At 48.1% G+C, this 60,948-nt stretch overlaps 3 protein-coding genes and 1 pseudogene across 3 annotated transcripts in view; all 4 read left to right on the forward strand.

Moving 5' to 3' along the window:
* Positions 1-21,121, forward strand: part of MMP2 (matrix metallopeptidase 2) — a 21,184-nt gene extending 63 nt beyond the window's left edge. Inside the window, exons 1-13 of the mRNA XM_077309834.1 lie at positions 1-293; positions 2,609-2,835; positions 3,850-3,998; positions 4,710-4,838; positions 5,730-5,903; positions 11,136-11,309; positions 12,470-12,643; positions 13,113-13,268; positions 13,573-13,702; positions 16,254-16,390; positions 18,796-18,955; positions 19,421-19,530; positions 20,670-21,121. The exon at positions 1-293 is cut by the window's left edge and continues 63 nt beyond it. Of these exons, the coding sequence (XP_077165949.1) occupies positions 108-293; positions 2,609-2,835; positions 3,850-3,998; positions 4,710-4,838; positions 5,730-5,903; positions 11,136-11,309; positions 12,470-12,643; positions 13,113-13,268; positions 13,573-13,702; positions 16,254-16,390; positions 18,796-18,955; positions 19,421-19,530; positions 20,670-20,773 (2,010 nt within the window). The 5' untranslated portion in view covers positions 1-107 and the 3' untranslated portion in view covers positions 20,774-21,121. The remainder of the gene's footprint in view (positions 294-2,608; positions 2,836-3,849; positions 3,999-4,709; positions 4,839-5,729; positions 5,904-11,135; positions 11,310-12,469; positions 12,644-13,112; positions 13,269-13,572; positions 13,703-16,253; positions 16,391-18,795; positions 18,956-19,420; positions 19,531-20,669) is intronic.
* Positions 5,915-10,651, forward strand: LOC143823469 (large ribosomal subunit protein uL23m pseudogene; annotated as a pseudogene).
* Positions 21,122-25,787: 4,666 nt separating the features above from the next.
* On the forward strand, positions 25,788-53,540 carry LPCAT2 (lysophosphatidylcholine acyltransferase 2). Its single transcript, XM_077310102.1, has 14 exons — positions 25,788-25,984; positions 34,153-34,292; positions 35,237-35,454; positions 36,648-36,760; positions 37,927-37,987; positions 38,876-38,934; positions 40,694-40,728; positions 42,216-42,270; positions 44,436-44,518; positions 45,527-45,652; positions 46,029-46,182; positions 51,829-51,927; positions 52,406-52,547; positions 53,133-53,540. The coding sequence occupies exons 1-14, from the start codon at positions 25,826-25,828 to the stop codon at positions 53,354-53,356; spliced, it is 1,668 nt and encodes a 555-aa protein (XP_077166217.1). The 5' UTR covers positions 25,788-25,825; the 3' UTR covers positions 53,357-53,540.
* CAPNS2 (calpain small subunit 2) lies at positions 46,193-48,203 on the forward strand. The gene has a single exon (XM_077310103.1). The coding sequence runs from the start codon at positions 46,976-46,978 to the stop codon at positions 47,843-47,845; it is 870 nt and encodes a 289-aa protein (XP_077166218.1). The 5' UTR covers positions 46,193-46,975; the 3' UTR covers positions 47,846-48,203.
* Positions 53,541-60,948: the final 7,408 nt, after the last annotated feature.

The following is a 60,948-nucleotide window of genomic DNA, read 5'->3' on the forward strand; positions in this document are numbered from 1 at the left end:
GAGAGCCACGGGGAAAGTCACGATGTGCTAATAAGCCAGCGGTGGGACATCACAACTCAAGAACCCGGGCGAAGCAAAACTTTTCGCTCTACGAGACTTGAAGCAGAATGGAGACCCGCATTTGCTCGAGCGTTTTAAAGTTCCTTTTCCTCCAGCTCTCACTTTTCCGACCGGCTTCAGCTCCTCCGCCACCTACCCTCCGGCATGCAGAATCCGGCAGAGATCTGATACCGGCCCCCATCATCCGCTTTCCCGGGGACATTTCTCCCAGATCAGATAAGGAACTGGCCCTGGTAAGTTTCTTCTTCTTATTTTTTTTTTCTTCCTTTAAGAAGTTTCCTCTTCTGTTGGGATCTCTCCTCTGCAAGATCTGTCTTGCTAAACCCCCCACAGCTGGAGGGAGCGCCGTGACTTTCTGTCTCCAGAGTTCCTGGATGGGAAATGTGTCTGGAAAGCCAATCCTCTTTCCGATGTTAAAGTGAGCTCTGTTTCCTCTCCTCAGAACTGGGAAGGCCGATCCCAAAGGGGGCCCTTTGCAGCCAGCTCCTAGGCCAGCCGTTTCGCGAGAGGCCTGAGGTTTTAATGGAAAGAGAAAGGACAAACATTTGCCATAGGGCAGGGGATAAATATTGCCATTAATAATGCTCCAGCCTTTCCCCGGCCCAAGGTATCGTTTTCCTATTGCTCGCCCAGGATTGTTTAAGTAGAGCTCGAAGGGGCAATTACAGCTTGAAGCCTTGATCTTCTCAGAATGTATAATGACCAGTCTGGAAGCTGGATGGCTCGCGCAAATAATACCCTTGGAAGCCACAGCGGAGAAGCAGACTGCAACCCAATCCAAGGCATTATGCAAAAACAGCTTGGAGGGACTCAACATGTTCCTCTTTTATAGCTGACTGGAGGCTTTCCGTGACCAGGACTATGCAGAAATGGGATTGTGAAAGAGTACCAAAATAGTTTTTCTTTTAGGGTTTGGAAATGGGGGGGGGGGAAGAGTTTATTTTTCCACAGTGATGCAGTCAAAAAAGTGATTGAGGGGGCTGGGGGGGGGGCTTGACATATTATCTGGAGGCATACCCAAGTTGGGCTTTGGGGGAAGTACAGCTAGCCCTGGCTTCCTGGAAAGCAGGGCATTTCAATGGTTTTGCTACATTGACATGTCCTTTTTTTGAGAGGAGAAAGCAGCTCCCATCCTCAACAACAACAAAAAACAGAAGTGAGAAAAAAATACCAGGCTTAGAAACCTCCAGCCCAAGGGTGGGATGGTTCTTTCAAGCTGATATCTGGAATTAAGCCCACCTACTTCCCATGACTGTTCTTTAACCTTGGTTTTGCCATGGGGTTTCTCTCGGTCACAACAATTCAGAAGCAGAAAAAGAACACACACACAATTGGCAAGATTCCCACATCAATCTCTAGGCAGCGATTCTCATCCAGGAGGGCTCTGTGAGCGCTCCAGAGGGGTCTGCGGCCTTTCCCTCTTGCCTTCATGGACTTGGCCACAAGCTATATAGGCAGCCATTTCTCCATCCTCCCAAGGGTGAGTGAACTCTCTCATGGTTTCTTGCCTTGGAGGGGGCAGAGTCTACGCACCTACTCCTAGCTTAAACCACCCCGTCTCTTCTCAGTCCTCCTTGAGAGTGCCTGTTTACACGGGCAGTGATGTCACTTCTGGGGGCATGGCCAGGAGGCGTGGCCTAGACTGTCGAGACTGCCGATCTGGCAACCATTTCCTCCTGACAGCGTTCCTAACGCTCACGTCTCTTCCCCTCAGCATAGAACCCCTCCTGACCTTAAAGAGGGTACAGTTTCTTCCAATCGTCTTCTTTGATCCGCCCTCTTCTGGCTTCATGCTTGGTCCTCTTTGTTATCCAGCCATGTGATCACATGGACAGCAGATTTTAAGCTCTTCATTGAAGAAGAAGAGTTGGTTCTTAGATGCTGCTTTTCTCTACCCAAAGGAGTCACGAAGTAGCTTCCATTTGCCTTCCCTCTTCTCTCCCCACAACAGACACCCTGTGAGGGTGGGGAGGCTGAGAGAGCCCTGATATTACTGAAGAAGAAGAGTTGGTTCTTGTATGCTGCTTTTCTCTATCCAAAGGAGGCTCAAAGTGGCTTCCAGTTGCCTTCCCTTTCCTCTCCCCACAACAGACACCCTGTGAGGTGGGTGAGGCTGAGAGAGCCCTGATATTCCTGCTCGGTCAGAACAGTTTTATCAGTGCCGTGGCGAGTCCAAGGTCACCCAGCAGGGTCAGTACATGGATGGGAGACCACCAAGGAAGAGAAGGCCTCGGTCAACCACTCTTGAATCTTACCTTGAAAGCCCCTTGCTTGAGTCACCATAAATTTGTTCCAACTTGGCAACACATGCCGACATAAGATGGGAGGGAGGAAAGCCACATTATAAATATTCTAATACATTCTATTCTTTGGAAACTCCTTGGCTTTATCTTGTTCAGTCAACTTCAACGGGGATTTCCTTTGCTTGGTCATCTACAGCCAATTTCGACTCCTTGCAGTCGATAAGGAGAATTCCTTTCTTTATCCTTGCTTGGAGCTGCTTGGGTGGTGACTGTATGGTCTTCTTCTTCTTCTTTCTTTCTTCAAGCAATACCTGAACAAATATTATGGATGCCCCAAAGACAACTGCAATTTGTTTGTGCTGAAAGACACTTTGAAGAAAATGCAGAAGTTCTTTGGGCTGCCCGAAACTGGGGAACTGGATCAGAACACGATAGAAACCATGAAGAAGCCTCGATGTGGAAACCCGGATGTGGCCAACTATAATTTCTTCCCCAGGAAACCAAAATGGGAAAAAGAGCTGATAACATACAGGTAACTGTTTGGAAATGTCCCCTGGGTCACCTGGTATTGCCAAGTGGCAGGGCTCTGAATCTCTTGTTATTATGGAGATATGGAGCAAAATTCCTCATAATCAAAGGTCATCATTTCAAGATGACATGTATCTCATCCAGTCTTTCCTTTCCTTTGAAGTCCCACCCATTTTCTCCTGGGGAACTGATCTCTTTAGGCTGGATCAGTGCGGTCTAGCAGAGGCCAGGAATGGGGATCTTGGTGCTGGCATCGAGAATGCCTAATTGCTCTTGGCTGGCGTGCAGGATCCAGCCTGCTATTGGTTGTTGTAATTGTCCAATTGGGGGATCCACTTAGGGCCCATCCACTTAGGGCTTTGGCAGGAACCTCTGATCTGTATATAAGGTCAGGTGCTGGCCTGTTGAGTTAGTGCAGTTGTGTGGGGTCAATAAAGGGGGAGGAAAGAGCGTAGTACCTATTGCTGGGTTTCAGAGAGGAATTCCTGATTTATTTCTTTTAAGACAGAGGGCACAAAATCAGCCCCTCGCTCCCAGTGGAAGAAGTCTTGGCCCTCCAGCCGAAGGGGGGAGGGAGAGTATAAATCGCCATTTATCCATCTATTTATTGTTGTAAGGGGTGTTTTATGAGGTTTTATTGTATTTTTACTGTTTTATCTTGGCGAGACCACTGGAAGAGCAGCGGTATAAAAATCAATATATCAATATTTCTCTGATGGAATCGAGATGAATGAACTCAGGGGGGGGTATTGTCTATTGGCCTGGCATTCTCCCAGACTGTAGAGCAGGGGTAGTCAAACTGGGGCCCTCCAGATGCCCACGGACTACAATTCCCATGAGCGGATGCTGGCAGGGGCTCATGGGAATTGTAGTCCATGGACGTCTGGAGGACCACAGTTTGACTACCCCTGCTGTAGAGCTTCAATCAGTCTAAAAAGCTGTCATTGTCTTAGACACATTTGAGTGACCCGTAACGTTCTCCTGTCTTCTGTTTCCCCCTCTTCGTATTCTTATTAAGGATTTTGGGCTACACGCCAGATCTGGATTCTGAGACGGTGGACGACGCTTTCGCCCGAGCCTTTAAAGTCTGGAGCGATGTCACGCCTCTGGAATTCTCTCGCATTAATGACGGGGAAGCAGATATCATGATCAATTTTGGACGATGGGGTATCTGTCTAAAGATAAGAGAGGGATGTTGGGGCGGGGTTGCATGCATAATGAGGAAAAAATGGCGGGTGTGAGCCAAACCCCGATGGTAGCCTTCCATGGGAATTGTAGTCCATGGACATCTGGAGGACCACAGTTTGACCACCCCTACTCTTGACCCTGCTTTCCTAGATTGAGCAGACTGACTTCCCTGGGCTTTCACCTGAAAGATGATGCCTGTAGCCAAGTAGCGGGCAGCGAGCGGCCTCTGCATGATGCGCGGAGCCTCGCTGGTGGAGAGAAAGTGCTGAATAAGAAGGCTGTGCCCTTGCCAGGGAGAAAAAGCCTCGCCAAGACAAACGAAATCCGTGAAGTCACCGGCGATGCCAAGAAGTGCAATCATCCACTAAAGAGGAATGGGACTTGAGGGAAAGCAGACATGGGGCACAGGCAGAGGCTCACCAGCAAAGGGGATGCTCTCGGGGGGGAAGTATAGCTGGGCGCCTGGCGAGGCTTTCTCCAGGTGGGGCATCTGTGGCCCGGGCAACAGAGGAAGCAACCCTCAAGAGAATCCCAACTCCTGAGTCTGCAGCAAGCCTGCCCCCTGTTCTGGGTACTAATTGAGTGAAGTGCTAAGGATTTCTAGGGAAGCAAAGCACCATTACTGGATCAGTGAGATGCCGTAGCTTAGATCCGGTTTCCCACTTGCTTTGGTTTCTTCCTCTTGCACAGAACATGGCGACGGGTACCCTTTTGACGGCAAGGACGGCCTCTTGGCTCACGCTTTCGCCCCCGGCCCGGGGGTCGGGGGCGACTCCCATTTTGATGATGATGAACTCTGGACTTTGGGTGAAGGACAAGGTACGTTCCAGGTGGACGGTTATACCTGTAATAAATCTTACTACTCCCGGGTGGACGGCTTTGGCCCCAGGGGGGGGGGTCACATGTTTCCCGAAATGGACAGGGGGAAACCCAGCATGTGAGGGAAGCTGCTGGAAGATCTCAACAGCTCCTGGCCTGATTTAGGGAAACACCTTTGGATTCAGGCTTTGGATTAATTTATTGCATTTCTATAGCGCCCCTCCCTGCAAGCCAGCTTGGGGCAGTTAACAATAATAAAAACCATTAAAACCAGTACCCATTCCCCCACTCTCTTAAATACCCTCCACTGGGCCAACCAGACTGGGATGGTCTAAAATAAAGAGGGGGGTCTAAGGAGAAAGGGAGAGCACCAAGGCCTTAGCCATAAGCCTGGCAGAAGAGTGCCGTGTTGCAGGTCCAGCAGAATGTTGAGAGGTTGAGGCTGACAACACATTCCACCAGATTGGGGCCAAGGCTGAAAAGGCCCTGGCCCTGGTCCTGGATGAGACCAGACAAACATCTTTATGTCCAGGGATTCCCACAAATTGGTATTAGCAGTGCTCTCTCAGGGGCATATTGATGGTCCCTCAGATATGCAGGGCCCAGACCATGTAGGACAGTAGCAGAATCTTGACCCTGATCTGGGAATTCCATATTGTACCGTGTTAAGTATTGGAACCCGCTCCTGAGCCAGACAGACAAGAGCAAAACTATTGGTTACTCTGGCCAAATGTTGACCTGGAAGTAATTAGAGCCCGGCCAACAGGTCATGGCTGGCTAGAACTACAAGTGGAGGAGACAACTTTCTCTTTGCTTTCTGTCCAGCTGGCAAAGCGCTCTCCTTGATAGTTTGGCTCCCGCTGACCAATCCTCTCTTCTTCCCTCCCAAAGTGGTTCGAGTGAAATACGGAAACGCAGACGGTGAATTTTGCAAGTTCCCGTTCCTCTTCAACGAGAAGGAGTACAACAGCTGCACGGACGCAGGACGCAGCGACGGGTTTCTCTGGTGCTCCACGTCGTACAACTTTGACGAAGACGGCAAATACGGGTTCTGCCCCCATGAATGTGAGTGGAAGAAGGTGGGTGGGGGCGGCTTTCAAAAGGGGGTTGGGGCTCTTCTGCAAGTTACGTGCCGCCAGCTGACTTGTCCCCGGTCGACAGACTGATCCTAGTTGTATGAAGTTGGCCACAGCTCTTGTGCTCCGAATCTCCTTGGATGTATCAGAAAGGTTTTAGGTCCTAAAATCTAACTGTGAGTTGACTGCAAATTAAAGGCCGGATCAGGTGAACCAGGTGCTTGGAGAAGACGATTGGGGTAGGGTTGCCAGCTCTGGATTGGAAGATTACTGGAGATCTGCGTGGTGGGGATGAAACCCAGGAAGAGCAGAGTTTGGGTGTGGGAGGAAGCTCAGCAACGTGCAATATCATAGACTCCAGCCATTTTCTCCAGGGGAACGGATCTCATTAATCCAAAGATGAGCTGTAATTACAGGGGATCTCCAGGCCCCAGCTGGAAGCTGGCAACCCTGGATTGGCGCTCAGAAAGAGAAGACGCTCTGTAGAAGGAAGCTGTCTCCTGGAGCCTTGCTAGCAGTCTGAAGGTTGCCAGAAAGTGATCCACGCTGAAGATGGTGTCATAAAGCACATGTTCTAGTTGGTCGCTAGCTCAGAAAGATGCTGCTGATGATTGGAGGAGGGGCGACAGATCTTTTCCAAGAGCTCTCTTTATTTTGCAAGGCTGCTAAGGGCAGAAGATCTAAGAGGAATGAGTTCCACCAGCACAACGGATTCCGCCTCCCCCCTCTAGGGTGGTGCTAGAGAAGGAGTGACTCTTGGACCTTAGCAAGGGCATCGTTTCCTTGACTGTGAGGATTGTGCGGAAGCACGAGAGGAGACTGGCCAGGCAGATGGTTCATCCCCTTTACCAGTATGGCAATCCACAAATACGGGTTTTCCGGACCAATAACCTCTTGACATTGGTGAGGCCTGGTGTTCCTCAGCCAGAAGACACAGAGCCATTCCGCATCTCCATGGAAATGACTCGAGTGGAATTAAAAGATTACCTTGAAACCCCTCGACAAAGTGCCTGTGGCTGCTGGAAGAACCAGGAGGCAGCATGGTTCCCAGAAGCAGCAGGACCACAAAACAGACGTAATCAAGGAGCCAGATTACAAGGTTGCATATGTACAGTTGGGTGCGGGACAAGCCTTTCCGTTTCCAGACAAACCACAAACCGTTGAGCCTGGTTCTCCTGAGGACATCCAGAAGAAATGCATGGGAGATGAGGCACAGAGGCAGAAGGATGACCCCCAAGCGATCAGGACTTTGGTGAACTCAGGCTGCTCTTTTTCTTTTAGATGCCCGGGCGAAGTTGCAGCCAATACTGGTCTTTGGAGGAAGACCATTTGTAAATATTTTGCTGCTGCTGTTTTAATGCAAGACACTGGTAGTGGTAGAAGCTGTGGTGAAGTTACAGCCAGTTTATGGCCAGTAGGGACTCAAAGGAGCTGGTCTCTTTCTCCTCTCCTCCGTTTTATCCTCACAACACCCCTGTGATGTAGGTCAGGCTGAGAGATTGTGACTGGCCCAAGGTCACCCTGCAAGCTTCCACGGAAAGAATGGGGATTCGAACCCGGGTCTCCCAAATGCTAGTCTGATACCCTTAAGCAGAGGCAGAGAATTCTTTTGAAGTTCTCCAAGTATCTTGGGGCATTTTTTTTTTCACAGAGCTGCCTAGTTTAGTTAGAGAAAAAGCGGCACTGTATATTTTAGAAACCACAGATATGAATCAGTATTACTGGAAAACGGTTCTAGCGAGATCTGGAAAGCCGGGGTTGTATTTAGTGGCTGTTTTTTTGTGTGAGCTTTCCATTGAGAGCCAGGATTTACAGGCAGTTCCCTTCAGAAGTTTGGAAGGAATCTGTAAATTTGGTGTTTTTTTAAGGGGAAAAAAAACATCCTAATTTGCAGATAGGAAGCGCCAGAAACATTTTTAGTGCACTCTGCAGCTCTTCAACTAGTATGCAAAAGCTGGCAACCATTTTTTAAAGAGAGGGGAAGGTAGGCGAACATGTTATTTCTCTTGTGTGTCGCTCCACACTGAAGCATTTTGCTTTCGAAAAAGAGCAAATACGTAGGACCTTTTCTGGGGCTTTCAGACTAGTGTTCATCCTGAGTTCCTCCAGGGAAATACAGCTGCACAGTAAAACAGTGTTTTGAAAATATGCAGTTATTAGTTACCTTGATGGATGAGGCGCAGATCCAGACTCACAGAGAGTTGAGTTTTAAAAGAGATCATCTTTACTGGAAAGATTATTTACAGAAATATATCATATTCATCTGCTCCAGTCTCCTTACTAAAGCAGAGTCCAAAAACTTAAAAGATAATTACAAAGAAAACACATTGCAAGCCCCTAAGGCTGGCTCAAGCAGACTACATGCCTATACTCAGCAGAGAGCCTTAATGGAGTACATGGCTCCTTACTTCAGCAAAGGACACACATTGATCTGTTCTTTCTCTTCCTGAAACAAAGGAATCCTCAGGACCTCACCTATGACCCCTAGATGCACTAATCCTCAGGTTTTGAGAATCCTCAGAATATGGTTGGGAAGGGTAGATGCATACGTGCCTTGCCCCTCCCCCCTCTCTCCAGGTCCATCACTGGTCATTTTGGGAGGGAGAAGCGGGTTAGCATGGCCATCTACGGTCATATTACTCAATAAATGTTTAACAACTTAAAAAAATATATTAAAACTAATTCACTCCCACCCATTTGGGAAACCTTTCCAGGGCCATCACGAAACCCTGGTTGAGGAAGCCATGTCTAGCCCTTCGGAAAGGTTTGGATTCTTAAGAGGAAGCAGTCCTTAAAACGGTTTGATTTTTGTATGTTCTGAAATCTGATGTTGCCCACCCTGAGCCTTCAGCCCCTTGTAACCCCAGTTTTGGGTTCAGGCTTCTCCTTGACTCATGCGTGTACCCGAAGAACAGCTGAAGGGGAATCAAGAGCAGCTGTGTTGGGGGAACACGGCCGTCAGCCGACCCTTTTATTTGCTCATTTCAAATTTAGAAGGACAACTTTCCCCGAGAGAGTTTATCTCTAGGCGGCATAAAGGCCTCTGCCTCTTCCTTCACAGCTGTTTGCTTTCCTGTGTATTTTTTGCAGATGTTCGATATTTCTTGTTTTGAGAGCTGGGGTTGTCTTCTGTGTATGGCGTCTGGGAAGACTGCAGGAATTTTCCCTTGTTCATAAACACGTCACATATTAAAACTTTAATCATCTTTTCAACTGCCCCCTTGTTTGGGTCTAGAAAACATCAAAACAACTCTCCGGCCCTGGCATTCTGATGACATACAACAGTTTCTTCCCTATTTGCCAAGTTCATCATCAAGGAGATTAGATGAGTTCATGAAAGGCCATCCTTTCTAATCTGGCGAGCTGGGTTTGAATCTACACTCCCCAACATACATCCAGCTGGGAGACCTTGAGCTCCCTACGGCACTGAGAAAACTGCTCTGACCGAGCAGGAATATCAGGGCTCTCTCAGCCTCCCCTCCCTCACAGGGTGTCTGTTGTGGGGAGAGGAAAGGGAAGGCGAATGGAAGCCGCTTTGAGACTCCTTCGGGTAGAGAAAAGCGACATATAAGAACCAACTCTTCTTCTTCAGTGATATCAGGGCTCTCTCAGCCTCACCTCCCTCACAGGGTGACTGTCATGGGGAGAGGAAGGGAAGGTGATTGTAAGCCACTTTGAGACTCCTTTGGGCAGAGAAAAGCGGCGTATAAGAACCAACTCTTCTTCTTCATCTTCGGTCTGACCCATCATGGTTTACTCCTACATACTAATCAGGACCTTAGTCTTGTTACTAAAAATGATCAGGGCTATATCAACATTGCAAATAGAGCTAAAGAAAATATATATATTTAAAAAAAAACATTATTCTGGGTTCTGTCCCCCTCCCCCTCGATGTATCATTACCAGCAGACCTGGCTTTGGGACTGGTGCCAGAACCATTCCTGTATGAAGCAACGTTGCACTGAAATTGTTTTGCAGGACTTGTTTATGGTCAAGCTAATAAAGAGGGATGCTGAAATAGCTGGTGAGTCATCCTCATAGCAGCCGGCTCCCCCCCCCCGCTTCATTGTTTGGGGGCAAGACTTCCTGCAGCTCAGACCGTGTTTGCAACCCTGGCGACTCTTTGCTCCGAATGTTTTGTCCTTAGAGGCATTCTGACAAAGTCCTCCGGGGTGGGAAGGGTCATCAAAACACAGCTGATCTATGGCGTTCCTGTAGGGTTTTCAAAGCAACAGAGGAATAGGGCTAGTTTCCCATTGCTTGTGATAGCCCAGGCAAGCCCCAACACATCAGATTCAGAAGCGAAGCAGGGACGACCGGGGCTAGAATTTGGATGGGAGACATCCTAGGATCACGAGGGGTCACGACACAGAGGCAAGCAAAGGCAAACCACCTTCAAACGTCCTCTTGCCTGCCTTCCCGGCAGTCCTCAAATCTCCTGGCTGCCCTACACAATGGTCTATGGTCGAGTCTGGAGTTGGCGAGGAAGATTGATTGGTCCCCCTGGGTCATCTTGACCTCCTTGACCTTGACTGAGTCATCTTGACCTCCTTCCTCGCCCCTCCGATAGTGGGGATGTGTGTGTGTGTGTGTGTGTGTGTGTGTGTGTGTGTGTGTGTGTGTGTGTGTAGGGGGGGTCCGCCATGTTCTAGGATTTTGTGTCTTTTAAAGCAGGGGTAGTCAACCTGTGGTCCTCCAGATGTTCATGGACTACAATTCCCATGAGCCCCTGCCAGCATTTGCTGGCAGGGGCTCATGGGAATTGTAGTCCATGAACATCTGGAGGACCACAGGTTGACTACCCCTGTTTTAAAGGGGGTTTTAATGGGTTTTTTTTAATGGACACTGTAACCCTCCGCGAGCCAGCTTCGGAAGTGGTGGGAAATAAATCCAACAACAACAACAACAACAACAACAACAATAATAAATGTGGCATGATGAATGAATTAATGAATTAATGAATTAATGATATATATAAAGAAGCCATGTGAAAGACCCCCACCTGAGACCCTGGAGAGCTTCTCCCAGGCTAAAGAGACAATACAGGCCTCGTTGCACTAATATCTGATTCAGTATACAGCAGCTTCATGTGTTCGAGTCTCTTCGATGTTGTCTCATGTCCTGTGTTTAGATGCAGAACAGCACACAGTAAATTGTGAAAGTAGTGAAAAGCATCTTTTCCAAGCTTTTGATGTTCCCCTCCCCCTCCCTGTTCCTCCAGCCCTTTTTACAATGGGTGGAAATTCCGAGGGAAAACCCTGCAAGTTCCCATTCAGATTTCAAGGTACCTCCTACAACGGCTGCACGACGGAAGGACGGACAGACGGGTACCGATGGTGTGGCACCACTGAAGACTATGACCGCGATAAGAAATTTGGGTTCTGCCCTGAAACAGGTAGCACTTCTTTCCTGCTTATTCTGTGAAAACTAACCTCTTTGCTAGGCCAGTCACTAAACTTTATAAAGTCACTCCCTACCTGATTGGTCCTCCCTGGGGGTGTGCTGCCAATAGGGAGAGGGCCAATTAGTTCAAATTACATGCAGACAACTTAATCCCTAACTGATTGGCCAATTGGGAGAGAGCATTCAGCCAATGAGGGCCAATCAATTCAAATTGTAGTCTGCTAATGAGGGTCAATTAGTTTAAATTACATGCAGAGAACTTAATCCCTACCTGATTGGCCAATAGGGGAGAGCACTCTACCAATGAGGGCCAATCATGGGGCTTATCTGTTCTCTTCCTCCTCTTCCTGTTGTTTGCTGGGTGGAAGAGGTGCTGGTCTCTTTGAAAGGCCCTGGTGCTGGTAAGTTGCTCCATTCTCAGCCTCTTCCCACTTTCCATCTCAATCAGGGAAGGGAAGCCAGCTGCTTCCTTTGCCTCCTGTATTGATTTCAGTTTTCAGCTCTCTGGTGAAAGGAAGCAGAGGCAAGCTGCCATTCAGGTAGTTACAAGGCAGAGTAGAGTTTGGAACCTGAATCTTCTCAATCTGATTCTAACCCCTACACCATGCTAACTACCTGGTAGTGTTGTTTGGCTGTGGCTCAGTGGCATGCAGAAGGTCCCAGCTCATGTGGTCTTCTGAAGGAAGTTACTTGGCTACAATTGAATTCTACCTAGTTAGCCTCAAGAGCTAGATGCAAATGTGAGAACTAGTCCCTGAGGTGATACCTGCTGTTCCTTAGGGGTCTTGGCCTTCTAGCATTGTTGGAAATTATCACCAGAGGATATAGTGATGGCCACAGGCATATATGGTCCCTAAAAGGGAATTAGACAGATTTATGGATGGGTCTGTTGATGGTTACTACCCATGGCAGCTAAAGAGAACCTCCACATTCAGTGACAATGTGAGACAGGATGCTGGACTAGATGGACCACTGGTCCACCACTTATCCAGCACTGGTCTTCTAATGTTCTAACAGGCCATTCCCAATTGCTATTGTGAAGCTTTAGAAAAAGCTGAGTGTTATCAGCCATATGTATCTTATGGGAGGAGTTGATCAGTGCCAAATCAGAGGTGTTTTTTGACCATTACTCATATCTGGCCTTCTTCACAGCTATGTCTACTGTCGGTGGGAATTCTGAAGGAGAACCCTGTACATTTCCTTTCACATTCCTTGGAAATAAGTATGAGTCCTGTACCAGTTCTGGGCGTCAAGATGGGAAAATGTGGTGTTCCACAACGAGCAACTATGATGAAGACCGCAAGTGGGGATTCTGTCCCGATCAAGGTAGGTGAGGGGAGATACCTGAGGCAGGTAATATTGAGACCAATGTTTATAGATATTCCTTAACTCATCAGAAACGTAGGTTCTTCCTTGGGAGTAAGCTCCACTGAATAACTTGAGATTTACTTCCAAGAAGACCCACTGAGGATTGCTCTCTTCGTTAATGATGGGAGCGTAGTTTGAACAAAAGGAATGCCTCCTGGTTGATTTTGGAAGAGTTCCGGATTTTCCTGACATCAACCTGAAATTAATTTTACCATCAAAACTCTAAGGCCAGGTACCACAAGCAGCTAGACTAATAATAAACAAAGCTTTTCGAACCCTAAGCCATTGTGTATTCTTTTGTTGCTACTATCCAGTAGTTTTATAACTCTTATAGCTTACAACTAAGACAGTGCTGTAAACAATTCCCATTAACCTATCTTCACAATTAATCATTTCGCTAATGCAGAACTGACTTGATTCCTTCCAGGCTACAGTCTTTTCCTTGTCGCTGCTCATGAATTTGGGCATGCCATGGGGCTAGAACATTCCGAAGACCCGGGAGCGCTGATGGCACCTATCTATACCTACACCAAAAATTTCCGCCTTTCCCAGGATGATGTTCAAGGAATCCAGGAACTTTATGGTAAAGTCAACGTTTTGTTGGTCATTTTGTGGCCTACACCTCTGGTTTCCCTCCTTCCAACTCTATTATTCTATGATTCTGCATCCTGATTGGCTCAGTTGGAGACTTCCTGCTCCTTTGAGCCAACTTCCTCCCTGCTTGCCTCCAGAATTAACAGAACAGTTAGAACGTCCTCGTTCTCTCCTCTGTTGTTTCACTTCTTAATAAAACTATTTTATTCTTCAAGCAGCTGGTGCTTTGCCCCTCTTTGCAAATTTAAACTCTGCCGACATGTTTCCCCTCCTGACCTCTCTTTCATTTGCAGGAGGCTCTACTGATGTTGGACCGGGACCGAGCCCTACCCTGGGACCAGTCACACCTGAGCTGTGCACAAAAGACATCGTCTTCGATGCCATTGCCCAAATCAGAGGGGAAATCTTTTTCTTCAAAGATCGGTAAGAAGAGAAATGAGTGATGTTTGGTGCAGAAGAACTGTGGCTGGAAATAGGGGATACCCGGTATATGAAACAGAGAAAGAACAGGCAGAGCCCCACTGTGCATGGTGATTATATGCTGATAACATAATTCCATTTACATAAGGCCTCCCCCAACACCTCCAATGAGGGGCCTCTAGCCACCATAAGCTGATAGCAAAGTAGAGACAAACAGTCCTTAGTCTCAAAGATATACTTTAGCAACATAAAGAAGTACAGGACTATGGATTGGGGCCTTGGTGCTCGGGAGAGGGATGGATACAACATTTTTGCCACTGGGACATTCTTCTGGTCTTCTCCCAGGCTGGGAAAAGACCTGGACCTGTCTTTTTCTCCACCCTGCCTGCCTTGGCTGTGCCTGGTTTCTTTGTTTTTTGGATCTATCATGGGTTAAAACAGTCTAGGGAGGAAAATAGTGCAGAAGAGACCAAGGACTCAACCAAGTCACCCATCCTTCCACTGCTGTGACCGTGACCTCTGTTTATGTTTCCCGTGACAGCCTTAGAGCACCGAAATACACATTTGGCAAACCACTTCTGGCTTTCTAGCATTGCATGTGGTGGCTTGGTTCTTAGAACCTGACCATGTTTGAAGCGAGAGGCGAACAGGTTCTCTGTTCCTATCCATTTACTTTCCGAACGAGAGTCAATGAGCTAGAAAGTGGCAGTTCAGCCCTGCAGGGAAATTCAAGAGCTGCAGCTTCAAGAAGGGAAGAGCGGTCTGGGTGTGCTGGCACCTCCAAGGACTATTAAGCAGTGGGATATTTGGAAATTCCTCTCCTCAGTATGCCTGGATGGGTCGTTTGGTTTTGCTCAAAAGCATGCAAAGCTCTTATGCTTCGGCACATCGCTTGGGTGGCTTCCAAAATGCTTGGAATGGAGCTCGGCATTTAGGAATGTAGACAATGCCCAACCAGCCGCAACGGCTCAATAACCGTGGCCATATTCATCAGGGCTGATTTCCTATCATCAGGACAAGCCGCATGTTCCTCACCGGTTCTTTAGGAAATAAATAAATGAAGACAAGACATGCTTGCGATGGGACGGAAAGGAAGCCCATCCCCAAAGAGGAACAAGGCTAAACATGGGCCAAAGAGATAGTTTGATGGTTCCGCAGAGAGCGGAAATACATCATGTTGCCTTCACGCGGAAGCTTAGGGGCAGATGTAAATTCGTCTTGGTGGTGCCACTAGACTCAAACTTGCATGTAAAATAGCAGGGCTGGGCTGGAGGGGACGGGCTGAGGCCTACGCTGTGGCCTTCAGTCCGTTTCCAGAAGCTCAGTGGGAAAGGCCAAAATGATTGCTTTTGCATTTGCGATTCTGCATTTGCGATTCTGTCAACCTCTATGCCGTAGCCGTGTCGGAGGCAAGAGCTGCGCCCGTGTTTGTCCACGAAGTCACACTTTGTGCATTCCGTGCCAGAAACTCCCGTGAGCGTTCAGTTCCTCTTAGGGGAGGCGGAGCTCTTTTGTGGTTGATTTTGTTTCCCGGTCTTCCGGAGATCCAGCTGCCGAGTCATTGAGCTGAAAATTGGATAGCGATGATAAAAAAAAAAATCAAATAAGCATTAATGGAAGAGGCCAGTTTGCTGCACGTCTTCCAAATGCCAGCCTCGTCGTTATCACGAGGGATTCCCAACTTGTTGCTTGTGAAACCGCTCAGCTGATGCACGGCGCATTGTGCTCGGAACAAAACGCCCTGTTCCTCCAAGGGGGGGGGGGAAGAACTTTGGGAAAGGAAGAAACAACACCCCGGCCCACAATCCCACCTTTGTTAAAAACTTTGTTAAAAACTGGCGCCCCTCCCCTTGAGAACTGCCGCGGAAATCAAATGGCGATATTTTAGTTTTTAAAAACCCTCATCAACCGGAAACGACGCCTTTCCCCTGCAGAAAACAGCCAGTAAATGCCCCCTCCCCCTCGTTTGAGCCCTCTGATGGATGGTTTGAGCTCTCTGCCTTTCATTTACAGCCAAGCTGCTTGATAGGCGGTCATTAGATCTGATCTTTCGAGCCGCTATAATCATAATTGTCCAGAGTAATGGGCACCATACAAATGTTGCCGATTGCCAAGTACATATCCATCTGTTCAAGGCCCAGCGACGGGGCCGGCTGAAAAGATTTAAGTGCCTTGTAAATGGGGTTTATTTGCTGGGATAATTGAGGCACCAAATGCAATCGGCATTATGCTTGCGCATCAACGCAAGGGCGAGAGCAATTGTTCTAAACAGTTAACGCTCCACATGGCGCATGGCCGGGTCTGCTGGTGAGATGCAAAGTTCAAAGCGGAACAGGGGAGGGAGAAGGGAGTCTTGATGCTCTTCTTCTTTCAGAAACGTACCCAGAAATGTAATTACAAATTTGTGTTACTGTCGGATTTTCGCGCGCGCGCATGTGTGTGTACGCACGTGCGCATTCAACGCGCACGTGCGTGCTTTTGCCAGCCGCAATGAGAAACAGATGTGCGGATGAATCAGCCCTTTGTGTAAGCCCTCTGTGATTCTTCGGCCTAGATTCATCTGGAGAACCGCGAACCAACGGGGCCGACCCACCGGGCCTTTGCTGGTTGCGACGTTCTGGGCCGAAGTACCGGAGAAAATCGACGCCGTTTATGAGGCCCCCCAAGAAGAGAAGACGGTCTTCTTTTCAGGTAGCGACCACTGGGAGATGGAAACGTACTATGTGGGCGTATTGTATTTTGTGAACCCCCCCTCTCTCTCGTGACGGGTGGGAAAGGGTATCAGTCAGCCAGTCTGAAAAGCTTTCACCTCTCAAAGCCTGGGGAAGTCAAATCCCACCCACTGCAATCATCCGAGGGATCGCCTTTAGGGAACTTCAAGCTAGATCTCAATTCACAAGTCCTATTTCTTTTTCCATCCGAAGACCCTTCTGTCTTGGATATTTTTGCACCGATGCAGAAATGTCCAGTCAGGGCAACGCAGAAGCCATGCACCCCTCAGCGCCCGACGTGCATCATGTTGCTCGATGTGGCTTTGCACTTTGGAATGGCAAAGGTGCCGTGCCGTTCAGTGCACTGCGGATTAGACATGTTTGACACAGGCCGGGATGATCTGGATTTGCTTCCTGGAAGTGGCAGCCCTGCCTTTGCAGATAAGCTGCCCGAACATGTGACAGCCAAGGCAAGAAGTCAGAAATATCCGCATAGCAAAACTCAAGGCTGAATCTTGCCCATGCCTAGTCGGGGGAGCTGATACGGACCACCTATGGAGAATCAGTTCCAAGAAGTATGCACTTCTTGCTCTGCCAAGTCCACAATGGTTTGTTCCCTCCAAGAATCGAACATAGAACAGCTTCGTGGAGCGAAAAAGCGAAGAAAGCAGGCAGAAAAAGCGCCCTCTGCCCATCGAAGCCCTCTCCCTCTTTTTGTGTATGTGTGTCTTCACATGGATTTTTTGCAGCTGCATTGGCTGCAGTGCCAGAGCTGGGCGTTTGTTTTTTCAGCGTTCTAAATAACTGAGCCAGCAAAATCTGCGAGATGACTAAACATCTCCAGGCTCACGAAAAAGAAAGCTACTTAGGGCTGCCTGCCGCTGCAGGGTTTCTTTAAAGGGCGGAGGAACGATGGCTAATGAGACCCACATGTTTGGATGACGTGAGCAAGGGGGCGAAGCCAAAACACCTCATTTTGTCCCTCCGAGCGTTAGATTCTCTTCCCTCCCCCGGCCAGGGGAGAAAAGGCAGGGAAAGGCTTCAAACATTGTTTGCTGCGGAAATGGAATGAGCTCGCTGTAACAGTTCAAAAGGCTCAAAAAGTCCGCAAACAAAGCTGCCTCGATGTTCTCCAACAGAAACTCCCGCTGTTCAGATCTCCAGCGATTCAAGAGTGTTTTCTCTGAAAAGGGAGTCCGTGAGTTGGCTTCAAAATGATCACCTTTCCAAAAAGCACAATAGCCCTGTGCACATGGGCAGTGTAATGTGCTGCATGCACACTGTTTCTCTCAAAAGCAGAGTTTAACCAACCGTGAGCTACCTTGTGCCGAAAGAAGGAACAGGTGTAAGAGAAGTGCACATTTTGTTATTCCAGTGAACGAGTTCTGAATGTCCTTTGATTTTCACATACATGGAATGATCTGCTTTTGAACCACTTTCTGATCAGTTTAGTGACGTCAAGTGGGCTTTGCCATTTCGTTGTGGGCCAACGCGGGGATTCGAACTCGAGTCTCCCAGACTCTCATTCAACATCACTGCCATATCTTGCCATTCAGTTAATGACTTCTGAGCTTAGGACCCTGGAATAAAAGCATCAAAGCAATCAATACATCGGTAATTAAATACTCTGCAGTTTGGGAATGAAATCCATGAATAACCACCCCCTCCCCCAAATAAAATAGTTACTCTATAAAATCAGGCCCCTGATCTGGGTATTCCAGGCTAGCTTGGTTTAGTGGAGAAGAGCAGCAACATCTAATCTGGAGAACTGGGTTTGATTCCCCACTCCTCCTTCACATGCAGCCAGCTGGGTGACCTTTAGCTACTCACAGTTCTATTAGGGCTGTTCTCCATCAGTTCTGTTGGAGCTCTCTCAGCCCCATCTACATCACAGGTATCTGTTGTGGGAAGGGGAAGGCTAGGCAATTGCCAGCCACTTTGAGAGGCCTTCAGGTAGTAAAAACAGGTTATAAATAAAAGACCCTCTAGCCTCATCTCATCAGAAATCAGAAACTAAGCTGAGTCGGCCCTTTTTCGTACTTGGACGGCAGTCCGCCGAGGAAGTCCAGGATAGCTACACAGAGGTGTTGTTGTTGTTAGGCGCGAAGTCGTGTCCGACCTGTCGCGACCCCATGGACAATACACAGAGGTAGGCAATGGGAAGCGTTCTCCGTTGACCTTTTGCCTTGGCAACGCTACAGAGTCCTCCCTTAATGGCATTTTTCACCATAAATATTTCAGCGGGAACTAGCAAAACAGCGGCTGGAAGCCGGTTCACAGTCAGCCTTGTTTTAAGCGACGATAACGGAGACCTTCTAATCTACACAGCCAGTTGGCTCCTTTCTAGCCACGGTACCAGCATAACCTGACACCTTGCTTTCCTAGGCAACGAATACTGGGTCTATTCAGCCAGCACGCTGGAGAGAGGCTATCCCAAGAGAATCACTAGCCTGGGACTGCCCCCCGATGTCCAACAGGTCAATGCCGCTTTCAACTGGAGCAAAAACAAGAAGACGTACATTTTTGCAGGAGACAAGTTTTGGAGGTAAGACCCTGGGTGGGGTGGGGGGGCCTCATTTGTGCCCGGGTGCTGACCACCAGCGCCTGGGAGAGGAGGTGCCATCCGGTTGGGATGTTCAGCCAGGTTGTCACCACCAAAAGCAACAAGAGTTAGAGCTCATGTATACACTCCCGCATACGTAAACAGGTGACAGTGGAGGAGCGAGAGGGTTGTGAGCGTCCTGCATAGTGCAGGGGGTTGGACTAGATGACCCAGGAGGTCCCTTCCAACTCTATGAGTCTAGGGCATTTCTGATCGCTGGCTCTCCAACTGTCAACTCCAGGAAGAGAGAGAGAGAGCCCCTCTCCCCACAATGGCTTCCATCACCCTTTTTTAAAACATCAGTTTCCTCATAATTTTAGACTGATGGTTATTAGGAAACAAACTCCCAACCCTGATGAGATGGAGGATTTTGTTTTGCATGTTTGTTTTACAAACCTCTTTCCCCAGGTACAATGAAGTAAAGAAGAAAATGGATCCCGGCTTCCCCAAATTAATCGCCGATGCTTGGAATGGAGTTCCGGACAGCTTAGATGCCGTTCTTGACGTGAGCGCAACAGGTGAGCTGCCCAGGTGCCTTTTGATGTCGAAAGAGCCCCTCCCCCTCCCCCAGGTACATGACTTCAGTCTGGTCCGGAAATGTTGAGGGACATGTTCTAGGCCAGGTGATGCTAATCTCAGCAGGGCTGCTTTGTGCTGGGATGGAAGTCCAGGGTTGCTCTCCTAAGGCAGGCAGTGGTGAACCACCTCTGTCAGTCTTTGGCCTCAAAAACAGAATTACTACGGAGATCTGCTTCCCTAGGGAGAAATGTCAGGTTTGGAGGGTAGGCAATATGGTAGGCATGCCCCCCCCCAAAAAAAATTCCTCCTCTTTTTCATTCCCTCCCCTCTAGAGATGATATTAGATGGGCTAAATTGGGATGAGAGCCTCTTGTGGCGCAGAGTGGTAAGGCAGCCGTCTGAAAGGTCTGACCATGAGGCTGGGAGTTTGATCCCAGCAGCCGGCTCAAGGTTGACTCAGCCTTCCATCCTTCCGAGGTCGGTAAAATGAGTACCCAGCTTGCTTCTGGGGGGAAAACGGTAATGACTGGAGAAGGCACTGGCAAACCACCCCGTATTGAGTCTGCCATGAAAACGCTGGAGGGCATCACCCCAAGGGTCAGACATGACTTGGTGCTTGCACAGGGGATACCTTTACCTTTACCTTTAAATTGGGATGAGTTTTTTTTTCTGCCAGATCCTTTTATTGATTGTTGGTTTTATGTGAGATTGTTTTATTGTTACGGAATTTTAATGAATTATGAACTGCCACGAGCCCTTGGGGATAAATAAAATAAATAATAATGTCAGATCTGGATTTCAGATAGGGTACGGCTTCACTATCCTGATTTATCCTATTAATGGTTCAGGGTTTGCGGGGGTGGCGGAGTTTGAGGGTCTCAAAAAAAATGGGGCCCTTATTTTTGCCTCTACAACTCCAAGGCAAAGGTTGGGTGGTTTCCCACCAAGGCCACCTGGCCCCTTTCCCCAAATCTCCTCTCAAGAGCTGCCCATCCCATACAGAGCAGCTTGGCCATCCTCACCCCATTTGCTGGCTGACCAAAGTTCAGTCTCCGCTGCTCAACTCCTTGATGGACCGGCTGCTTCCCTCCCTCCACCAGCCTGCCCAAGTGACTGAAGGCTTGTTTTCTCCTTGCAGGTTTCAGCTACTTCTTCAAGGACTGGTATTATCTCAAACTGGAAGACCAGAGTCTGAAGATAGTTAAAGTTGGCAATGTGAAATCTGATTGGCTGGGCTGCTGAACTGAGTGACCTCTTAATAACCAAAAACATGTACATCTTTTTTTTTAAACAAGCCCTATGTCTTACCTGCCATTAGCGATAGACCTGTATGTTAATTCTTGGGCCAGTCTGGAACTGGTAGTGAATTTCAGTTACTATTTCTTTACGCAGCCATGTATTAGACCCTGTGATATTAAGCACATGGACCGGGATCGAGTTCCCTCCAAACCAGGGAATTCCCTAAGTCCAGGCATTGAAGATTAGGGGTACCAGACACATACTAGGATGTTGGGAGGGGAGGGGTTTCCATTGCTTAATTTAATATTTTGGAGCCTTTGGGGCATACAATAAAAGATGTTTACTTCCGTCGCCTGAAATGATGTTCCGTTTTGACGTCGGCGGAACAGCTGTGATTTCCCGTTCTCCTGGGTCGCAATCCAATGGAGGGAAGGGCTAAACATTTGAAGGCAGTCTCAAATAATTTTTTTTAAAACCCTGCATTTTTAAATCCCCTGCTGAGATCCTAGTCTTGATCACATCTGTCGGTGTCCTTGGTTATGCCTACATGAGGAGTTCTGCAGCAGCTGAGCCTGGATGTAGCCAGCCTACAGAGGTCACATAAAAACATCTAACAGCAAAGTCTGTTCCTCATCCGTGGATGCCTAAACCTGCAGATTGGGGAGCACCCCAGGGCCCAGCAGATTTGCCTGCAAACTTGGAGGACCCTCAGAAAAATCTGAAACCTTGAAGATAATACATTGGGGAGGCAGGAGAGTGAAGATGGAAGGCAGAAGAAGCCACAGAGAATCATCAGCAAAGACCAACAGCCCTGGTGAACTCACAATGCAGGGGATGGCCAGGAGGCATGTGAGGCTGGGTGTGCTAGAAAGCCACAGAAGACCCGTGGGTGCACAGCAATGGGGAGGGGGGAGTGATTACTGGAGGGGAAAAGGATTCCCCTTGAGTATCACCGGTCCTCACAATTATAGGAGAAAAAAAGGAGGAGTTGGAAACAAAGGGCCAGAAGCCGACAAAATAAAACAAAGATTCCAGGAACCTTCCAGTTTGGACATCATGCCTTCAGGATATTGTTGAAGGAAAGCAGCCGAATTGTTCCAGACAGTGACTAACCTGCTGGGCTCTGAAGACAACGTCCACAGAGCCAAAACAAGCTCCAGCTTTAAAAGACTGATGACTCCGATTTGCATTGACCTGGTGTTTTGGCAACCCGACTGAAGAGTTGTTCTAACACAGGAGTTCTTTGCATTTTGCAAAGCTGGGAGTTCAGCCCCGTCTCTGATGATCAAAGTTGCTACATCTTCAGTTTTTCAACCAAGAGGGTGAGTCATCTTTAAGCCACACCAAAGCCGCTGAAACATGTTCGAGATGCGTCCCTGGATCATGGACTTTCCCTCACTGTTTGTGGATTCCATTCCGTTAATCCTTGTCAGATACTCTCTGTTTTCTTTCAACAATATCTCAAAGATCCAACTCTGGCAAATGGCAACCTTTCCAAAGCCAAACAGGTCTTAGTGCCTTGACTACTGTCAGCATGCCCCACATGGGGCTGTGCTTGAAGACTGTGTGGAAACTGAAGTTGGTACCAAATGCAGCAGCAAGAAACCAGCATCTGGAGTCTGGAGTAACAAAGCTTCTGTCAAACTTGGAAGTTTTCACCACATGAAGGAGCTGTGCGAGGAATCATAGATTAGTGCTAACCTACCCAGAACCCTAACGGGCTCAAAAGGGGCCTATTTTTATAATATAACAATAACAGCAACAATAATAAATTTCTTCTTATATCCCGCCCTTCTCAATTGACTCAGGGCAGCCAACAAAACAGTACAAATATAATACATATGCATCAAATTATAGCAATTAATTAGGCTTTAAGCTTCTTAAAATTATATTAAAACTGCTTATCTTAAAATTTCAGACCTTCAGGGGTGGATAGATGTTCATGTCTGGGTGTGTTCTCAAGCAGGGGCATCAGCATTTTGTGATGCTGGCCACAACCTTAGGCCTGGCGGAACGGGTTAAGGTCCCAGAGGACCCTGATCTCCCTAGGGAGAAAGTTTCACCAGGCCGGAAAAGCCCTGATTTTGCAATGGTCTTCCAGTTTTTATTTTATGTCATTTTGTTTCGAAATAGTATTTTGAACTGCCTCCGGGCCCAGCCGAGCTCAAAACGTGGTCACTGGGTTTTCTAACTAATTCAGTGACATCGTCAAAATTAATGAAATAAGACATGGCGGAGATGAGAGAACCCCCCACCCCTTTTCATAATAACATCACCTGGAGCCACCTAAATGTGGAACAGGCAGACGGAAGTATTCATTCACATGACCCGTGATTTGGTTTGTAGACTTCACAGGCACCCAACTTGGGGTTGACCACTGACTTTAAAAGGGGCAAGGAGGCAGGGACCGGAAGACAGCTGTCGTGAGAATTGCTATTAGGCAAAATGGAGCCTCCATGTTCTGCACCAGTATATCTCTGAATACCACTTTCCAAGAAGCATGAAACTAGACCGGGCTGCTTCCGTCGCCCTCTATTTGTGTTGTCTTCTTGTGTTGTCTTCTTCAGGAGACTTTGAAAGTCAACACTGGAAACAGAATGCTGCATTAGCCACCCTGGAATTTTTGATGTGATCCAGGAGGGCTCTTATAATCTTATAGCTTTCCTAGAGAGTCTATATTGATGAAGTTTTGGAGGCCTGCGTTAGAACAGCTAGATTCTTAGAGATCTTCTGGGGATGGTGCCTCTAGGGCAGGGGTAGTTAACCCGTGGTCCTCCAGATGTCCATGGACTACAATCCCCATGAGCCCCTGCCAGCAAATGCTGGCAGGGGCTCATGGGAATTGTAGTCCATGAACATCTGGAGGACCGCAGGTTGACTACCTCTGTTCTAGGGGGCTGCTGGACTCAATCTATAGAGCAGGGTTTTTTTTGGGGGGGGGGACGACTGTAGCAGTCACAGCATGGAAAAATGGACAAACAGTGCCACCCAGCGGCCAGAGGCAGAAAGTGCAGCTCTTCCTTTCCTGTTACTGATTTCTACAAGCCTCCCCAAATGTATACCAAACTGCATGTCATGCAATCAATACGCTAAACTACTAAGCTAAGCAATGAAGGCAGGCAAGCTTGATCTTCGTTCTTCCAGGGCGTTCTTCTTCAGCAGCACCACCAAGTCCACTCTGGTCTGGACCGAGTCCCACACCCATGAGAGTTCGTGGTGTGTCCCGTAACTTGACGGACCAGAACATCTGAGCTTGGGAGCGCTTGCTCTATCAGTCCCGTGGGCCAAGATTTCCTGGGGGCACTTCCTCACCATGGATTCCAAAAAGGTCGAAGAAAACGGCTTGCCACTGACCGAGTTGATGTGAGGGCGTGTGCTTTGAATGACGAGACGATGTGGCTCTCGACGACGAGCCACACGAGGGTGCTTTCAGTGCTACGGTGCGAAGCTCGGATGTCAAGGGCTGTGTGCTTTTAGCTCTCTCCATCACGGGCTCTTCGGCTACGTAATCTGAGGGTGCTGCCATCTTCTGTCACTGCTGGGTTCTTAGCGCCTGCCAAGGTGTGCAATGGCAAAGTGACTCGGCGGCCTTAGTAAAGGCAGGTGCTGAGATGGCCACTAGATGGCGCTAGGAAGCGGTTTACAGCAAAAGAATTTTAACTAGTAATGCAGGTGGCTTCTCACTTCCGCCACTAGAGGGGGCTGGTCGCCGCTTTGCAGAGCAGGCTGAGCATTAGCCTGACTTCAAGGTAGGGGGGGTTGCGGTAGCTCCGGATGGCTTTCTGGCAGCCTAGAGGAGGCTTTGAGCGACTTTCCCTGCATCCCAGGTCGACATCAGTCCCTTGACGCTTGGGAGAGGAGCTGAAATCAGGTTCCTTAGGAGAAGAGCTTGCAGAGACGGAGGGAAAACATGCAGGAGGTAGACTGCTGGTTAACTCAAATCTCCTGAAACGGGGTTGTGGCGAAACCGAGAAGCAGGTAGCGGAGATTGCCTGAGTTATGCAGAAGCACATGGAAAGCGCCGCACTTTTCACTTTAAAGCGGTTTCCGATGCGCAACAGATCAAGGACACCTTAGCAGAGAGGAAATTCACCATCTTCTCCACTGTTCTGTCCCGGAGCCCGGGAGGGGGAATTTCTTTAGACAGAGCGTGTCCAACGCAGATTAAACTCATCATAAATCAGGTTTATTGGGCATCTCCTTGCAGAGGGTTTACATCGTGGCAGGAGTTCTTCTAATCGGACGGTGGTTCATTGCAGTTCAGTCTGGGGGGAAAGAGCGCGGGATCCATCCGCCCTGCATATCTCCAATCCTACAAAGGACTTTGGAAAGAAAGAAAGAATGGGGAAGGGGTTTTTTTCCCCGACTTGGCTGCTAGCCAGGAACCTGGGCTGATCTTCCAATCGCCTTTAGGGAACCAGGGAAGGAGCTCTCTGACTACAATTCCCAGCATCCCATCTCTTAAAGCGAGAGGGGAGAATATCTCTTGCCTCTAGCTGAGCTATCTGGCTGGACAGTACAGTAGGATTAATAAGAAATAATATTTTTTAAAATATAGATCCCTCCCTTCCACATCGCTCAGGGCGGGTCACAATATTTTTGAAACATGCCAAGTGAGCCATTTTTAAATCGCTGTTCGGAATTGGTGAATGAACCCTTAACGCCGCAGTCTCACTTTGAACTCTCCCTTTGAAGCGCCTCCCTTTGATACTTCCCACTCCGGCCTTCCCAGTGGGGTGGTCAAGGGTGGGGAAGGGGCACAATTATTAAATCAAAATTATAAAACAAGCTGGTCTGAGCTTCTGCTCTTGAACGACAGTTTGCCTTCCAAAAATTAAGGGATTTTTTTTTTTTGCTCCTTTATTTGCTGGGGCACCCAGGGCAGCGCGATCCTTAGCTGGGGGAGGCAGGTCCAGACCGGGGCCGGCGGGAGAAAGTTGGCACCCGGCCATCCGCTCCCTCCCGCCCCTTGTCGGCTCCGCACGCAGGCGCAGGGCGCAGGGCGGAGGAGGAGCGAGGCTCCGCCAGCATCTGCGCTCCTTAAGCCGGGCGGCGATGACACTTTGCACGGAGGCGGCGGCGTTGGCGGGGGCGAGCGCCATGGCCCAGGCGCCGCGGGTGTTCACGCTGCCCAGGCAGCACTCCTTCTCCCCGCCGCAGGTGCTCAACCCCTTCGTGCAGGAGACGCGCCTGGACGCCAAGGACAAGTCCCGGGTACGGAGCCGGGAAACCCCCGGGAGGGGAGGCTGAAGGAGAGCACCTGGGTGAACGGGCGGCCGGGCAGGTAGCCCCCCTTTGCAAGCCCTCCCATGCAGTCTCCCCCCAGCGCGTATTGGGGAAGCGCGTTCCGAAGGTGCCCGGGCGCGCCCTGTTGCACCTGTGCGCTTGACAAGCGGCGGAGGATCGCTCCCGCCCGCGCGCATCTCCCCTCCTCTCTGCGCGGCAATGCCAGGGCAAGAGAGAGCCGAGAAATCGGGTGGGCACCGGGCTGGGAGAAGGGGGTCTGCTTTGGGGAGGTCCCTGCCAGGTGGGGCCAGCAAGGTGCGCTGATGAAGGAGCGATGGAGGCGAAATTGGAGAACCGGGTTGGATTCCCCACTTCTCCTCTGCATGCGGCCAGCTGGGTGACCTTGGGCCGGTCTCAGTTCTCTCAGAGCTCTCTCACCACCCCACCTTTCTCCCAGGGTGTCCGTTGTGGGGAGAGGAAGTGTATAGGTGTTTGTAAGCCGCTGTGGGGCTCTTTCCGGTAGTGAAAAGCAGGGTATAAAAAAAACAACCCTCCTTTGGGGTAGTCACAGTTCTCTTAGGACTGTTCCCGCCAAGCAGTTCTTTCCGAGCTCTCTCAGCCCCACCTGCCTCACAGGGTGGCTGTTATGGGGAGAGGAAGGGAAAGATGTCCACGAACTGCTTGAGGGTTGTGTGTGTTATTGTGACCTGCTTGTTTGTTGTTTTCAACTGGGAAGTTGACCCCAAAAGGTTTGAATGCATCACTTTGTCCTGTGGGCTCTGCCGTGACATCTTCAGTTTCAAAATCTGCCAGCCAAACTTCTCTTCCTTTTTATTGGTCATGTGCTAATGCAGGATGTAGGTTTTGTAATCCTTGAACAGATATATATATCTGTTCTCTTTCTCTTCCTCCCCCAGCTTGTGTCTCTTTTGACAAGCGGAAGGCCCCAGGTTCATTCTCTGGCATTTCCAGCTGAAAGGACCGAGGAAAGATCTCCGGTTCAGATTCTGAGAGCCACTGAGCTAGGGTTGACCATTCCAGGTTGGGAGAAACCTGGAGACTTTTGGGGGTGGAGCCTGCAGAGGAGATGGTTTCAAGTTTTTAACTGTTGAGAAACCCCTGAAACATTCGTCCGGCTTTGAGAAACCCCAGAAGTGGGGCAATCCTACAGAATACAGTAGGGAAGCACGGCTATGGACACGCCCCTCCCCATCCCACCCCCTCCAGGCCCCTCATGGCTCATTTTGGGAGGCGGGAAACAGATCGACATGACCATATGGTCATATCACCCGATAAATATTGAACACATTTTTTAAAATACCTACAAAATTAAATTCACTCCCACACATTTGGGAAACCCTTCCAGGGCTCTCAGCAAGGTTTCACGAAACCCTGGTTGCGAAAGCCTATCCTAAGCGCCTCTTTTCTCCAGGGGAGCCAGTTTCTGTTGCTTGGAAATGAGCTGGATATGCCCAGGTCGCACCTGGAGGCTGGCATCCCTAATACTGAGTCGATTCTTCTGACCTTGCTGGGCCCATATTCGGATTTCATGCCCCTATGCGCCAAATTTATGGCTCTGCAGTAACTTTGTTTCCCGTTCTGAACAGAAGTGTTGTGTCACGGCATCCATAGCTATGGACTTAGATGTTAATTTTCAGAATCAGACGGTCCTTTTTCAGCTACATGGGCATTCTAATCTTCAGCAGCTTCCAGTCACTAGGAACAGAATTTCCTGCCTCGTGTTTCGAGTTGTTAAAATCTGGTCCAGAGCTGTGGTGCTTGCCTCTTCCTGTGAAATTGAGCTGCAAAGGTTTCCGGGATGAAAGAAAGGAAGACAGAGGGAGGCTTCTTTTAAACTGGAACCCTGGGAACCTTTATTTTCCCAAAAAATGGGCGATGACAACTTTCCATCTGGTGGAAGCCCTGTGCGAATCTGAAAGTAAAAGAGCAAAGGGAAAAAATAAGGCACGTGCGTCTGGGTGAGAAGCGAAGATCGGAAATGCTTGCTATTAATCTTGCGGGATGGTTAAAGGAGCTAATAAGTAGCTGCCACTAAAAAACAACCACACACACCTCAAAGAACACACACCTCTGAAAGAACAAACAGTTTTCACACCGTACGAGTAACTCGTGGTGTCTGTGGTAGCACAAACTCAACACAAGACTGTTGTGGCACCTTGAAGAGTTATTTTTGTGGCAGAATATTTCTTTAAAGGGTTTGTGGATGGAACAAGCTTCGCGTGGCTTTGTATGCACAGTGGTGGGCGGCACTTAGAGGCTTGTTGAAATACACCGAAATGTGTGAGGTTTGGCCCTTCCTGTGGTTGGAAATCAGCTGGAATGCTGGGAGAGCTACCGGCCCCAGTTGAATACAGCTGATCTCAAAAACTGATCTCCAAACCACAGAGTTTCCCCTGGAGGAAATGGCTGCTCCAGACGCAGTACCCCACGGAGGTTCTGTCTTCCCCCAAATCACTTATTTTCCAAGCTCTGCATCCAAATCTCCTAGAACCTCTCTAGCAGGAGTTGGCAGCCTTATTTGGCACTATGTATAAATGCTTTCCCAGGTCATAGATAGATTCCCCCCCCCCTCATGCCCAGGTTTCCCCATTCCAATATGGGAGGATGCATTCAGACCATGAATCCTGTTTGTTCATGTCAGTGCTGTCGTGGTACAGTATTCTGACCCCGGAATGAATGTGATAACAGGGAGCAGAGCGGGAAGGAAAAGTGAATTTGTCCCCAACCATTTACAGTTCTGCTTTTTGATTCTTGAGCTGGGGTATTTTCTCGAAGCAGGTCAAACCTGTTATAAGGAGGAAGTAAATCGACTTGACTTGTGGTTTTAGACAGGATTCAGCATTCAGGATTCCTGCAAGTTCATGCACCCTTCTAAATGCTGCAGTAACTATTTCACTATCTAGCAGAGTCAGCACTGTGCAGGCTGATTTTTTTTTAACCACTTATTTCTTTTTTTTTTAAGGGTCTAGTTTAAACACTTGATTGAAGTTTGTGTATTTGGAAGCAAGGTCAGGATCCGTTGCTTCCTTGACTGCGTCTTCATAGGGGTGTGGAAGGGGATTTAGGAATAGCATCTACTCTAGAACTGGACATTCCTGGAGATTGGAGGGTAAAAATTGGGGAAGGACCTCAGTGGGGTACAAAAGTCTGCAGAAGCCCCTCCGCCTCCTAGGCGGCTGTCTTCTCCAGGGGAACTGAGCTCTGTGGTGTGGTCAGCAGTGGTGATTCTCAGAGATCTCCAGGTCCCGCCTGGAGGTTAACAGATGGCCGCTTAGTGGTAGGATAATCTAACCAAAAGAGCAAAACACTGAGTTGAAGCATGTGACTGATTTTATTCAAAATAACGGCCGAAAATCAAACTGGTTGAATTGGTTTTTCAGATAACTTCCTCAGCAGCCAATATCTGTATTAAATTAATAACACATGAAATACGTGAAATATATTCCGCAAACCAATCAATTACCCTTGGTGTTACATTTGAGAGTAAAGCTACTATAAACCACTACAAAAATAGCCACAAAGATCCACTGAGAAAAACATATCATGCACGTCCAGTTTAGAAATAACACCAGTCTAAAGTAAAACACCAAAAATTCCCGAATGGACTATTATACCAAGAGAGACTTACTCAAAAGTAATCAGCCATCGATTTCAAAGTAAGATCCAATTTTTATAGTGCAAAGTATCTTCTGGGGAAGTTGGTCTAACATCAGAGCATTGGCTATAAAGTGACTTCTGGTCTTGCCAAATTGCCAGTCTTCATCATTGATTGATATACTGTCTAGATTAATCATTTAATTAGAAGAGTGTCACAAAGATTTAAAGGAGAAACAGCGAAAATCCTAAATGCACCCCATTTTATAACAACACTGAGTAATTCAATGTAGCATCCAAAGCTCCAGGTGAGTGCATTGTTGGTTGGCCATTGATTTGTGGCCGGGGGCGGGGGGGGGGAGAGAAGAAATTGTCCTCCCAGGTCCTTGTCAAACTTTCTGACCCCTCTACCCCACCTCCCCGCCCTCTCTGTGTTATGCTATCAGTCTTGCCAGCCGTATATAAAAGCAAGGTCCTTTTCCAGGCGTCTAGAATAACTGGAGCCTCTTGGATTAAGTATATAATTTCAGCTGTCAGTTTGTGGCCAAAGAGATGAGATCTGCTCCCCTACAATCCCAAATATTGCCGTTTACCTGACGACGGGGCATCCTAGGTTAGAAATCTGCCTTGAGGGTGTTTTTCTTCCATTGTATTTATAGATCTGAGATGGCATGATACACTAAAAATAATTCTGATGACGGGAGACCGACCAAAAGAGAAGCGACTGTTCCATTCCGAAATGTTCCATTCCACTGCTGTTGAATTTTCAAGTGGTTGCCGGGATGCCAGCCTCCAGGCGGGAACTGGGGACCCCCTGGTATTCTACTGCAGGAGTAGTCAACCTGTGGTCCTCCAGATGTTCATGGACTACAATTCCCATGAGCCCCTGCCAGCAAACGCTGGCAGGGGCTCATGGGAATTGTAGTCCATGAACATCTGGAGGACCACAGGTTGACTACCCCTACTCCACTAAGATCTTTCCTTTGCCCCAATTCCAGTACCTCCCCAATATTTCCAGGTGTTTCCCAACAAAGATCTGGCAACCTTACACAGGGGCAACATTCCCAAAACAGATTGGGCTTGACATTCTGTGTTGGTTGTAAGTCCTTGGATATTTACAGCACGGAATTTGGTCAGAAGTCGAAATCAGCATTTGGGCTCTCCTGCCTCCGCACCCCACGCCTTCCTCTCTGTCGGGAAACGGCTCAGAAAGGATGTTTCATAACCTCTCTCGGAAACCTCTTTCATTTCGCCGGTCCAGTTCTGAGGGTGGCGACGGACGGGCCTTCTTCGAAAGAGCGTTGCTGCTTTTGCAGCAGGTCTTTAAAACTGCCCCTTCCGGGCATGCCTTTCCCAAGGGTGCCAATTGGCCTTTAATCTGATCTGGCCTTGCACTAAGGCTTGGAATCCCTGCCCCGCCCAGGTATCACCTTTCTGTTTTGCACCTGTTTCGAAAGTGTGGAAACGAATCTTAATTTTCTGCTCATCACTTTCCCTGAAACGTATAGTGGGTAAGTGACGGCCAGGTTCCCGGAGCAGACGCTTCTGTTACAAGAACGGGAAACGGCACTGATCTGTCCTCAGTTTTCCCCCTGGTTTTAGGACTCCCCTGTGGCCTTGGGGGTGTGCTGAATGGACCCTGGAATCCCCATGCCAGGAATCGAGGGGGAACGAAATGTTCTCTTCCCTTGTTCTCCTGTTGCCAAATGGTGGGTGGAGTTGAATTTCTGTCACTGCTGCCTAATGCCATTTACATCAGGGGTCGCCAGCGTTGTGCTGGGGTGCCCCATGGCTTGCCAAATGTTTTAGGAAGTGGGTGGGGTCTGGCAAGGCTTTTATCCAGCAAGGTTTCTGATTGGTCACTGCGAGTTTGATTGGCTGTGTCAGGTGCCACCCATGCTCGGTCACAGTTCCAAAGGTGCCCACAGACTCAGAAAGGTTGGGAATGCCTGATGTACATAGTTCTTTTCAGCATTCAACTTGCCATGAGCAAGCATGCCCAGGTACAGACAGATAACCTTCTCGGCATCCGTGAGTGGTTAGAAAGGCAGAGTATAAAGTATGTAAATAAATCCTAGGCACATAATTAAGTCCTTGGGTATTATTTAGTGCATTTTCATTCCACCCTCCTCGCAAAGAGCTAAGGGTGGCATGAACAGTTCTTCCCTTCTCTGCTTTATTACAACCCTGTGAGGTAGGCCCCACACAACACCTGGGATTTTGGAACACCTGGTAAGGAGTTCCAGTTCGGGTACCGTGATGCACTGACTGTCAGATGAAGATTCCCTAAACATGAATGATGTTTTCTCTAGTTGGGTTGAGGCAGGCAGCAGTTGAGAAAACAATCCTCTTTTCAGGAATGTGTTTATCGCGGTTGCCTGGCATTTTCACCACTCCTGTGCCCGACCAGTCTGATGGATGTGCGGGGCACATGTAATGTTTACCTTCCGCATGCTTCTTGGCTTCTCAAACATTTTCTCCCCGGCTGGAGCCAGTGCTGAGTCAGCAGTGATTCATGAAAGTTCCTTCCCTGCCCCAAATGTTGTGAGTCTTTCGGGTGTCACCGGACTCTTGCGTTTTTCGACTGCAATAGAGGAAGTTACTTTGCATGGGATTTGGCCAGCGGGCAAGAGATTAGATAACCGGAGAGACGTTTCCTGTTCCTGCAGACCAAGGAGAACCTTCAAAGAATAAGCAGTGTCAGATTTCTGCCGGGTTCACACATGTGGTGTTACTGAAAAAATAAGAGTTGGCTTTTATTATACCCTGCTTTTCATGACCCAAAAGAGTCTCAAAGCAACTTATAATCACCTTCCCTTCCTCTCCCCACAATAGACACCCTGGGAGGTATGTGGGACTGAGGGAGCTCTGAGAGAACTGTGACTGGCCCAAAGTCACTACATGTGGCAGAGGAAGGGGGAATCAAAGTTAGGTCTTCAGATTAGAGGTGGCCACTCTTAACTGTAACACTAAGCTGGCACGTGCGGATTGCTTGCGAGATGTGTGAACTGGCTCTCTTGGTGAGTGTTGCATTTAGGTTAGACACCAGTGAGGGATGAGAGGTTCATGGTTTCCAGCACTGAGCAGAAAGTTGGATGACGTGGCCGGTAGAGCCCCTTCCAACTCTATGATTCTAAACCAGATCAAGTCTGGGAAACAGGATTTGGGTATGGAGCCCGGGTGACCTTGGACCAGTCACAGGTCTCTCAGAGCTCTCTCAGCCTCTCTGACCTCACAGGGTGTCTGTCCTGGAGAAAGGAGGAGGAAGGTGTTTGTAAGCCACTTTGGGTGTCCTCCGAGGAGTGAAAAGCAGGGTATAAAAATAATTATTCTAAATTATTCTTTTCCCACCTCCCGAAGCTGCCGTTTTCTCCAGGGGAACGGACCTTGGGCATCTGGAGACCTTTTGTAATAGTGAGAGATTTGCAGATGCTAACTCGGAAGTTCTCAGCTTGTCACCAAACCACGGGGAGAAGGCAAAGCTAAGGCCGATGTTCAAAATGGCATGAGGCAGCTCATTCGTCTCGTGAAATAGCATTTTAAAAACATCCTTTCCCTGCTGAGCCACACGGCAGCTACAGCATGACCCAGCAGTGAGTCCAGGGGGTTGGGGGGGGGGCAGGGAGGTGTCTCGGCCACAGTCGCTGTTTCGTCTGTGCTTTTGGCTTACGGGACAGTCTGGGGCAGATAGCACCGGATGGGGCATGGGGGTGCCATTCCTGTCCATCCCCCAAGTTATTTACTGAACTGGCAGGACCGCAATGCACGTCCCCGTGTGGCTGTGGGAGAAGGTCATGAATGAACAGAAGGAGATGAAAATGCCAGCAAACAATGCACGCCTGATGCTCTGAATGGAATTCAGTAACAAACAGACCCAAGGGAGATTTCAGACACAGCCGTTCTCCTTCGGACACAAGGCCGGCTGTTTTCAGGCTGCACAACTTGGGAGAATCTGGCTACTGGAGCCTCTCTATTTCTCAATGTTGACAACTCAAGCAGATCCCAGCATGGTGTAGAGCTTAAAAGCAGTGGCTTCTAATCTGGCGAGTCAGGTTGGATTCCCCGCTCCTCCGCATGCAGCCAGCTGGATGACCTCGGGCTAGTCACAGCTCTGATAGTGCTGTTCTTACAGAGCTGTCCTCTGAGAGCTCTCTCAGCCGCACCTGCCTCTCAGGTGTTGTGGGGAGAGGAAGGGATGGCAACCCCTCCCCCCCCCCCCAATCTAGCACCTGTTGTATTCCTGAATGCCATGGGCTTGGCTGCTTATATTTCCCATATGAGACTGCTGAAAAGGCCGCATTTTGGTGTGTGAGCATAAATGCTCTGCATCACCGAAGGACTCTCAAAATTTCAAGTTATGCTGCTTCAGGGTACGAGGAGCTCTTCATCCAAAAAGTCTAGAATTCCTCCACGTCCTTGTTTTTGACACAGGCCCAGACTGGTGAGAAGGCAGGACACGGTCATTCCTGGAACATCTGCCAACAAGAAAGATGTCGCTCAAATCTCGGCTGTTCAGCTTGACGCTCTTGCTTGTTTCCCAGGCTGTCCTGTTTGGGCTTATTCTGCTGCCGCTCCGGACATTGGGGATGATGCTGATCTTGCTCACGGCATGGCCGTTTGCAGTCCTGGCAACTTCTTGCGGCTGTCGTAACGGGGGTGCGCCGCTTGCCGGGTGGAAAAGGTAAGAGCCCCATTTGGGGATAGGTGGGAAGGAAAGGATATCTCTCTTTGGTTGGTCAGGCAGCCGGCCAAGCTAGTCTGTCTGTAACAGCGGAAAACAGAAAAAGTCCACCTTATAGACTAACACAGGGTAGTCAAACTGCGGCCCTCCAGATGTCCATGGACTACAATCCCCAGGAGCCCCTGCCAGCATTCGCTGGCAGGGGCTCCTGGGAATTGTAGTCCATGGACATCTGGAGGGCCGCAGTTTGACTACCCCTGGACTAACATATCTTGTGGCAGAGTCGCCCACAAAAGCTCCTTCCTTGCCACAAGATTTTGTTAGTCTTAAAGATGCTCCTGGATTCTTGCTTTTTTTTTCTATGCATTTCTCTGTCTCTCTGTACTAAAAGGGTTATTTTTTTTTTCAAAAGACCATTTGTGTGTGGGCGAGTAATGACCTTGCTTTGATGAATTTGCAAGAATAGAATCATAGAATCAAAGAATCTTTGAATCTTTGAATCTTTGAATCTTTGAATCTTTGAATCATTGAATCATTGAATCATTGAATCATTGAATCATAGAGTTGGAAGGGGCCATACAGGCCATCTAGTCCAACCCCCTGCTCAACACAGGATCAACCCAAAGCATCCTAAAGTATCCAAGAAAAGTGTGTAATCCAACCTCTGCTTGAAGACTGCCAGTGACCTCCTCCTACAAAATAACCTCCTCCTACAAAACAAAGCTTCACAGGCAGATCCTATGCACAGTTGTCCTGGTCCACTTGAGGATCATGAGCAAAGAATCCCAAGCTAAGGGTTGGTTTAGCAGTCTTGCTAATCTTGGTGCAGCACTGCAAGAAAGAGCTACAAACCAACTCAGCATTTCAAGTCAGCAGTAGAGACGCTTGTATTGAGCTAGGCTCCGGGTTCGTGGCTCTGATCCTTCTTCCCCCCTCTTCTTAAGGTCCGTATCGAACACCATTCTCAGGTTCCTGGGCCACGCCTTGTTCTTTGCGATGGGCTTCCACGCGAAATTGAAAGGCCGGCCAGCCAGCCGGGCAGAAGCTACCATCTTCACCGTCGCCCCTCACTCCACTTTCTTTGATGGGATAGCCTGCGTCTTCGCCGGGTTGCCGTCCATCGTGTCTAGAACGGAGAACCTCAACGTTCCCCTCCTTGGCAGTAAGGGTCATTGCAATGGATGGGTGGCATTTACCCCTGGTCAAACAGGAATATGTGAGCTTTTGTTAGATGTTGTGTGTTTTTTTTAATTCTCATCTTCTCAAGGTGTTTGACATAAGAGTTCCTCCCCTGGTGAGGAAAGGTGCTTTGGGTTACACCCTCTTCCAGTCCAGGAGGGAAGGTTACATGGTGTGCACTGATTGCATCAGATCTTGGAAGCTAAGCTAGGTCAGTACTTGGGTGGGAGACCACCAAGGAAGACTCTGCAGAGGAAGGAAATAGCAAGCCACCTCCACTTCTCCCTGAACCTCGCTGAGGTTGCCATAAGTCCGTTGCAACTTGATGACACCTGTGTAAGGATGTGAAGGTGATTTGATTGGGAGACCACCAAGGAAGGCTCTGCAGAGGAAGGCCGTGGCCAACCACCTCTGCTTCTCACTTGCCCTGATGCTGATGTCAGTTCTTGGATGGGAGACCACCAAGGAAGTCTGCAATGGCACTCTGCTGCTTCCTTGTCTTGAAATCTCCTTGCCGGGATCTCTTGAAGCTGGTTGCAACTTTTAGATACGTTTATAGAGTTGTCCTCTTTGATGCCCATAATTGGAACATCTTCTTGGGCTTCTGGTTTCTGGCTTGTGACCAATACAGTAATAAATGGGTACGGTTGCTGAACTTTGGTGCAGATGCTATTCTGATTTCCCAAGGCCCAGTTTTTGCCATAGAACTTCCCCCCTTGTAATGAACATCCCCTACCACCCACACATGCATTAGCAAACTTTAATAGAAATGGGACCACTTGTACAAATTGTGGGTAAATGATATGCCGTGTAAAAGGGCATATAAAAGTTGTAAAGTAAACCAGCAGCTTAGGAATAGCTTCACCCAACCTGGAGAGCCCGGTCCTGAGCAAGTATTTGGATGGAGTCATGATATGGGGGCAGTCAAACACCCACTGCCTGGCTGCCAGACAAATCTCAGGTCTCCTGGCCATATTACATACATGCCATATGATCATAGAGTCATGGAATCATAGAATCATAGAGTTGGAAGGGGCCATAGAGGCCATCTAGTCCAACCCCCTGCTCAATGCAGGATCAGCCCTAAGCATGATAAATAATAATAAATCATAATAGGTATAGCCTCATTTTTTAAAAAAATACATATGGCAGTAATATTTGTATTTTTTAAAACAGGAATTCTTCAAGCACTTCAGCCCATACTGGTATCCCGCCAGGACCCTGATTCTCGGAGCAACACAATCAATGAGATAAGCAGACGCACAAATCCAGAGGAAGCATGGCCCCAGGTATAACCGCGTGTGAGTCAAAGCCAGGATGATCAGAGGGCTGGGTGAGGTCATGATAACAGTCCTGGGGATTAAGATTGGGTTCCCCTCTCCCCAGTGATGACATCCCAATTTCCATCAGCCATCTTTGGCCATTCCACTGGGTTCGTGTGCGATATAAATTAAATTGTATTTTGCCATAGTTTGGGTGGAAACCCATGTTTTTAATGGGTTTAAGGGGTTATTATTCTTATTATATGGATTGTATACCCAAAACTGGATACAAATCCAATTATAAGTAAATAAATAATTGATCCACGTCCTCCTTTGGGCTGATTCCTCTTTCTTAGCTGAGAAGAGGAGGGTGAGAGAGGATGAAGGGGGGAGAATGGTAGAAGGTTCAGAGTCGGTGGATGACCTCATTGTGGGTCAGAAAGTGTCCCTTGAGGGGTGACGAAAGGGCAGGGGGGAAATCCAAGGGAATCTGAATGCTTTTGAATGGCCTTCAGTTTAGAGGTGAAACAAGGGAGAAATTGGTGCAAAAGCACCCTCAGAAAACCCAGGGAAATGGCAACCAGAAAACAAACTGATTGCCGAAGGGATGAAAATCAATGCAGAACAACAAAGAAAATTTGACGGACGTGCACAGTGAAAGTTATGGAAAACACCCATGTGTAATAGACCCTAGATCTGGATCCAACCCTAAGCTTTCACAGTGGGGCAAATAGCTTCCCAGAGGGATTTCAGGCCAGGGGGAATGGGTTATGTGGTGGTGGGAGATTTAAGCCGGCTCTCCCTGTGAGCCATCGTCCCGGCCCAACGAGGCATGGAGATCCCAGCCCACTTTTCTTGATTTGACCCAGAGACATAATTGCAGTTAAATCTTGACAGCAGGTCTCCAGCATATCTCCTTCTCTGGTTCCTTTTAACTGGAGGGGGTTGAACCTGAAACGTTGATTGTGCATTGGACACATTGTTCTCCTTCCCGCGAGCCCCCAAAATAAATATACAGCATGAGCATATAATCCTTGTATGCTGTGCAGAAGGAGTTTCCCTCTCCCTATCCTCTGCTGCCTGATGCATCATGAATGGAAGTACGTGTTTTAACATGAATGGTCGCATTTTTGTGTGGGTCTGTGCAAGAGTTAAATTCTATGAAAGATGTATGTCCCTTTTGCTTTTTCTAGATATTAGTTTTCCCAGAAGGCACTTGCACAAACCGTTCATGCCTGATCACTTTTAAGCAAGGTAAGGGAGGTCTTGTCTTGGACAGCAAGGGAGAAAAGTTCTCAGTCTTCCTCCTAACAGACTGTTTTTCTATAGAGCTTGTGGGGCACACCCTCGAAAACATTTGTTCATAGGATTCCTGCAGCCTGCATAGACCAGACTGGGAGCTATTGATATGGCATGTTCTCAGAGCATTGTTTCCCCAAGGAGCTTAGGGCAGTGAGCATGGCTCTCCTTTCACCCATTCGATAATTACAACACCCCTGCAAGGGAGCCAGGCTGAAAGTAAGTGACTGGCCCAAGGTCACCCAGCCAGCCTCCATGGCAGAATGTGGATTGGAACTCAAGACATCCAGGTCCTTACCACCACCCCAAATCACCACCTAGGTCTGAGAGAGTGTAAGAGACAGCAGACTTCTGATTTGGTTATGTTGGCAGAGTTTAAATATGCAAATTACGGAGCACTGGCTGCGTAAAGAATAAGTAGCTTTTTTGAGAAGAGAAACCACATTGTAAAGGAAGAGGAGAAAGAGTCCTAACAGTCTGACTAACTGCTGTTCTTCTTATCTGGAGGCAAGCAGGGAGGAAGTGACTCAAAGGAACAGGAAGTCTCCAGTTGGGCCAATCAAGACACAGGAGATTATTTGAAAAACACTAGGAAGTTCTTAATGTAACTATGCTAAAAACACATCTCTGATGCCCCCTGTAGGACATTCTTCATATGCTTCATATGTGTGAATCATGTGAATCATTCACATTCTCACTGTTCTGACTGTTTTCACATGATTTAGTTAATAATGCTAATATTAACTAATTCTGCGGGATGCATTGGTTCTCCAGGAACAATCCACATAAATTCTCCACACCATGGTTAGCCCATCTGCTTTAACAAACATCTTGCACTTCCAGGAGCCTTCATTCCAGGGGTCCCGGTTCAGCCAGTGGTGATCCGATACCCAAACAAGCTGGTATGTTTTTTCAAATTGCAGTGTGTGCATGTGTGTGTGTGTGTGTGTTTAAATGTAGAGTGATGGCTCCATGTACATTTCTTCTTGTGACCACGGAGCAAATCAGTCAATCGGCCCAAATTATCTCGACGAAACTTCTCTGTGGTTGGACTCGATCCGGAAGTTCTGTCTGGCACGATAGTGATTTGCACCAGTCTCGGCTCGATGCTGAATGTCACAAGGGACGGGCTGGCTTTAGTACCCTGCCCTGCACACCCTTCCTCACTCATTTCGATCTCCCAGTTCCATCGGCTCCATCAGAACACCTGAAAAGAAAACCGGGGAAAGGCCGAGGTCTAAAGACCAGATGTACAGACTCCTGTTGTAACTGGGGGCTGTTATCTGAAAAAGGGGAACTTGTCATCAGTCTAAATTTGCATAGAAAGTGCACACACTGACTGAGGACAGACGTGTGGCTGGCCTTGAACAGAGCCGGGGCCTTTTCGGCTTTGGCCCCTGCCAGCAGAGCCGGGCCGTGATGGAGCTAACGAAGTTCCGCAGGGCCAGCAAAAGGGCCCCCTTCCACCAGGTCTAGGGTTGAGTCAAAGTCAGCTGAGATTCAACTGTGGGCCTCCCCGTGCTTCACCCATTTCATGCGCCTTCTCTCTGTTCCATCCCTGTACCGATGTCCGCCCACACCTGTGAATTTTACCAACATTAAGAAGAGCATTCAATGAGACAGTGGAGGTTGTGGAACAAAACAGAGATGTTAATTTTAAATTGTTTCACTGTGTTTTAAATGTGATTTTATGTTGTGAGACACCCCAAGTCGGCTTGAGGGGAAGGAAGATCTAGAAACTAAAGTCGAAATAAAGTAGACATGAGCAGAGACAGTTGTATTGAATAAGAGAGCAAACTGCGTAGGGAAGAGGAGAGAGTGAAGTTTCTCTGCCTTCTCTAGCTGGAGAGAGGAAGAGAACGGTCTGCTGTCAGAAGAACAGGGGAAAACCTGAGTGAGCCAATCGGGGGCAAGAAGGGGATCTGCTTGAAATAGGAGAAGGTCCTTAGCTTTGCTCTTCTAGCCAGCTGCAGGATTTACTGCTCCTGCAAGATTTTCCAATCATTTCTTTCTTGTATTTATTTATTGTGTGATTTATATACCAGCCCTTTCAGTTACCATCTCGGAACGGTTTACATAGTCTTAAAACTCAGTAAAACAATAATTCAAGAAGATAAGATAGACCTTGCATATCCATTTAACTGTTCTTCCCCACATAATTTCATTTATCAAGATAGGACAGCTGCTTTACCCATTTGCCCTTCTTCCTTTCCAAGACCAGTAACATTTCAGGATGGTAGCTTTTCTTGTTGAAACCTTGTAAGGGAAAGAAGGCTTAAGTCCCATCTCTGTTTCCTCACCTGTGGAGTCCCGAGCTACTGAAGAAGAAGAAGAAGAGTTGGTTCTTATATGCCACTTTTCTCTAGCCCAAGGAGTCTCAGAGTGGCTTACATTCTCCTTCTCTTTCCTCTCCCCACAACATAAATACATCTTTGTTGGTCTTAAAGAGGCTATTGGACTCAGATTTGGTTGCCTCAGAAACCGGGTTCCCTTTTGGTGCCAGGGTTGCCCATCCATGATGGCGGCCATTTTGTTTAGTGTATGATAATGCTCTTTTTCTGCTTCAATTGGAGGTACACCTACTGAATAGTGGGTTACACTACCACAGGGTTTCTTTGTTTTTTCCCTTGTCTCATCAGGAATGTCTTCCCTTTCCTCTAGGATACGGTGACATGGACATGGCAAGGCAATACCTTGTAAGTGCAATATGGCAGCTAAGAAGGTTAATGCAATATGGGACTGCATTGCTAGGAGCACAGAATCTAGAGCAAGGGACTTATGATACCCCTCTATTCTGCATTGGTCACACCTCATTGGGGATCTTGTATCCAGTTCTGGGTGCCATAGTTCAAAAAGGACCTGGACAAGTTGGAGGGTGTTCTAAATATGCTCACTACACATTTCCTCCAGCGCCCTCCGTGTAAGATATTTTTATTGCACTGTTAAGTCATGCATGCTCCAGACGCTTCAGTCCTGCACATTGGAAGGATGATGTTTTTAATAAAAAGGTAGTTGTGGGGGTACAGAGCATTTAAAGGAGGAAGGATTATTGAAGGCCGCATACCAAAACCCTGCTGGGTTAGCAGAACTGCATTTTGCAAGTGCTTGGGTCAGCCACGAACTTCCTTCCTATATCAGACTTCTGCTCTTGGCTTTTGCACTTCATGCCAAATTCCCCTTTTTGCTCGACAGATACAACACACACACACACACACACACACACCACATGCGCCTCTTAAGGTTCTGATGATCTTGAAATAAGAACTGGCTTGCTGTAGCTTACAAATAGTTCCAGTTCACATTCGGGTTGCAGTCAAAAGGAGAGAAAGAATCCGAATCTAAAGAGTAAGTTCCCAGTCACAAGTGACCAGCTTGTCCAGCATTGTGTGTGGGAGTTTGAGGGCATTCTCTCTACACAGGAGAGACCTGCAGAGACTTGTGCCTCTGTGGAAGGCCATGTGGAGTAAGTGAGAGGACAAAGCGAGGCAGCCGATTCAAGGAGATGACAACTGGTCCAGGGTTTTGTGAAACCTTGTGGTTTCTTGGTAGCCCTGGAGTGGTTTCCTGACTGGGTGGGAGCTAATTTATTTTAAATCTGTTAAACATTTATTGGATGATGTCATTATATATGGTCATGTTGACCTGCCCCTCCCTCCCAAAATGGCCAATCATGGGCCGGAAATCTGGGCCCTCCCAAAATGGCCAATCATGGGCCAATCATGGGCACACAGCTGTGCTTCCCAACCATATTCTACACCAGGGGTAGTCAAACTGCGGCCCTCCAGATGTCCATGGACTACAATTCCCAGGAGCCCCTGCCAGCATTCGCTGGCAGGGGCTCCTGGGAATTGTAGTCCATGGACATCTGGAGGGCCGCAGTCTGACTACCCCTGTTCTACCCAATCGTGTGAATTCTGGAGTTTATTGAAACCTGAGGAATGTTTCAGGGGTTTCTCAAAGGTGAAAAAGTTGGGACAGGCTGCCTTACAGAGTTGCTGTAAAAGATGGCTGTGGGGGTGTTTTGAACCCAAGAACACAAAAAGCAGCTATGGTTGGACAAAGCATTTAAAAGATTTTTTGATCCCCCTTTTGATCTGAGATATGCATTAGAACCTGTGCACCTGAATGCACGGCGACTGCGTTTCTTGCCTCTGACATTCTGCCTTTATTTTTTCTCTTCCAGCTTGAAGGCCTTGCTTCTCACGCTGTGCCAGCCCTACACAAACGTTGAAGTGGAGGTGAGCACCAGAGAGGTCCTGCTATGAAACCTGGACCAGAAGAGACCGCACACTGGCCCCCTTTCGAATCTGCGGTTGTCTCTTTGGAAAGCTGGAACAGACAGGGGTTGGGTCCAGGGAGGATCTTAGAGGAGTAGCCAAAAAGCTTGTATGATGAACCACCATGCTTTGAAGCAGAACGCAGCTTGGATTGTGGAGGTTATTTGCCTCCCCTTGGTGTGATGTTTAGGAGCGGCAGCTTCTAATCTGGAGAGTTGGGCTTGATTCCCGGCTCCTTCACATGCAGCCTGCTGGCTGACCTTGAGCTAGCCGCCGTCCTGCTAGAGCTGTTCTCATAGCGCAGTTCTGTCAGAGCTTTCTCAGCCTCATAGGATGTCTGTTGTGGAGAGAGGAGGGGAAAGTGATTGTAAGCCGCTTTGAGATTCCTTCAGGTAGTAAAAAGTGGGGTATTAAAACCAACTCATTATTATTATTATATTCACTAGGAGCAAAGCCTGTTGGCCCCAGGAATACATTAGGATGTAAAACTGCACTCGTTCTGGCCCTCCTCCCCCTGCTCTCTGCTCAGTCTTGAAATCCAGCATGGAAAAGTGGTCAAAGCGTAGCAGACCGTCATCTCAAGGGCCCGGTTTGATCCCCCGTTCCTCCTGCTTATGATTATTCATCGGCAATTTTTGCTTTGCTTTATTTCTTTGAATAATCTGTATGAGACCGGTCAGTGTCTCTTGGGTTGCCGGTCACTTCCCCTGAATAAAGACTTTTAGAAATAGTTCTGCAGCTTGGTATGCGTGCCTAGGGAGGGAAGCGAGGGACATAGATTACGTTTCTTTCCCCCTGTTCTTGGACGCATCGCCCTGGTTCTACTGGTTTCTGTCCTAAATGAACGGCCTCCCCACCCCCACCCTCTTTAAAAGCCTTTTTTTTCTCACTGCAGCCCAGGGCAGACCACGAAAGATTTTGAAAGTTCAATTGCACCGCAAAGAGCCCCGGTAAATAATGTAGCAGGACCAGGTGTACAGAACCTGAAAGCAAGGCAGACTTTAAAAAAAAGAAAGGGCATGCCACACTGTAAATACAGAAAGGGGCTTGCAAAGGTCAAAAGGAGGTATTTGCAGCAGCCTTTCCAGCTTTCAAAGAAAGCTGTTCTCTTTCATTCCTCTCCGAGGCACCTGAAGCCAAGGCAAGAGGTAACATTTCAAACGTAGAGCTGGATTCATTTCCTTTTGTGGAAGGTTTTGGCAAGCGGGATGAGGATGGCACGTTGCGGCCTGTGGCGCCATCTAGTGGTGGACAGGCTCACCTTCCCGTGGCACCTTGAAGGCCAACGAAGCCATCGGTTGATGCTTATAGGGAAAGTGTTAGACTGGGGTAGTCAAACTGCGGCCCTCCAGATGTCCATGGACTACAATTCCCATGAGCCCCTGCCAGCATTCGCTGGCAGGGGCTCATGGGAATTGTAGTCCATGTACATCTGGAGGGCCGCAGTTTGACTACCCCTGGACTAACATATCTTGTGGCAGGGGAGGGACCTTTGTGAGTCACCCACAAAAGCTCCTTCCTTGCCACAAGATTTTGTTAGTCTTAAAGATACTTCTGGATTCGTGCTTTTTTCTATGCATTTCTCTGTCTCTCTGTACTAAAACATTTGCTGGCAGGGGCTCATGGGAATTGTAGTCCATGGACATCTGGAGGGCCGCAGTTTGACTACCCCTGTGTTAGAGTGAATGTACATAAAGCACAATGGAAAATGGGTAACAAATTCCAGGGATAAATAGGGGGGGAAACCAGCAATTTGGATTTGTCTGTATTCACTTGAGATTGTCTCGCATGGGAATCAGGTTGTGTGCAATAAACGCTGGCAGGGGCTCATGGGAATTGTAGTCCATGAACATCTGAAGGGCCGCAGGTTGACTACCCCTGTCTTTAAGGCACCCTCTTCTCTGAAGGGGAGCATTTGGTCCTGTCCTTTGTTCGCAGACCAGAGGAAATACCAAAACACCGTTCTGAAATGCATTGCTTTACACTAGTCATAGCGACCTTACAATCTGCTTCCTTGGATGGTTTGTTTCATTTCCCCCCAAGCTATCGGTATAGCACAGCTTCTGCAAAAAGGTCCCACGGAATGAGTTTTTGCACTGAATCTTCTTTCCTTTCCCCCTTCCCAGTTTCTGCCCGTCTACATTCCAACTACCGAAGAGAAGAACTCCCCGGTTCTTTTTGCCAACAATGTGCGTTGCAAAATGGCTGGGTAAGAAGGGAGTTTTGGGTTGCAAAAAACATTTTTCCGTTTCGGCTGGCTTCGATGCACAGCCAGAGCTGTTAGATCAGCCTTGCCGCTCTGGTGCATGTATTGTAAGAGGGCAGCGGTGATGGGAGAATGGTGTCCATAAGCTGATGTGAAAAATGAGGAAATGAAGAGAAAAGATGGAAGCATTGCAATGCCGGGTGACTCAGGAGGCTGGGTCCTGGCTCGTGGGAGGGGCTGCCTCGAGGAACATCCGCTTGGTGTGGGGAAGATCTCAGAGTTCGATCCCCCAGCACCTTTAGTCAAGGATTAGGATCGGTCAGGGGGTCCCGGTGTGGAGCCGATGGGCACTTCGGCACCTGCTGCCCCTTTTCCCGGTGCCCCCCAAGTAGGTAGGGCTAGGCAGGCTTTGGAGTTTTGCTTGCTTTTCACACAGCAGTCTTGCACGAGCTACTTGGCCAAAGAGAACAGGTATCCAGCTCGGCTTGCTCTCGTCCATCACATCCTTGCGCCTGTCTCTCTGCTTATATTTTGGCTCACTGTTTTGTTACCATTTAAAACACACAACACACCTAAATTGTACGTTTGTGTGCTTGCCGGTGACCCTCGGCCTCCTTTTGAATGTGCTCCACAATATTCTCAGGCCCAAACAATGCTCAGAGGGTAGAGTTGCCAGCTTTGGGTTGGGAGATGCTAGGAGAGGTTGAGGGGGGTGGGGGGACTTCAGTGGGGGTATAGCGCCAGAGATCCCCCCCTTCCAAAGTGACCATTTTCTCCAGCTGAACTGATCCCTTTTGCCTGGAGGTCATGTGTATTTCCAGGGGAGCTCCAGGCAACACCTGGAGGTTGGCATACCTCCATGGGTGACATGATTCCCTGCCCTGCTGTTTTCCTCCACCCTCCTGTCCATGTCGCTTGCTCTAAACTTGAGGTCTTTCCATTTAGTTTTGTTTGCCTAACCGCATAACACAGGATTGGTCGTATTTGTAACTTTTTCTTTTTGGTTTGCAGCGCTTTGGACGTGCCGGTGACGGACCACACATACGAAGACTGTCGGCTGATGCTCTCAGCAGGCCAGCTGACCCTGCCCATGGAAGCCGGCCTGGTGGAGTTCACCAAGATCAGCAAGAAACTGAAGTAAGTGATTCGGTCCAGGCGGGGGCTGGGTCCGTGTAAACGGTCCAGTGTGAGTCACAAATTTTTGCAAACTCTGCAGAGTACGATCCAAAGGAGTCTCAAAACAGCTTATGGACACCTTTGTCTTCCTCTCCCCACAGCAGGAGACCCTGGCAGGGAGGTGAGGCCAAGAGAGCTCTGTGAGAACAGTTCTAAAAGGACTGTGACTAGGCCAAGGTTGTGAAAGGCTGTTCTAGTCCATGTGAGGGAAACCCAGTCTGGCTTTACCATGAGCTTGCTTAACTCACTGCAATTATTTATTTGTTTGTTTGTTTGTTTATTTAATTGGATTAATTAATGCAACAGCCGCTAACCCTGGGCTTCTCCTCCTTAACAGTCTCAAGTGGGACGGTATCCGAGATCAGCTCGATCAGTTTGCGGCGATCGCAAGTGCCTCGAAAGGGGGCAGGATCCGGATCGACGAGTTTGCCCGCCACTTGAAGCTGCCCGTCTCCGACGTGCTCAAAGAACTGTTTGCGCTCTTTGACAGGGTAAGGTTTCTCTTCTCCCCGCTCCTCCGTGCGGAAATGAAAACACAGTTAGGTGAAGCTAAGCTTAATAACATATCAGTCCAAAGATCAGGTGCCTAGGCGACAGGAGAGGTCCAGCGTTGGTAAGTGAATAAGGGATCGGTCACAAAGCAGGGCCCTAACCGGGATGGCCCCAGCTAGCCTGACCTCCTCAGATTTTGGAAGACAAGCAGGGTCGGTCCAGGTGAGTACTTGGAGGGGAAACCACCAAGGAGGTCCACGGTGGCCGTTACTTGCAAGCCCACCTCTGTTGGTCGGTATCCTCACCTAATTGCTCAGGCTAGATCAGTCTCATCAGTTCTCAAAAGCAAAACTGGAGCGGCTCTGCTTAGAACTTGGGTGGAAGACCCGCCCCCCCGCAGGAAGTCCAAGGTTGCTGCTCAGAGGCAGCCAATGGAAAACCACCTCTGAACATCCCTTGCCTCGGAAAACCGCCAAGAAGTCGCCCTAAACGGGACGGCACATTCCACCTCCACCGAAAAGCAGGGCCGGAGGAAGGCAGCCAAAGAAACGTTCCAACTGCAGATACCCAAGAGGAAGAATGCGTTTTGCTCCCGCTGGTAGCCAGAGGCGTGGCCTTTCCCCCACTGTGGATTCTGGCTGTGCAAAGGCATGTATGGGCAGGTGGATTTTTTAATTGCTCTGGCTTTTGGAACCCACACCCTGCTCTGCTCGGCTCCACTCAGACACCCTCGGAGGTTTTGGAAAGTGCAGAGCTCTCGCCTTGCTCCGTCGATCTCTCGACACCTTGGCCATGTTCCTTGCCGAGGCCTTGCTGAATGCCGCCACGGGCGGGGGAGGAGGTGGCGGCAGCAGCAGCCATGGTGGCGGTGGTGGCAGCAGCAGCCGTAGTGGCGGCAGCAGCAGCCGTGGTGGCGGTGGCGGTGGCGGTGGAGGTGCCGGAGGAGCCCTGATCCGAGGCCTCGGCAGCCTCTTGGCAGGAGGATCAGGAAGCAACAAAGGAAGCAACAAAGGAGGCAACTTCGCCGGGTTTGTCGGAGGCCTCGTGAACATAATCAGCGAGGCGGCGGCTCAGTATACCCCCGAGCCTCCTCCGGAAGCCCGCAGCCATTTTGCCAACGTGGAGGCCAGCGAGAGCGAGGAGCTCCGCCAGTTCCGCCGCCTCTTTGCTCAGCTGGCCGGGGACGACATGGAGGTGTGCCCCTCGGAGCTGAGGGGCATCTTGAACAAGGTGGTGGCCCGGCACCAAGACCTGAAGAGCGAGGGGTTCAGCTTGGACACCTGCCGGAGCATGGTGGCGGTCATGGACAGCGACACGACCGGCAAGCTGGGCTTCGAGCAGTTCAAGTACCTGTGGAACAACATCAAGAAGTGGCAGTGCGTGTACAAGCAGTACCGCTCGGACCCCTCGGGGGCCATCGAGAGGCCTCGGCTGCCGGCCGCCTTCAAGGCCGCGGGGTTCCGCTTGCACGAGCAGCTGCACGCCCTGATCGTGCGCCGGTACGTCGATGATGAAGACGGCAGCATGGATTTCAACAGTTTCATTGGATGCCTGGTGCGCCTGGACGGCATGTTCCGGGCCTTCAAGGCCCTGGACAGACGTGGAGACGGGAAGGTCCAGATGAACATCGAGGACTGGCTGCAGTTGACCATGTATTCCTAAAGCTGTGCGGAATAGGTGGTGTTCGGGCCAGCTTTGGATTGCAGGCGGCATCTCTGTGCTAAATAGTTAGCAGCTCCTAGGACGGTCCCTTTTTGTTTATTTTGGGGAAGGGGGGACGCACTTTTTTGTTTCCTCCTTCTCTCCAATTCATCCTGTTTTGCTTTCGGCTTCTATCTATGGAGGTTCCGCTTTGTCCTTGTGGGTCTGGCAAAGTTGGAGCCTGTATTTTACCGCATTATAACTTTTATTGGGTTGCTAGACACTGTTTGTTTCTGCCCCTGCAGACCAGGTTGCCTGGAGACCCTGGTGATTTTTAAAATTAATTTCTTACTTGCAGAGAATACGGCTATTCCTTATACCAGGGGTAGTCAAACTGCGGCCCTCCAGATGTCCATGGACTACAATTCCCAGAAGCCCCTGCCAGCATTCGCTGGCAGGGGCTTGTGGGAATTGTAGTCCATGGACATCTGGAGGGCCGCAGTTTGACTACCCCTGCCTTATACTGTGGCACAGTTTTGTTAGATAATCATCAAGCTGCTTGGATCACTTATAAGACTGCTTCCATGTTATCAGTCTTTCTTTCTTTTCTATCTCTCTTTCTCTCTGTTTCTGTCCCTTCCTTCCTTTATTGCTGGTCAGCGATTGTACATATCTATTCTATTTTTCTGGAAGAGCAAGATTCGAGTCCAGCCACACCTGAAAGTCTGACAAGATTTCCAGGTTTCACACGTCAAAGCTCAGATTCCATCAGAGACAAGTTGGACTAATTGATCTGTGATTCTCGGAAGCTTCTACCCTGGAAAGGGCTCCTGAACTCAAAACTTGCTCTCCTCCTGCCTCTGAAATTTTTCTGGACTCGAAACTTGCTCTCCTCCTGCCTCTGAAATTTTTCTGGACTCTAAACTTGCTCTCCTCCTGCCTCTGACATTTTTTTCACTAGAAGTTACTTTGGAATGTCTCAGCTGACCAGCACACAGTTTAGAAAGAGAGAGTCTCATTCTACATGCCAGTGTGCATGCATGGTACGATGCATTAGTGCACACATGTGTGTCAGAATTGCCGGACGCACATTGAACATGGACAAATTACTGGGTGTGGGGTGTCTGCTTTTGGGGTGCTGTTCCTGGTTGCATAAATATTGTCTGGGTGGGGTAGGAAGGCTTTTTCAGTGGGGGGCAAACAGACAAAGTCAGATTTTGCTTGCATGATACACTGCCTGAGGAACTGCATTGCTTTGCCCAAGGATGGGTTTGAATCTTAAGCGACCGCTAGCATACCAGGTCCGTTTGACTTAGCAAGAAGGAGCTCAGTGAAACGAGAATAAACACAGATGGTTATCAGCACAAGATTTGTGCAGTTCTGTCTTCTCTGTCTGGTGTCTTAATTTTTTTCAAAATTGTCTCCTCCCTGAGCCCCCCAAATCTGCTCAGTTTCTAAAGAGGCTTTTCAGGCTCAGCCTGTTGATTCATTTAGTTTCCTTAGAACCATAGAGTTGGAAGGGGCCATATAGGCCATCTAGTCCAACCCCCTGCTCAAGGCAGGATCAGCTTCATTCAAGCAGGCTTTCTCAACCAGGGTTTCATGAAACCCTGGGGTTTCTTGACAGTCCTGGGAAGGTTTCCCAAATGGGTGAGAGTTAATTAATTTGTCGATATTTTTAAAACTTGTTAAACACCTATCAGGTGATATCAGGTGACATTGACCTGCCCTCCACACTCCCAAAATGTCCAATGATGGGCCTGGAGGGGGTGGGAAGGGAGGGGGCCCTGGGTGGGCATGTCCACAGCTCTGCTTCCCAACCCTATTCTGCACAATTTCACCTGAAGTTTCCCAAAGCCTGAAGAACTTTTCAGGGGTTTCTCAGTGGGGGAAAACATTAAGAAAGGTCGGCTTAAAGCATCAGTGAGAAGGATCTGTCCAGCCTCTGTTTGAAGACCCCCAGTGAGTGAAACTCACCACCTCCTTAGGTAGCTGATTCTACTGCTGAACTACTTAGACTGTGAGAATCCCTCCCCCCCCCCCACCTAATATCTAGCCGGTCTTCTGTTCAATTGTGCCCCACTTGTCTCTCCAGCAGTGACCCACAAGCGGATTGCATTTTTCCTGATTATAGCTGTGAAGAAGGTTTCCTCTATTTTGTATTTTCAGACCTACACAACATTGTTTGGGCATGAACAGAATGGAATGTGCAAAAGATGAGTCATGCTGGCTTGGCGCAATGCATGCGGCAAATCCATTCCTTTGTGTTGTTGTTCGAATACGCCTATTTTCATGGCTCATCTCCCCACTCAGCAGAACAATGCCTTCTTATTGCAGGTATTAGTTTCAGAATGGCTCTGTCTGCATAGCTATGGATAACTTTTAAGACCATAAATCCATGTTCCCTGGTGCTACATGCAGAACTGGAGGAGGAAAACCTGTAGAGCCAAAGTGGCTCTCCAGATGTCCATGGACTACAAGGAGCCCCTGCCTGCACAAGTTGACAAAGATAAAATTTTCTCTCTCTCCCAGAAGTCTAGAACTTTGGAGGTAGTCAGTGAAGTCGACGGGCAGGAGGTTCAGGACAGGCAGAAGGAAATACTGCTTTACACAGAGAGTGATTAAAATGGGGAATTTGCTGCCAGAGGATGGAGCGATGGCCATGGATGGGAATGAAGGGAAAGCCATCAATGGCTGCTAGCCATAAGGACTCAAGGGAAATCTCTACATTCAGAGGCACTGAAGCTCTGAATCCCAGAGCCAGGAGGCTACATCAGGGGGAGGCCTCAGCCCCTCTGCCCTGTTGTTGGCCATCCAGAGGAACTGGCTGGCCACTCTGTGAGGCAGGAGGCTGGGCTGGATGGATTTCACTGGTATGATCCAGCAGGGCTCCTCTGACGTTCTTATGAAGACCTCGGCCTCTCTGCCCTGTTGTTGGCCTTCCAAATAACTGGTTGGCCACTGTGTGAGACAGGATGATGGATCAGATGGACCACTGGTCTGATCTAGCAGGGCTCTTCTGAAGTTCTAATGAAGGCTACATGTCCTGTAGTTGGCCCTCTAGCAGGACTGGTTGGCCCACTGTGAAAAAAAAAGTGTGAGGGGGTCAAAAAAACCCACCTGGAATGGAGTTTAGAACCTAAAAACGTTGATAAAACTGCAATTTTATATGGTGTAAATATATTACCTTTGAACAGCAGGGAATGACACTTTTTCTATAAGTCACACATATATATCCTAACGTCCAAGGACCCATTTCAACTTTTACAGGTCTTCCTCAGAGGCCAATATTAAGTAAACAAAATGGTTTTAAAACACACTCATAGGTTTGCAGAACATTTTTCAATCACCAAGGTTGTATGTAAACCAACATCTGTATCCAAGTGAAAAGTCCCTTGCATATCGACGAGATGTTAAAAGTTCTTATAAGAATCGGGATTTTTCACAGGGCTTTCTTCAATAACCTTCCCTGATTTTAAACAGAACCTGCTGTTTGTTCTTGTGAAAAGTGCCTTAATCCTTAAGTCACAACTGTGGAATCTTTGCTTGGTTGTGTGCAGTTCTAGGCGTAATGTTGAAAGTTTGGAAGCAACTTTATTAAAGTGAGGTCAGTCTTGGGAAGACGGCCAGATTTGAGTCCAGCTTCCTGCAACAGAAGGAAGGGCAGCATATTAAATAAATAAACTACCTACCTACCTACCATGGCTCAAAGCTTCAGATCTTACCTTCAGAGATGCCGTCCCTGGGCTGTGGTCAAACATGCCCAGATGTTGCCACCTGGCTTTCTCTCCCTTACAAACAAATGAGTTGAGCAGAGAAATAAGAACAGAATGGGGAATCATAGCGTGCAGCTTTTCCTGGATGGTGGGTCACCCATTCTTGAGCGCTCCCTTTAAAAAGAGGTGGGCCTCTTCCACTTCGAAGAGCAAAATGTTGCTCAGATGGCCACCATCTCACTCCCCAGTTAATCATAGCTGGGTTGTTTTTTTCTTTCTTTCTTCCAGAATGGAGACGGTACCATCGACTTCAGGGAATATGTGATCGGTTTGTCTGTTTTATGCGATCCTGCCAATACGGAAGAAACTATTCAGATGGCCTTTAAGGTAAGCATATGTAGCCTGTCCACAGCAGGTAAGAGCAACACTCTCTTGTCTTGTTAGGCTCTCTTAACTCTCGCCTCGTTTACCCGCAGCCAGAATCCCCCATGTTGTCAAACATTCTGTGATTCTCTGATCTCACCTGCCTTCACTAGGTGTCAGTCTTCATTTGGGGGTGGAACTTCATTTCTGGAATTCAGTTTGTTTGTAGCGTATATTAATTATATAAAGAGTATAGCTTTTGAGAGTGCCCAATTGGCTGAGCCCTGAAGCTGTCCTGGGCCACTTCCTCTTAGATGACATACGCCAGGGGTAGTCAACCTGTGGTCCTCCAGATGTTCGTGGACTACAATTCCCATGAGCCCCTGCCAGCGTTTGCTGGCAGGGGCTCATGGGAATTGTAGTCCATGGATGTCTGGAGGACCACAGTTTGACTATCCCTGACATACGCAATGAACTTATTTAATCTCATTCTTGGTTCCAGCTCTTTGATCTTGACGATGACGGTGTCATAACGGAAAATGAATTTGCCGCTGTCATACGGTCGTCCCTGGGACTTCCGGACCTCGACGTCTCTAAGCTCTTTAAGGAAATAGATGAAGACAAAACGAATAAGCTCTCCTATGGTAAGTGCAGCCGTGCTGTTGAGCTGCCATGGCTTCCTGAAAAAGAGCAGGAGGACAATGGTAGTATTTCAGAGCTTGGAACTGTAGACCAGGATTGGTTTAAATCCAGCCCATCTGCCTTGGGCTAGTCTAGCCATTCGCAACCAGGGTTACTCCAGAGTCCCAGAGATTTAGATATTCAAGCAGGAGAAGACTGTGTCCAATGCCACACAATCTGCCCTCCAAAGTAGCCCTTTTCTCCAGGGAAACTGATCCCTTGTCATCTGTAGATGAGCTGTAATCCCAAAGGATCCCTAGGTCACTTTCAGTCTAACCCGCTTTACAGAATCGTTGTGAAGATAAAACAGGACGGTTGATCCTGCACGCCTCCCTTGGGCTAGGTGAAGTTAAAAACAAGTTGGGTGGATCCCTCAATTTTCACCACAGAAAACTTTCTGAGTTCTTTGGGGGTACCCATGAGAAGTCAATTCTCAGAAACCAAAGCTGACTTAATTTGTAATTTCTTTTACCGTTTTGTGGCCTGCACTTTGCAGAATGTTAAAAACTAACTTTGGCTATTTTGTGTGTGTGTTTTTAAACTTTCAGACGAATTCAAAGATTTTGCTCTAAAACATCCCGAGTATGCCAAGCTGTTTACCACCTACCTAGAACTACAGCGGTGCCAAGTCCAGATGCAGTCGGAAATCGATGACCACACGCCTCCTCCAAAAACCCCGGTCTCGAAAAAGAGCTCAGGCCCAAAGAATAAGATTCATCCTCAGAGCAGCGAAGATGACAATTCGGGTGCCTCGGACAAGAAGGACGACTGAGCCACAGTGCCCCTTTTCCTTCCAAAATGTAATCTTCTCCAGGATTTCATTTTTTAAAAAGACAGAAACAAATGCTCTGCAGGTTGCTCACAGAAAGCAAAAAGGAAAGAAACCAACTGCTTTTGACATAATTTTATGTATGAACATTTATTTTTTAAACTTAATAAATGATGACTTTTTGCCACTGCATTCGGTAAGAGCGGCGCTCCCCTTGGTACCTAAATGCCAGCGTCAAAGTGGCATAATATCTGCTTTCTTCCATGAGCAATTAAAAAAAAACAATTGCTTCAAGGCAGATGTTTTTGCACAGTTGGAGCTTGGTTTCTGGGCTAGCAAACTCCGGGGTCAAACCTGAAGAACTGAGCTCAAGCATTTTAGGGGTTGAATGCATCTGGACCTTGCTTCTTTTTTCTTTTTTTTTTTGGAATGGTCGGTTTGGGGAGAGAAAACCAGCCATGTCCCTTCCTCACCCTGCAACTCATTTTTCACCCCTTCTCCCCGGTGTTAACAGTTCAGGTTGTAATCGTAAGGATTTTGATAGTCTCGATAATGGTGCAATGCAATGGATCCCTTTTACTGTTTTGTACACACAATGTCATTTTTTTTCATAATTTACATTAAAAAAAAAAAGAAGAAGCCATTGTTAACCGCTACACTCAGTACAGCGCTGGTATTCAGCAAGGAAGATCTGTGCATAAAGACCAGATGGGTGGAGGGGACCATGATGGGGATACATTTACTTTGGCACCTGATTGTGGCTTATGTGTGGCTTGTCAAGATGTCTGAAGGCGGCCTTAATGTTCAAGCCAGACTGGATTGACCAGCGGCCATTCATCTGTTTCTCCTAGGCCGTTAGAGATGGAGAACTTTTTTGCCGTTGTATGAAGTAGCATACTTTTCATGGCTGAGCACTTTAAAGTGTTACGTGGATGTCTTATGTTCTTATATGCTCCTTTACACTGAGAGCGATTAAAAGGTGGAATCTGCTGCCAGGGGATGTAGTGCTGGCCACAGGAGAAAACAGCTTTAAGAGGGAAATAGATTAATGGCTAATAACTCTGTCATCGGCTCCTGGCCATGGTAGCTGAGGAGAAGCTCCATGCTCAAAGGCATTAACCTCTGAATCCCAGAGCCAGCAAAAATCCTCACCCTCAATGCTCTATTGTTAGCTGCCCAGAGGATCTGGTTGGCCCCTGTGTGAGACAGGATGCTGGACTAGCTGGACCTTGAATGGTCTGATTCAGCAGGGCTCTTCTGATGTTCTTAGGAAGGCCTCTGCCTCTCTGCCCTGTTGTTGGCCTTCCGGAGAAACTGGTTGGCCACTGTGTAAGACAGGATGCTGGACTAGATGGACCATGGTCCGATCCAGCAGGGCTCTTCTTAGATTCTTATGAAGGTCTCAGCCTTTATGCCTTGTTGTTGACCCTCCAGAGGAACAGATTGGGCACTTTGTGAGACAGGATGCTGGACTAGAGGGTCTATTGGCCTGATATAGCAGAGCTCTTATTACCTTCTTATGGAAATCTCCTCTTGTTATGACTGTTTGGAGACAGAGTGCAACAGAAATGAATCAAGAAACACGGATGGTTTAAGAGGTTTGCCTCCTGGGGTTTGGGATGGAAAAATTTAGTCGGGTAGTGTCTGCTATAATCCCTAGGCATTAATCAGCACAGAGATGAGCAGGGTGGAATGTTTACAGTGCTGTTAAACAAAGTGTGTGTTTTGAGGCACCTTTGTCTTGTATTGTGGCTTCTGACACTTTGTAAGAGAATAAAAGGGAGCCACACGAGTCGAAAAAGAATTGCAAAGCCGAAAATGTTTTAGCCCTGAAGTTCTGTGAGAGGAAAGAACTCTCACTTGAAGAGGTAAGTAAAAAAGGATTATTGGATTCATGCAAAACAGTAAAAAAATATGCAAACACATTCATGGGGTCCAATCTTGGTTAAGACCACTGGGGTTTCAAGCCAGTCTATAAGCCGTAGATGGGCTTTTGCCTTCACAAGTCAGTGATTTCTCCTGTGTGGTTCTGTGTTTAGTTTTTTTTTTTTTTTTTTTTTGCCTAGAATGCCTCTCCCCTCAAAACTTGGGGGTCTTAAGATCCCTGCGTCTCCAATAAAACACGTTGCAAAAGAAAGTTAACGAGTGGTCTACCTTGATTGTACGCTGGTGTATCCAAACGAAGCCGGGAGCTCTTCAAAAAGACCCAAAGGCAAAATTTGTATAGAGTCAGAGACTGGGGTGTTTGAATTTAGAAACATAAAGCTATTCTGCATTCTCGTTTCCCTCCATTGTGGGTTTCTGTGGCTTTGGCCTGCCTTGTTTTGTTTTTCTGCTCTATCTATGTTTTCCCCCATCCCCCATATTGGTTGATTCAGGACTGCACCCCTGTACCTCCAGCATAAAATACTACCGTTTAAATCTGCAGGACATGAACCAGGGAAATATGGAATTGGCCACTAGAGGCAGCAAAGCCCATGCAGAACAGGGTGGTTGGGGGAAACAAGACAGACAAATAAGAGAGATTCACTGCTATTTCAGAGGGGAAGGTTTGCATTCAGAATTGCCCACACTTGAAATGCTCAAGAAGGTTCATTATATGCAGTCTGCAAAATATTCCTTGGGATGACATGTCATGTGTTGGGATGAACAGGTACCTCAAGAGAATCTTCTATTATTTTTAAGTTGGAGGTGTCCACTGGGGGCTGTTTCCCAACAGCAAAAGGGGTGGTTCACCTTATTGTCCTTTTTGTTTAGAGGATTTCTCTACCACCCAGCCAGGAGAACTGTTTGTGGTGACTTCCGTATCCTTAAAGGTTCAATTTACTGTTGTAAACCACCCTGAGCTCACTTGCACGGAGGGCCGGCAGCCTAGAAATTAAATTATAAATAGATAAGAAGACTCCACTGTGTGCGACAAGATTTGGGTACTGGAAACAGAATTTACCTTCTTGCTCGGTTGCCGCTACAAGAAACTGCTGGGAAAAGATTCACAAGAGTAATGCTATTAATTTGGAGGATGCAGATTAAAAAAAAAAAGAAATAGGAAAAGTGGGAGAGAACAGTCTCTGCAAGACACACCAGATTCTCTTTTCAGAAACCTGGGGTTTGCTGGGTTAAGCTCCCCCTTAAACCAAGAAGCTGCGTTTATTTTAATGACCTTTCTTTATTCATTACTTCTAAACCCTGGGAGTAAAAACTTACCCTTTCCAAAGGAACATCCTTTCTCCGGTTGTGTACTTGGCGTGCAGCAGCCGCTGCTGCATGGCTTCTATGCAATTAGGGAAATTTTTTGCGATCTGGTCAGCAAAATCAGACCTTTTCTTAGGGTGAGCGAGCGGCTGACATTTCGTTCATCCAAAATGCAAACAGAGGCATCGGAGCTGATTTAAAAAACAACAAGATCATCGTCTCATCCCCCGTGTTTACTCAGAAGTAAGCTCCCCTGAATAAGGCTTGCACCTTGGTGCATGGAGGATCGCCTCCTTCAGGGCCTTAGTATTGCTTCTTGCCAATAACATAGTAAAGCTTAAGATTCAAATGGGTCGCCGTGTTGGTCTGAAGTAGCACAATAAAACCAGAGTCCAGTGGCAACTTTAAGACCAACAAAGATTTATTCAAGGTGTGAGCTTTTGAAAGCTCACGCCTTGAATAAATCTTTGTTGGTCTTAAAGGTGCCACTGGACTCTGGTTTTATTGAAAAGCTTAATAAAGGAAACAAATATTCTTTTAATGGAAAGCACCACTAGTGGGCAGCATTTGATGTATCTCGGCTTTTAAATAAACCTGGGGGAGCTGAGCAGCATTTCTGTCTGGCCGCACCGTGGACAGCCTGGGAGAATTTTCTCCATGGAACGTGATATACCGGAGGAACGGTTCAAGTGTAAGTATATTTTGCTGGCAACCAATGAAATTGGGATACAGGATGCTTGAATGAATGGATGCTTTGATCTGGGAATGGCCAGCTTTGGGTTAGAGAATTCCCAGAGGTTTGTGGATGAAGGATAGGGGGTTGGAAGTGGACCTCGGTGAGGTATAATGTCACAGAGGTGACCCTCCATAACAAGTTATTTTCTCCAAGGAAACTGATCTTCGTGGTCTGGAGATGAGTTGTAGTCCTACCTGGAAGTTGGCAAAGCTACTTTGGTCTGATCCATTCTAGAGGGTTTTTTTTTTTTTTTTTAGTTTCTGCAAATTAAACTCTATTTCAAATGTGTATCGATTACCTTTCTCCCTTGAGGAGCTCAGGATGGCATACAATAGAACTCAAGTCATTCTAAAAAGCAAAATAAAAACAGTATTAATAAAGCAGCAATTAAAAGCACATTTTAAAAATCACCATTTTAAAAGTCCAGTGAGAAGCACCAGTAAATAAAACTATGTCTTCAGTACCTCCTGATGATTGACAGAGAGGGGGCCAGGCACATCTTGTGATGGGGATTATTCCATAATTGTGGGGCTGCCACTGAAAAGGCACTGTCTTGTGTATATCTCCAGTTACATCCTTAATAAATATATGTTTAACATTTCATTGATACCTGCCTTTTTGTCCAAAGCTGTCCACTTCATTCTCCTCTCCCCCATTTTGTTCTCACAACAACAACTCTGTGAAGTAAGCTACCTTGGTAGAGTGTGACCGACCCAAGGTCACCCTGCAAATGTCCACATTTTACGGGGATTCAGAGTCTCCTGGATCCTAGGCTGACTGCCCACTGCACCACACTGGCTCACAGGGAAGTCCCTAAAACCAAACCTTCACTCCAGGGTATGTTCAGGACCAAAGAGTCTGGTTCTTTTCCACATCCTTTCCGTAACTGGATTACCTGCTGCAACCTCTGAATGCCCCTTGCAACGAGCAATCATCGACCTGCTAATGGGTCCCACGGTGGAGTAATGTCCATGCTGAGAAGCCAGTGGTCATTGGTCGTATGAGTTTTCCTGGAATTCCCCCCCCCCTGCAAGGAAACAGAGCGGCCATAATTGAATGTAGTGTCAGTGCTCTGCTTTTCGGATAGCTGTCTGGGATTCCGTGAATTCAGTGGAGCCCAACTGGGGCCAGAGCTGGCTTTGGTTGCACCGCTGAGTAGGCATTGCCCCAACAATAAGTCTATCCATCTGATGTCAGAGCTTTACCCCCTTTGTCACCAATGGACCCAGCGCCTTTCAGGTGATGCTAAGAAGAGCTGGATCAGAACCGTGGTCCATCTAGTCCAGCATCCTGTCTCACTCAGCAGCCAACCAGTTCATCTGGAAGTCCAACAACAGGGCATACAGACTAAGGACTCCCCTTGATAAGAACCGAATAAAAGCCCTGCTGGATCAGACCAATGAAGGTCCATCTAGTCCAGCATCCTGGCTCACATGGGACAACCAGTTCCTTTGGAGGGCCAGCCACAGGGTGGAGAGGCTGAGGCCTTCCTAAGAACCTCAAAAGAGACTGCTGGATCAGACCATGGTCCATCTAGCCCAGGATCCCGTCTCACACAGGGGCCTACCACTTCCTCTGGAAGTCCAGCAACAGGTCATAGACAGGCTTCCCCTGATGTTCCTACCTGTTAAGGGTAGGATGTTTTGGAGGGCATTAATTCATGGAGACTTGATGGTACTCAACAAACTCACACACCTCGGGTCAAAAAAACGAGTTAACCAAGAAGCCATTTGATTGTTGTGATCGACATTTGGTACCCCATCTTCCTGCTCTTGCAAAAGCCACCAAGACAATCTGGTTTATCATACAGTGTGGGGAGCATAGCCGGGAAATCCGACGATTGTCCAGCAGCCCGGCAAGGGATGTTCAGGAGAAGTATGCCATAGCTTGCTTCAGTCTCCTGAGCCCAAATGTTCTTGGAAGAACAACCACCCAATTCCTTGGAGGCCTCCCATCCAAATAATAGCTAGGCTTGGTCCCGTTTAGCTTCTGAGATTAGCCAGTCTTCGCTAGCCAGTGGCCCACCCATTTTTTTCATATAGTTTCCAGGTGGGCCCCTGGATCACAGGGTGACCACAGGGACCCCTGTCCTAAATGGATGAGCACGTGTATTGTGAAGTCATATTGACTCTTGACCCAAGTCTGGCATTTGTGTGGATGTGTGTGTGTGGAGTTTGTGGCCAAAGCAACCCAGTCTCCAAGGGCTGCCCCGCAATCCTGTTCCCCAACCCCAACCCCCCAACTCCTTGAAGCCAAACTTTTCATTTTCCAGAGCAACCAATTCTTCAATTACGCTCCTTCCTTCTAACCGTTCGGCTTATCAGCCCCACATTATCTAATAGAAAGTACTACGGCTCCTTCGGATCAATTAGGCGTCTTTTTTCTTCCCTCCCCTCAGTCATTTCCAAAGCTTAATATCTCTCTGGCTCATCAGCCCTGGAGACAAACTTGTCCAACTGAACGGATCTCAAGGCTTTAATTTGATTGCTTTGTGTTTCTGCCACAGCCCCACACGTCATCCTTTCTCTTTTATGGCCAAGAAGCCTCTTTAGAAATAACCCAAGAGCTCGTTTTGAAAGCCGGGACGTCGCAGGAGCCGGGAGTTTGTCATAAGTTTTGACAATGAGATTGCAGCCTTGACCAAGTTCTTTTTTTAAAATAATCATCTCCCCTTGTTTAATGTGAACGGCACAAACAAGGATTCGAAACTGGATTTCCCGGATCCTAGGGAAACAAAGCTTACTCAATGGATTTGTGGAACCCTGGGGCTTCTTGATGGCCCTGAGAGGGTTTCCTAAATGGATTGGAATTAATTAATTTAAAATATTTTTTAGAAGAAGAAGAAGAGTTGGTTCTTCTGTGCCGCTTTTCCCTACCCGAAGGAGTCTCAAAGCGGCTTCCATTTGCCTTCCCTTTCCTCTCCCCACAACAGATACCCTGTAAGGGAAGGGAGGCTGAGATAGCCCTGAGATTACTGAAGAAGAGTTGGTTCTTCTGTGCTGCTTTTCCCTACCCAAAGGAGGCTCAAAGCGGCTTCCAGTCTCCTTCCCTTCCTCTCCCCACAACAGACTCCCTGTGAGAGAGGTGGGGCTGAAAGAGCCCTGAGAAGAAGAAGACGAAGAAGATGAAGAAGAAGAAGAGGAGGAGGAGGAGGAGGAGGAGTTGGTTCTTATATGCTGCTTTTCTCTACACAAAAGAATCTCAAAGTGGCTTAAAGTTGCCTTCCCTTTCCCCACAAGAGACACCCCGTGAGGGAGGTGAGGCTGAGAGAACTCTGATATTACTGAAGAAGAAGAGTTGGTTCTTATATGCCAATTTTCTCTACCCGAAGGAGTCTCAAAGCGGCTTACATTCGCCTTCCCTTCCTTTCCCCACAACAGACCCCCTGTAAGGCAGGTGAGGCTGAGAGAGCCCTGATATTACTGAAGAAGAAGAGTTTGGCCACCCCTGCAGGAGGTGATGTGAAAGACTTCCGCCTGATTACCAGTCTGAGTACTGACCTTGATGGACCAAGGGTCTAATTCACCTTCATATATTCATAGGCTCCATAGCTGGATTTATGGTGGTGTTTCTGCGTTATCAGTCCCAGGTGAATGCAAGAAAAGCCCCAATAAATATTCTCTCTCACAGCTGTGGAAATAGATGCAAATTCTGCAAAGAGACCACA

Source organism: Paroedura picta, chromosome 14, assembly GCF_049243985.1.
Source record: "Paroedura picta isolate Pp20150507F chromosome 14, Ppicta_v3.0, whole genome shotgun sequence".
In the NCBI taxonomy this organism is placed as follows: Eukaryota; Metazoa; Chordata; class Lepidosauria; order Squamata; family Gekkonidae; genus Paroedura; species Paroedura picta.

Coding starts and splice junctions, on each gene's coding strand:
- LPCAT2 (XM_077310102.1), top strand. CDS start 25,826: ATGACACTTTGCACGGAGGCGGCGGCGTTGGCGGGGGCGAGCGCCATG. Junction 37,988..38,875: donor CCTGATCACTTTTAAGCAAG/GTAAGGGAGGTC, acceptor TTGCACTTCCAG/GAGCCTTCATTCCAGGGGTC. Junction 42,271..44,435: donor ACACAAACGTTGAAGTGGAG/GTGAGCACCAGA, acceptor CCCCCTTCCCAG/TTTCTGCCCGTCTACATTCC.
- CAPNS2 (XM_077310103.1), top strand. CDS start 46,976: ATGTTCCTTGCCGAGGCCTTGCTGAATGCCGCCACGGGCGGGGGAGGA.